This window comes from Numida meleagris, chromosome 6 (assembly GCF_002078875.1).
Source record: "Numida meleagris isolate 19003 breed g44 Domestic line chromosome 6, NumMel1.0, whole genome shotgun sequence".
Lineage (NCBI taxonomy): Eukaryota > Metazoa > Chordata > Aves > Galliformes > Numididae > Numida > Numida meleagris.
This window is the reverse complement of record NC_034414.1, coordinates 44,234,798-44,306,886: the sequence shown is the minus strand read 5'-3', so window position 1 is coordinate 44,306,886 and position 72,089 is coordinate 44,234,798. Positions and strand designations below refer to the sequence as shown.

The 72,089-nt window shown below is 37.5% G+C and overlaps 2 protein-coding genes across 4 annotated transcripts in view; one reads left to right on the top strand and one right to left on the bottom strand.

The window, feature by feature from the left end:
• Positions 1 to 15,080, bottom strand: part of GPR65 (G protein-coupled receptor 65) — a 15,513-nt gene extending 433 nt beyond the window's left edge. Inside the window, exons 1-3 of the mRNA XM_021403004.1 lie at positions 14,932 to 15,080; positions 13,055 to 13,233; positions 1 to 10,279 (exon numbers count right to left, since the gene is read on the bottom strand). The exon at positions 1 to 10,279 is cut by the window's left edge and continues 433 nt beyond it. Of these exons, the coding sequence (XP_021258679.1) occupies positions 9,135 to 10,163 (1,029 nt within the window). The 5' untranslated portion in view covers positions 10,164 to 10,279; positions 13,055 to 13,233; positions 14,932 to 15,080 and the 3' untranslated portion in view covers positions 1 to 9,134. The remainder of the gene's footprint in view (positions 10,280 to 13,054; positions 13,234 to 14,931) is intronic.
• On the top strand, positions 18,353 to 59,507 carry GALC (galactosylceramidase). Of its 3 annotated transcripts, none has more exons than XM_021402476.1 (17): positions 18,353 to 18,603; positions 19,087 to 19,155; positions 21,555 to 21,618; positions 22,450 to 22,563; positions 25,256 to 25,395; positions 26,993 to 27,031; positions 38,024 to 38,154; positions 43,163 to 43,318; positions 45,369 to 45,493; positions 46,476 to 46,603; positions 47,005 to 47,094; positions 48,141 to 48,230; positions 49,371 to 49,515; positions 50,163 to 50,343; positions 52,984 to 53,147; positions 55,138 to 55,214; positions 56,897 to 59,507. In XM_021402476.1, exons 1-17 carry the CDS (start codon positions 18,433 to 18,435, stop codon positions 57,038 to 57,040), a joined length of 2,028 nt encoding a protein of 675 aa, XP_021258151.1. In that variant the 5' UTR covers positions 18,353 to 18,432; the 3' UTR covers positions 57,041 to 59,507. The 3 variants fall into 3 exon arrangements, with proteins under 3 accessions (XP_021258151.1, XP_021258153.1, XP_021258152.1); XM_021402477.1 differs by lacking the exon at positions 38,024 to 38,154 and adding an exon at positions 32,130 to 32,257 and having other exon boundaries at positions 18,354 to 18,603; XM_021402478.1 differs by lacking the exons at positions 38,024 to 38,154; positions 43,163 to 43,318 and adding an exon at positions 32,130 to 32,257.

Sequence of the window (72,089 nt, the reverse complement as noted above, 5' to 3'; positions counted from 1 at the left end):
TCATATAAATAACGTTGTCTAGAATAAAAATTGAGTTCAAAGGAGCAAAGCTAATAAATGCTGAGAATTTAAATCATTCCATACTGCTTCCTGAAATACATAAATCACTTTGAAATGAAGACCACAATTGTTTAAAAGCAAAGTAATTAATGAAATTTTGTCTTTTGGGGTTGAGAAGACTCGTAGTTGTCACTAAAGTATTGAAAGAGGCTTGTGTAATTGCTCTGTCTGTTCCTTATATACAGAAAGAAGAAAAACAAGAATATGGCAAAGTATAAAGAAATATTGATTACCATTATAGTGAAAAGAAAGTACAAGAATTGAATTAAACCGTAATGGATAATAGAACTGGTATTCCAGCTAATAGAAGGAAGAGGCCTAATCGTCCTGGTAAACAGGTGTGCTGAGTTTGGGGCACCTGAAAAGCTTTATTGTAATGCGAACCCCTTGGGGAGGAGGTACTGCCTTGGACATGAAGCTAGATCTTGCAGTGACTGGAGGAATGTTGTGGAAGAACATGATACTAGTGCAGTACTTAGAAGGTCTGATTGTTGAGCAAAGAGAGGAAAATGATTTATTGTATTTCAGTGAAGTGAGTATCTGTGAAGAAACATGTAACTGTAATGTGGGTAAAGCATGAATCTGTTTCAGGGGTCCTTCAGTAATGCAAAATACTTTGTACTTTGTGGCTGATAACAAGAGAGCTGCTGCCCTGGGAGCTCATCTGCTCCCATGGCTGAGGAGAGGAGCTGACTGGTACAGAAGAAGCATGAATGTCCAGTGGAATGCATTATGCGCCTGGTGGTGTGATATATCAGATAGAGGGGTTTGGCAGACGTAGGGAAGCCTTTCAGCAGGTCTGACTGAGCACAGGTGAGGCTTTGGAACTGGTGCCAACCCCAGGAGCAGAGCACATGAAGAACATAGGAAGAAAAAGGCTGGTGGGACGATTACAGGAATGAGGAACCCATCAGGCTACAGACTAGAAAGAGCTTCCTTTGTTTAGCAGTACAGATGCCTACTGCCTGTCTATGTATTTTGCAATAAATAGTAGGGAGGAAGAAGACAAAATTTTTTTACAAAAAAAAATTATAAACAAGTTGTTAATAAATCTAGGCTTGTAGGAAGCTCATAACGTGCAGGTAAGGTCTTTAGGTTTTGTGGGTGTTTTTATGCTTAACTTCTAGTTCTCAGGTCTGGTGATTAACAGCCTGGCAGCTTGCAGCATCTCAAGGCTGAATCTGAAAGGACTTCAACAGCTCACCTCGTCTTCCTGGAAACTTAGGGGCCAGCTCTGTTTGCACACTGCATTTTTTTTTTTATTCTATATAAGAAACACATCTTAAAACTAGGATTTTTTCTGCTCTTCTGTAAGGCCTGACTGAGCAGACCAAAATCGCCACCTAGTGAGGATAGTCTTCTGGATCAGGCTTTCTACTGCAATTACAACTGAGACAACTATATATGTGAAGTATTTTGCTATGTTTCTTTGATTGAAGATGCTACATCATTTGTTCTGTGCAAGAAAAGACTAAGTAGAAATTAATTTGCTGAAGCGACAGGAAAATAGAAAGTGCGTACCAAGCATAGGGATAACTACCACCTCTCCATGCAATTACAACTTGATTATTTGCAGTATATTTACAGGGGTTTGAGTGAAGGGCCATGTTCAATGTCTGTAGTGAATATCTTATGCTTCCTGTGTAGGTTGTGTTTGAAGAGTCTCTGAGTTCTTGGTCCTAGTTTCTCTGAATGAAATGCTAGAAATAGGTAAACTGCGTAATTGACTGAAATCCACAGAAGTATCCAGAAGTGGTTTCATTTTTAATATCTCTGTAATCAGTTAAAATGAGCGAACAACAAAGATAAACCTACACAGACCAAGTTAGCAATTTTTGTAAAGGCTTCCAGTTAAATCCGCTTTGTAGGGTTCTTCAGTCCTCACCTCTGCACTCTTATCACTTTCCTCTTATTTTTATTCTGATGCTTTTTGTGGGTTACTTCCTGTTATTGTTCAAAAATAAGGACATCAAGCTTCAAAAAAAAATCTTAGCAAATCAGATCAAAGTGTCAAGGTTTTATTAAAAATAATGACATGTAACATGTAGTTTATTTAGAATTATTTTCCTCCACTGCTACATTTAGGCATTTAAGAGTCACTATTTCAAGACTCTTTTTTTCTGCAGTGGTAAACACAAAGCACAAGATAAAGGAAAATATAAGAACCTCCAGGTACAAGAGCTGTAACTTTCAAATAACCACATGAAAAACTTCTGGTGAAATGATGACTGTAAATAACGCAAATTATTGCCCTTTACTTTCCTTGGTAGAGTTTGAGTTATGGTGATAAGTATTTCTTGATGTTTTCAAAGCTGCATATGCCAGGTCTGTCTAAAGTCAATTTTTGAATCTACTAGTGATGTAGAAGGGATCAAAAAAAAAAAACTTCAGAGCTGAATTTTTCATTTTCCAAAGGAGCTAATTTTAAACTGCTAAGTTTATTTCCTGCTTTCCCCAGTAATAAATCTTCCAAGTGTGAATGTTAGACTTAGTGAAGAAATGTGTTACTCAAACAGATTGTTACAGGGGAATTAACAACAGCTATGAATTTCAGCACAACACTAAACAATGACTCACCAGGAATTCCTTGAGAATATATACATTGCAGTATTTTGCTAGTTTTGTTATGTTCCTGTAGCAATATGTGGACTGGATTGTGACAGTGCATTGTGCGCTGACAGCCATACAGACAGGCAAGGAAGATTGGCATTACTCTTGTTAAAATAGGTGAGCAGGAAATTGTCAGTTGTATTTCACACATCTGGAACTAATGCTGTAACAAATGTGAGCGTAAAAGCAGTATTGCTTTCCTGTACAGATTGGTCTAAAACATTTAGTTAGGTTGGTTATACTACACAGAATCTGTACGTTGGCTCACTGAGTGTTCAGATGTTCATGTGTACGCACCCCCTGCAAGCCGGGAAGGACAGGTCATTTTTGCCTTCATGGGGTTACTGTGAATGTATCAGCACTCGCCTTTAGTTTGATCTTTTCTGTATTCTGAGAAGGATTAGAAACCTTCGTTTTCTGAGGATTATTTAGTATATTGTAGTCCCTTAGGATAAGCAAGGAAGACAGGTGAAGCCATGTGTTTATTCTCTCTTCAAAATTAGTCTTAGAAATTGAAACTTGGCATAATTGGAGTTTCTCTTGCCCTCCAAGTCTTAGGTGGTGGTGGTGGTTGTTTTTTAACCATCCTTCTCATTAAAGAGTTCTTGAGTCTGCTAAGGTTAAAGCAATCTCAGAAGATGAGTTGCTGTAAGCCAGCCTGCTTTGTGAGACTCTGGAGATGTCATATGCGAGAGCTTTGTGAAGCCCAGTTCTTCAAACTAGGATAGCAGCAGGTATGTGAGGTGTCAAGGGAAGAAGAGGAAAACTGAGAAAGAGTTGTATCCCAAAGCCATTGGGATACATTGGTTGCACCTCTCCTTTAGACTGTGGCTTTCCAGATTTAGTACTTGCCTTGACATCTGCAAAGGCATCAGAAGAAAACTGAGGGGACAGTTCTTCCAATAGCTTAATATATCTCCGGATTAAGGCTGAAATCAAGGCACAAATAACTGTGGTAAATTGCTAGAAGTGTGAAATAATGTTTCTCAGTGTCATTCTTCATGTGGGGCAGGAAAAATAGCCATTACTTCACATATCTGTTGTTAAAAGGGAGGAAACTTAACTCATGAGAAACAAAAGCTAAGGTCATAGTTTTCCAAGACAAAATAAAGCTTCAGCTGAAACTCAAAATAGCACATTTGAGGATATTACCAACAGCTATTGGAAAAAGACAGTAAGTGATTGCTTATGATAAATGATCTTCAGTATCTCATCTGAAGCACAGTGTACCACATCTAGATATCTAAAGAACCATAGCAAAAACTTTGAGGTTCACTGACATGTGTAATGGGCATAAAACTAAATGTTATGTTTATATGTATATTTATGTGTTATCGGACACCAGTTCAGTATCTGACTGCAGTTCTACCAAATCTGTGCCAACAGTTTTTCATCTAGCAAAAGATTCTGTGTTCACTAGGGAAGAAGAATAAAAAAAGAAGCAAAAAAGAAAAGAATCTGTTGTCTCTGGTATTGAACCTTTAACCAAGAAGTTGTTGCTATAGCAATAATATTTCTAAAAATTCTAAATTTAAAGTAACAGCTTGTGAGAGATGTGTTTTTCCTTTTTTTTTTTTTTTTTTTTTTTTTTCCCCCAAGGTCTCTCACACTCCACTTAAAGGAGCTGGATATCTGTACTCTCTGTCAACAAAATTCTCAAAGTCAATTTAAAAAGAAAAGAAAAAGATCAAAAAAGGGAGTGACCTATTTTTCCTTTAGGCTAGCATTATATCAGTAAAACAGCCATTGTAGTGCAGCTGTACAAAAAGAACATAAAAACATTTAGAAGATGCACAAGGACTTTCCCTGTTATTCCCCACCCTCTATCAATACTAGGCCTTGGCTTTTCAGATGTGGTACAGTGCAGAGGGTGACACTGAGCAGGAGTAGGCTGTCACCTCACAGGGCTCTGGAACTACGGGTAACTGCTATCTCATGAAAGGAAAACTGGCCATTTTCAGCACCTATCCACTGGGTGCAGCAGTTGTTCCAGACCCCTGATATGTGCAGATGAACACTTCAGTTCCCTTTCTTAGGGCACCGGTACCAAGCACTCTAACACTCTCACTCCTTTGTGCTCTCTATGCTGAGTGGAGACCGGGCGTAAATGAAGGAGATGCTGCTTTGCCATGTTAGAAACTGGAGAACTAGGCCAATGACAACACTGATGATGCTGGTAAGCAATGTGAAAAGTGGCATGTAGCTAAACTGTGGCACTGCACTCCTTTCCTTACTGGCATAAAAGAGTGACAGTCACAGAAACTTGTCACTGGAGTAATTAAAATAATTTTAAAAAGTCATTCTCTTTGAGTGGAAACAGGAAGTGGAATATAGCTCAAATTCAAGCTTCTCTTTGTCTTTCTCAGTGGCTCTGAAGTCAGACGTGTTAGAGACTCAGAAAAAAGTTCAGTGAGAGTGTCTGTTAGTCCCTGTTAGTCTACAGCCATGTGAGTCAGGATTGATATTAAGATGTGTAGTTGGATCAGAAAAGAACAATGATCTGTATCATGAATGCTATGAGACAGCTTGTGGCTAAGATTCTAGGAAATGCAGCTTAAATGAAGTCTGAAATTGCACCAGCAAGGTCACCACAGTTCTCTGAAAAACTCCTAGCTTAAGAAGCTGTATTATATCTTTGCTGGGCTACTGGAAATTATATTCTGCTAGAAGTAAATTACTGATATACAAATTTACCTCTGTTATTGTGCTGAAAACAGTATTATTTAGCACTGACATCTTGTACACTAGTTATTAAATAAATTACCATCACAGCCCTTTAATTATCCATATTCTTATTTAATAGATTGAGAAGAGAGATAGGTACTAGTGTCTCACCTAGATCGTACATTAGTGCTTTTAGGCCTTGTCTGTGAGGAAAAATTGGAATTTGAATTCATATATTTCTTCTTGCTAATAAATAGATCTTTGGATTTTATAAACTCTTTGGTGCAAGAAATGTCCTTGCTTTTGAAGGAGTTTCTGTGAACTTACATCTGATTTTTGACTGCAGAGCTATTAGGAATTCTATACAAAATATTCAGTAATAGTAGTCCATGGATTGGAGCCTTCATGAAGACATTTATTTTTCACTGTTCTATCCTCTCCTATAGCACTGTGTGACTCTCAAAAAATATAGATGTTTATTTTCATACAGTAAATTTGGTCCAGCTGGGACAAACAAAGTTGGAGAGAGAATGAAAAAGAGTGCAAATCTTTAGCTATGTAAAAGTACCAAGGTAAATACAGAAATGACTGAAGTACAGGGCATTGCAATCTCTACATCTCAGCTTCCTCATTTTAACAGACAGTAAATGGATAAAGTTAGCATTTCATAACAGCCAAAGAGATTAGATACCTATGTTTTATTTTCCTAAAGTAGACCCCTAATTTATCTGAGATCCTTCATGAAGCCCAGCCTATGGGCCAGCTATTGTTATTGATTTCCTTTATCTCAAAACGGATCTTCAGTAAGGTAGGGAGGTACTATGAGAACTGATGCTATAAAAAACATCTGTACATAACAATGGAAGCTGGTCCAAACTAGGGCTTTCATAAACAATGGTAGAAAATTATAATATATAAAATTACAGGGTCAAATTTTGTGGAAGTGAAGCTCTTTGCGCAGGGTCAGGACCTTGAATTTACACATTCTATGGTCTCTTCCCCTGCCTTCTTGGATTTGGCTGCCTGTGAGGAGGTGAGTGCTGGCATGGTGCTGCCATGCAACTTGGGCCAGGCTGCTGGGAGAAGTTGTTATGTGAGAAGAAGCTGGAGGATTCTTGGTGGTGATTCCCCCTCCTTGGAACAGGAGTTACTTGTCAGTTCAAGAACTTGCCCTGCTGAGCTACATCTCAGGAATGTGGTGCCTGGCCTTGTACCTCACTGATCCTGACCTCGGCTTGCTGCCTTGACTTTCCATCTCAGCCTCAGACCTGCCTTGTCACTATGGATTTGTCCAGTGCTGTTGGCTGATGCTGATTACCATCACCAAATCTGATCTGCACGCCTCGCTTGGGTGCCGTGGGATTGCACAGCTTTTTGTTGAGCTTTCTGGTTCCTTGTCCCTTGCAGACCAGCCAGCTTCCTGATGCACAGGTTAAACTCAAATCAATTTTGTTGTTTAGCTTTAGTAGCCATTACCCCTTATTTAATATAATTTTAAACCCCAATGGATTTAGCTTTCCAGCCTTTTTGGCATGTATGAGGTGTTGAAATCACTGAGATATTTTTTTCCCCATGAAGTTACAGTGAATCTTAGTTCTGCTTTATTCCAGTGCTGCAGTGAAATTTCATTCTGTTGCATAATACATTGTGTTCTTAGGTCAGTATAGGGACAGATCTGTGGTGAAGCAATTTGCACTGATGTTTGCATACTTTTCCTTTCATAATATATAAAATGGAATTAAAGCAAAAAAAGCACATCAAAACAAAATCCAGTATAAGGATTAATGGAAACAAAGAAAGGAGAGGAACATAACTATTTAAAGAGGAAGGCAGCAGCCAGAATAATGATACAAATGTTTATAAAAATTCATAGGATCACATGATAATTCTGTTTGGAAGGGACCTAAGAAAGTCTCTAGTTCAATTTCATACTCCAAGCAAGCTCTGCTGTGAGGCCAGACGAGGTTGCTCAGGGCTTTGTCCAGGTGGATCTAGAAAACCTGCAAGGATGGAGAGTGCAGGACCTCTTGGAGCCATGTGCTTCACTGCTTGACAGTCCTCATAGTTCCAAAAATGTTACTTATATCAACTGAAGATCCTTCTTGCTTTGAGTTACGTACAATTTCTTGTCCTTCTGCTGTGAAAAGCTTGGCTACATCTTCTCAACAGTCTTTGTAGGTATAGCAAGGCTGCCATTAGGACACGAAAAGTCTTCACTTCTCCAGGCTGAACATCTCCAGTTTCCTCAGCCTCTCAAGTTCCCTTCTCAGAATGTGAAATAAATCAAAAATATAAATAGACATAATCAGGAACAGTGGAATGAAAGTGATTCTTTGTAATTGGAGATATTTTCATTTCTATGCAGAGGGATCTTGTTATAAGAATTTCCATACTGATTGTGACCACTGAATGCTGGTCCTCCAAATATAATGCCAGTTGGATGTGTGCTGAAAAGTGCTGGTCAAAATTCCTTCCATTACAGACTTGCTAGAGGGACATATTTTTAGTGGAAGTATTTTTTTCATCCTCTGTGAAAGTGGGAAACCATCACAACTGAACATACTTCCTGGAAACTGTCCAAAAGTGAAAAGTTTGTGAGAGGAGGCAAATTTTGACTATTTTTTCGCAGGATCATGCTGCCATTACTATCTGTGAATCACGTGAACAGATGTCTGCATTAGCACATATCAAAAGTAGAGCTGTTAACTTCAACATTTTCAATATTTGTGTTGCTTTGTTGCCTTATTCTTCATTGGCTTGTTAGTATTGTTTGTTAGCTTATTGACTGATTATTTAATTTTCTGACTGAGAGCTCTGGAAACTCTAGGTGAGGCCTCCAGCTGCAGTTAAGTAAATGAATATAAACCTTTTTGTTCCTTTGACTCCACAAACAAAACCACACTCCAGATTTCAGTCACAATAAGCTAGACTGAAGATAGGTATTTTCTTTCACAGAGATGTGAAACCTCACTGTTCAATCCTTTCCTTACCTTCCTGAACATATGAGGTAAAATTTCATCTGAGTTAATCATCTGTGGCTTGAATTTCATTCCCTATATGCATTCTAAGTAATGAATCTTCAATCGTCTGAAATTCAGTACTCTCATATTAGAATGAAACTGGATGCCATATGATAATGCATCAGAATGTACATTTTCCACAAGCTAAAACACATAAGAGCAGGTAAGTAGCTGTCTACATGAAGTAAACAATTTTAAAATGTGGTTAATTGGAGGGGTTATGCCGAAGGAGAACTTGAGTCATTTCTGAAAGACAGGGATCATCATAGCACCATCAGTTTGTCTGCTTCTTTGTCAATCGTTTGAATAATCTATGTGTGTGTGCGTTTTTCATCCATTTCTGTCACAGTACTAATTTATGAAAAGATCCTACATAAGAATCTTTCTCAGATGAGCTTTAGATTTCTTTTAAAACTGGAAAACCAGGTTGAAAGAACTTCTTCCAGCTGAGTATGTGTGTACCGAGCATATGGGCTACCTAGCAAGCTGAGACAGGAGGAAGTTCTTTGGGGGACCCTCAGTAATTCTGTCAGCATGTCATGTTCATTTTTCTTGACTGTTTGCTGACACTTATTTACATACCACACCTGATTTGAAGTTATGATGCTCCGCTGATTTCACTGACCCTGCAATATATTCTTATTAGTTCCAGCTACTGGTTTCACCTAGATTAGAGTATTTTGGGGTTGTTTACTCAGATACAGATAAGGGAAGATTTTTTTAAATTTATTTTCCCTTTATGTTATCCACTTTTGCTTTGACTGTGCTCTCACAGACATTTTACAGAGTCTCAGTTTCACAGGAAGATCTGTAGGTGACCAGTGCATTGGTCTTCATAGCAGAACTGCACAGAGCATGTTCTTCTGGTTGGTTTTCTTCAGGCTTTTGTAGGTATAAGCAACACCTGAGCAAATTCAGAATGTCTGTTCGTGCAGTTTCACTCACAAAGCAGTAAAGAATGGGATCGGCAATGCAATTCAGACTTGTAAAGGCTTGTGTGATTCTGTAAATCTTATACATTGACTGTAAAAGCTGTAGGTTAGAGGTGTGAGGTTCTTTGATGCTGCGAATAAGCAATACAACATGATAAGGAGTGAAGCAAACAACAAAAGTAACTGTGATATTCAGTATAAGTTTCCTGATTTTTTTCTTCTCTTCATCTACTGTGGCTTGATTATATCTCACTGCTTGGTAGATTTTATGGTAGCAAAACAAAATGATTATCAAAGGGAGCAGGTACCCTGAGCATATCCGGAATAAGTTTACCTGTGCTTGCCACCATTCCAGTGGGTATTTATCATAACATAATATATGATTAGTAGAATTGCAAGGATCATTAAATACTTCTTTATTCATCAGTATAACTGAATTAAAGGTGCCTTCCAGAAGCCAAACAATTACACTGACAATCAGTGAAATTCTTCTTGTGCGTAAGTGCTGGAACTTCAGGGGGTGAACTAATGCCAGGTACCTATCGAGAGAGATGCAAGCAAGGAATGCAGTGCTGGTGTAAAAATTCATGTACATAAGGAAGGCAGAAATCTGGCAAAGCCTGGCAGAGAGTGTCCAGTTATCTCCATTCCAGGCATAATCAATCCACAGAGGCAGAATCACAGAGTACAAAAGGTCAGCCAGGGACAGACTAAATAGGTAGACTGCCAACTCATTCTTTTTCCTCACCTGAATGCAAGATGCATAGAGGGATATGCAATTGATGGGAATACTGATCACCATCACAATGCTGTACACAAATGGAAACAAATACTTATCCAGGGTGTGATCATCATGGCACTCAGCAGTGTTGTTCATTGTTCACCATGTGTAGTTTTGGGCTAATTCCAGCCCAGATGCAATAGAAAAACAACCCTGTAGTCTGGTGCTCATCTGTTAGTTTTTCAAGATCTGGTTGGTAAGATTCCATCTTTCTGTTGGGGGAAAAAAATAAATCAGCTACAACAACATTTTTGGGCTTCTTGATGGAAGTTTTTATTTTAGAAGATATAAATTGTAGCAGACCAAAATATTTTAAAATCCCTGGATGGGCACATGCAGGGGAAGAATCCCCATGTCTAAGAAGGTAAAGGTCAGTCAGACACAATTTTATACTATGGAAGCAGATTGATTAACTGAGACACATCCAGAAAGATGGAGTCCTGCAGTCACAGGTCTCTCCTGTGAGAAATTCAAAGATCAGAAAGCGCACTGCAAATAAACTTGAAGAGAATAAGGTTCTGGCAATATGAACATGGCAGATTTCTTATCCCTGATACCCTCCTCCTCTTTAAAACAATGGTGAGACAAGGATAGAAAGACAGAGATTCAGGTACCTCCAGCTGTTAGGATCTGCTCAGAAGAAGAGAACATGTGGCCAAGTTGTGCCCCTATTATTAATCACTCTTGATGCATCCTAACACTTCCCTACCTCTCATTAGAATGAAGTCCCCCAGTAACTTGTCATGCTATTCCAGTGAAGGTTACTGCATGTCTCAGGAATATTTATGTAAAATATGGCAAGCTGTTGGATTTGTGAAGGCACAGGAAAATCTGCCAGGCTTAAGACTCCAATGAGACAGAGACTCTCTGAGTACAGTTTCTCATTTACACTTCTTTCCTCTAAAAAACTACTTGCTTTACATGAGTTTGTAAAACCAGCAGCAGTTAAGCTCATCTTAGGCACTACCAGAACCGTGGGTGTCAATAGCTTCAGCATGAAAATACCAGTTAGATAGCAGCTCTGACTAGAGCAGTGTGACTGGAAAAGTTGGGTGCATAAGTTTTGGAAGCACTTAGAGTTGATCTTTCAGTAAGAAATGGTGTACTACCATACGTATGAGACAACTGGCAGTCACTAATTATATCATAGCTCTGTCATTTGGAAACACAAGCCTGGAGAATATTTTCTGTGGTCTAGCTCTGCTCATAAATATACTAACTGCTTCAGAGATCGCCTCTAGCAACTCATCTCTGTTTTGAGCCTAGGCTGCCAGCAGAGGAGATGAAGAGGTTGTAGAATGAGTAGGTTGCAAGATAGAACTGTTTACAAGTGTTCTCACATATGAACCAGCTCAAACTGAAGACATTTTACGGTACAGGAATTTTCCTAAATGATGAGTAAGCTCATTCTGCCCTTTATGAATCTGATGAGCATGGTGGAGGTTTGTGGGTTTGTCAGAGAAATCCACGTCAGTTTAGTGACTGTTGAGAGGTTGTTACATGGATCTCTCTTTTCTATTGAGAAACTTTCACTGATATATATATAAATATGTATCACTGATATATATATATATATATAAAGAAGCAATGAGAGAACTAGCCAGAAAGAACAAACTTCATTTTAACAGCCGTTGTTTTATTTGATCGAGTTGGCTAAGTTTTCACAGTTAGTCCTAAAATCACATGCTTGAAAGACAGTGAAAATTCCTGAGGGCTTGTTGATTTGTTCAAGTGAGAAACTTTATTTACATGATAACTGTTTTAAAAAATGCAGTGTCTATATGTAAGACACACATAATATTTCTGCTTTTCAGAGTGGTTTATTAAAACTGCATGATAAACAGAGCATCTTAAGCTTACCAGCATAGATAAGTATCGCAAATTAAAAATCTAGCCTAGAAATTGGATCTCAGGGTTTTGCTGGCCCACTTTTCACCAAAATGAAAGCAAACGTTTGCAGACTGATTAGATAAGTAACAGATAAAAAATACATCTTCTTCTGATCACTTTTTAGTGACTTTTTTTTTTAAACTGTGACAAATCTTGCAGGGAAACATGCCCTTTCAGAAGCACATATGTAACGCAGTAAGCGCATGAGGCAGTGTTTGTCATGTGACCGAGAAATAGGAATTCCTTTTCCCTCCCCCACAAACTCTTTCTTCATTGTTAATTGACTTGTTGTATTACAGAGTCAACATCCTTACAAGCTCCTGACTTGGCTCCTCCTACGGGTGGCTTTATCAGCTCTTTCACACTGACTTACAGACCAACAAACCCACCTTCTACTATCTACTTTTAACTCACTGTTTTTAATAGTTTTCTTCTATTGACCTCACTGATCATATGGTAAAACACTTGACTGTATATTGCACCTGTCTGAACAAACTGTATGTTCTTCAAGGCAAGACCTTGCTTTGCTCTCTGGCCACCTGCCTTAAGGAATGAACAATGTAAGCTATAACTGGATAATAGCAGGCTGGGACACCAAAGATAGTATTAAAAAAAAAAAAAAAAAAAAGCTGAGATCACGTGAAATTTCCCACCTCATCAATTTTTCTGTCCTTTATATTCATAGCTCACAGCACCTCATGCCTTTCTTTTCTTTTCAGCCAGTATCTTCAATAGTTTCTACAGACAAAGCCCAGGAGGCAGTCTGAACTTCCCCAGGTAATCCATGTCCCAGCTTTAATGACACATCGTTGATGCTACTCATATGAGGACATGCTAAAAAGTGTTTCATTCTGGCATGTACTGATGACCTATAATTAAGTGTGTCACAGAGCCAGCAAGTGAAGTATATCACAACATACGTTGTAGTTACTTGAACAAAAACACAAAAGCAGAAAGATCTGTTTTGCAACGGATGACAACACATTTCTTTACAGTTATCTGAGATCTTATCTCAGGGGAGCCTTTTCATATCATACTTCCCTGCTTAGCACTTTTCTGATAATGGCAACTATGTAATGTAAAATGATTTTTCTTACCTGAAAATATGATCTGAAGCATTCCCAACCTTTTTCTCATCTTCTGAGTGTATGTGCTAGTTTTGTCCTTAGTATGTTTCTCAGTAGTCAACTCTCTCTTTTAGATGGATGATTGAATGACTCTCATTGTCCCAGTATCTTTGCCATTTTGCTATAGAGAATCTGCTATTATGAGAACTCTGGAGAAAAAAAAAAGTTACTCGCAGTCAGATGTAAAATTTCAGAAGTGGACTAGTAAATGTTATACATCAAGTAATATATGGAGACAAGCTTATAGATTAACTTTTGGAATATTAGATACAGTATTGGTACTGATGTATTTCCACAGAATCTAATTTAGACTCAAAGATAACTTTTCACAGTCTCAACATTTATGATATTTTGAAAGTAACAAAGTATTATCCTTTCATAAGCACAAATACGAAGTGGACATTCCATACTCTTATCTGTAAAAAAACTTCTAAGGGAAGACTGGAAGAGTATTTTTAAAATTTTTTTTTCCCAATAAATCTACCACAGTGTGGAAAATTATGAAAGATGGAGCAGACTGTGAGGATTATGTATTAAAAACAGAAAAGTTTGGTCACTAAAATCACCAGCTTAATTTCGGAAACATCCACAACTTACACATTTTCACTATATGTCCTTTATTTAAAATTCAGTTTCATAAAAGGGCAAGTTGAAGTAAGAAGTATATCACACTATAACGTGATACATTTTTCCATGTACTTTGCTTTTTAGATAAGACTGAAATGATGAAAATACTAATACGTCAGCTAGATCTGTAGGGTAGTTGCTGTACTAATGTCACTGTGTTATGAGCCAGAGATGGAAGGACAGACATTTTTTTTGTTTCTTTTTTCTCTAAACAAGTTCAATGAAACAGATTGATTTGTGTTCTTAACATAAGTTATATAGCTAGGCTGATTTCCTGAAGTACAAGGACCATCCATTGCTGGATATTTTCTTTAATGACCAGATCTCAAACCTTAATTCTGAAAACCTTCAGGTGAAGAGCTGAAACATGTCCTTCAGTAACGTGGCCTTTTTTTGCTTAAAATGAAAGGCATTTATTCGGATGCAACTCTAAATTTTGCTCACAGCTCACTGAGATTCAGTAGAAACTCAATTGGGTCTAAAATAATTCAGCCTTTTTAACTTTGAGATACACTTCATACGCTTTATAGAGCATAGATATTTCATTGACATGAGCAAAAAGGAAATAATATATATATATAGGAAATAATATATATATTTAAGAATGTGGACCACATGGGTGAACGTTATTTTGCTGTAACTTTCTGTGCATCGTGTTTTCCTCTATGCATATAGAAAGATGCGGTAGAAAATATTTTCATGTACATGATGCCTGGTATTCTAGGAAGCTACTTTTAGAACAGCTTGTTTTTCTGCCAGGTTTTAAGGATGGATTTATTTACATAAGTAATGCTGAGTACATTGTAAATTCGATAAAATACTAAAGAACAACAATAGAAGAGCTGTAATGTCTTGTGAGGCATTTTTACAGTGACTACAGGACAGCTCAGAATCCTCAAAACTTGTGCCCAAATCCTTTCATCCTTTCTCTCCTCTTTCTCTAAGCAATAGGTATTTTGATCATGGCAATACTATTGCAACAATAAATCAAGCTGCCATGTCTAACTCATTCTTTTGAAATTATTGCCCCTTGTGCCTCACATTTCACTTGTGTTGGGGGGTGAAATACTACTTCCCCCAAAGCAGTATTTTCCAGCCTCTTTTTGTGTCCCTTTTCCTTGTTGCATGATGTCAGCATCACATTAAGGAAGATCTAGGATAAAACCTGTACCACAACATAAACAGTCTGTCCACTGACTTCTTGAATTTTGTACACTTACCTAGAGAATCAAATGTTCCCACAGAGCAGCTTTACTCCTGTGCCGTCAGTAGGGTAACCAGGGTCTGGTTCTGAGAAGAGAAACTGATTCAACAGATAAAATAACAGGAAGCTGCTCTTGGATGCACCAATGAAGCAACAGCTCATAAGCCTTTTAATTTTTCTTTTCCTTTTTTTCTTTTTTTAGACAACATACTCATAAGGAAATATGAAAAATGATGGTAACCAGCTTGGTAAATCTTATATTTTTGGTAAATTTAGAAAAGTTTTATTGAAAATATTGCCAAATTAAATGAGTAGAGTATATTACAAACCTCTTATTTAGGACACAATGCATTCTGCAGGGAAAGCACTCCACAGAACTAAAATGCTGTTTTTTTAATTTGTATGTTTTCAAAATATAGAGGCTTTTTTGACCAAAAGATTTGGCACTTGCTTTTTCCTACAAATTTATCACAGAATCAAATAAAAATGTACATAAGAAGAATTCATAGAAATATATCATAAAGATCTCAGGAGTTTCTTCAAAAAAGCCTAATTATTTTCAGAACCTGTATTACTGTGTTGGTTTTTTTTTTTCTGTTTGATTACCGATGGAAGCAAGTTTGTGAACAGTGCTAGTTAACATAGGATAACAAAATTTCATGCACTTCAATTTGCATATTTGTTTTTTCTTTATACAAAATGAAGAGGAGATTGTACGTTGCTTTCATGAAAGTGATTCTTTTAACAGATAATTAGGTGAAAAAATTATTACACAGGCACAGTTCGTTTTTTCCCTCTGTGATCAAAATCATTTATTGTGAACTGATTTTTATTTTTTTTTTTTTTTGTAAATTCTATTTAGAACAATTTATGTTGGCTTCTAAGAAACTGGGTAGAATTTTTAATTGTACATCTACTGGGTAACACAAAAGCCAACCTGTCTGATGATTCAGATGCTAAAGAGAAATGAATCAGAAAAATTTTAAAGCTCTAAAATTCTTACTTCTCTGGAAACAATACCAAGTAGCTGCACATTTAACCACTGGATGCAGAGATTTGGTTACTTCCTTTTTCTTTCCCAGACAGAGCACGACTTTTTTTAGTTACAATTTTTCTATTGGTTATCAAATCCTTCAATTCTATTTGTAGGCAATCCTGAACTGGTCTCACAGCGCCCTCCAGCTTGGTGAAATGGTGGCTTTTCAGCACCTTAGCTGGAAGAAGATGAGTTAGTTTAAATTCTAATTTAGAATTTCAGTCAAAGCTTTATTTTCACTGAGACAAAAGTAATTAGACAAAGACCCGTTTCATCACTTTTCACCTGCTTTTTGCTAACATGACATTTACTAAGACTAAAGTCTGTTGGGCAGTTGAGGGTTCCTGATAGTTTACTGAAGAAAAAGCAACTTTTATCATTATTAGAAATAGAGAAATGCAGTTGACATGTTTTTAAAGGTCTTTGCTGAACAGTTGACAGGGAGACTGAAGAATCAAAGGAAGCAAGAGAAGAGATTATCATTCTGTATGTTTCTGGAAGTAAAGTTATATGCAAAAAAAACCTCTTGTCTGCATCAGTATGGAACAATTAAATTTCTGATACAAGCAGCAGGTGTTTTTTTTTGTTTTATTTTGTTTTTTTTTTTTGAGATCTGGATAGATGCAGTAACTTAAGTCAGCCATCTTAGAACAACAGGTGTTTTCTGGGTTGGCAGAGATTACAGAGCTACTACAAAGGAACAATTGAAATACAAAAGCATCAACAGCAGAAATTTTTCTACAAAAGAAACAATGAATTTTATCAGTTGTGATTGAGTTTACAGAAGCTTCAGATCACATGTACTTATGTTGTAGACAAAAATGTAAAGAAAAAAAAAACAGAATTTACAGATAAAAAAACAGGTTGAGATACATAATCCAGAATAAAATTCTTTATAGTTCAACCATCCTCTTCTTTCCACCAAAACAGATTCCAATAATCTCTAATTCTTTACCACAGGAAAGGACAGGCATTCGGCACACTAGAGGATGGAAGTACGAGTTTTGAGAGCTGATGTTTTTACGTTCCTATGAGTGAAAAAGAGAATGAATTCCTCTGCTGAAGCCTTCTACCAGGAATAAATTGATATTATTAATTTAAGAAGTCACCTAAATTAAAGTTATTCTTTCATGATGGTAACATTTTCTTTATTTGCACGCTCTAGGTATGCAAAGCTGTACAGTCTGCTGGAACAAATATAAATTAGGACCATGAGTATAATTCTGCTCCTGCCATGACTCACTGTAGCCTCAAGGAAGCCACTCTGTCCTTCTGCATGTAATAATGACATCGTATAGCTCATTTGGGTGTGAGCAGGTTCATTAGTTAATGCTTGATATTACTGTAAAGTGCAAAATGTTTCATGAGTGTTTGGTATTGTTATTAAAAAAGAAATAAACAGGAAATGTTAGTCAGGAAATGTCATCACTAAAACATGAAATTCCTCAATGACACGGACGAGATGGGCAGTCCCTCAACTAACAGCATTCTTTGTGAACAGAAACATGAAAAAACAGGGCTTTTCTACAGCTCTAACACAATGTCTGCATGCTGTCACCCACTGCATCTCCTAGTGCCTCATTCCTCCTGAAACACGCGGAACGTGAGCTCTGCAGAACACCAAGGTCAACAGTCAGAAAGCTCCACTTTAAGGATTTTTATACAATATAATCAGACTGATAACCAGTCTCCCATGGCAGAGGGCTGGAGCTCTTCGATCTTTAAGGTCCTTTACTACCCAAGCACTTCTATGATTCTATGAAAGCCCTGAGGCCAGCCAGCAGTCCTTGGAGTACAGCCTCTCCCTGGGTGCCCTGCACCCCAGAGCCACTCCCAGCCACGCCACCGCTTCTTGTACAAGAGATCAAAGGTCTTTCTTTCACCATGCTATACCTATCATGCCTACAGGACAAGGGATTTGGTCACAGTTACTGGTGAGGGCCTGGAAATGGGAGATGTACTCAGAAACACCACTCCCAGGAAAACTGTAGGAGGATGTGGATCCTGTAAGAAGAATCAATTTTGCAGTTGATGAAAGTCACTTTGGCATAAATATTGTGTACAGTGCTCATGCTGCACAAAGTGCTGTTTTCACGGACAAGCTCCGTCCATCCATGATGCAAACACGCTGCCTTACTGCGCATCCTGAAGCACGCGGCAGCGTTCCCACACTTAACATGGCTCCTCAATGGCTTCACCCGCTGTTCAGCGCCCTCCTCCAGCACGGCAACGCACCTCCCCACAGCTCGGGGCTTCCCGTGCCCTCTCTCAAAATGGCAGCCACAAGCTTCACCCCGCGGCTGCCCGGTAACGGCTGGGAAGCCTTTCCCTGTAGTAAAATGGCGGCGGGGAGCGCTCGTACTCCGCCCTCCACAGGTGATTGCCAGGTTGCGCGGTCACGTGGCGGGCTGGGGTGGGGACAGATGCGGATTGCGGAGGGACGGGGTGGAGCGGTTGGCAGAGTGTTGCAGGGCCGTCGGCATGGAGCTTGTCAGGTTTTCTCTTTGCCCTGCGGCTCTACTGTGCGCTTGGCTTCTGCTTGCCTCTAGCTGGGGCTTGGGGCCCCCCGGGGTCGGTGCTGCCTACGTGCTGGATGACGCCGGCGGGCTTGGCAGGGAGTTCGACGGGATTGGGGCGATCAGCGGCGGCGGGGTGAGCGGGGCCGGGGTGCGCGGGGCTCCTCGGGACTGGGGTGGTATCGCCTCCTCGGGGCGGCGGCAACTGGGGATGGGGAAACCCGTTAGGGGGTGCCTGGGGGTATCGGTGGGCTGCGGGGCTGCAGGGGGGACGTGAGGGCTGGGGAGGCTCTGAGGACGGTATGCAGTGAGCCGAGGCAGGGAGAGGAGAGTGCAGGAGAGCGGTGCTGGGACAGAGCTCCGCTGTGCGATCTCTTCGTGTCCCTGCCCTCTGGGCTCTCTTTGCAGCGTGTCACGGGTGAGCAGGGCCCCTCCAATTTGCAAAATCAGAACTGTGCAAGTGGAGGGTTAGAAGGAACTTTGCTTGTGTTTAGTAACTTCTTTATGCTGTATTTAATTCTGTAGGGTTATTAGCTATGTGAATGCGCCCAGATTAAAAGTGGGGATGCACTTGGATGTCTGAATGTTAAGATATTTATATTTGAATTTTCTGTTTTAGGCCACATCTAGACTCCTTGTGAACTACCAAGAACCATATCGCTCCCAGATCTTAGATTATCTTTTCAAGGTAAGGGCTGTGTCACTGCTGCTGCAATGTCTGATTTCATGCAGAACTTACTGTCTCATGTCAGAATGCCTATAGTATATTTAAGCCTATTTGAGGTTAGGCAAGCTCTATCTTGTAAAGCATCTATTTAAAGCTATTTTTTCAACTTGACAGTTGAGTGCTGTAGAAAAATAGAGAAAGTAATAGGTTGTGTTTGTACCTATGAGTTGTAGATGGCTTTGTAGCTACAAGAGTGCTTGAGCCATAAGAGAGCTTTAACCTATTAGAGCAAACCCTTGCTTGCATACCCATTCATAGAATAGTAAACCACTCATCCAAATATATTCTATGAAGAGCTCGCTTTTTTTGCATGATTAGTAATTATGAATACAGCACTTATACATATTAAACACTTTTTTCAATCGTACTGATTTTATTATTATATAAGCTTTTATGCATTCTTGTGGGATAAATATTTTAACCTTTTTTATTCTTCTCCCATAAAGAATAGACTCCTAACTCTTGTGAAGAGTTTTGATCCCACTGTGAAAAGCTGGGAAGCTCCTTCTTCTGGGAGAAAAATAAAACCAGAAAGTGTCGTCAAGTGTGTGGACTCCCAAACCAACCAAAGGAAGGAGTCTCCTTCCTTCGGAGTATGACAGCTGTTAATGTGTAGCTGATAGTTGCTGGCCATACTAAAGGGGTTTTTATCAGAACCTTACATTTTTAGTTGCTGTTCTTGACAGTCAGCATGTTGTTCGGCAGCCTCTTTCTTCAAATTATTAAGATTTCTCTTAATCTTGTTTTCAGTGTGTTTTCATTTGGATTAGTGAGGGCTTTGCTGTATTATGATTGTAGGAAGTGAGTCGGAAAGTTCTGATTCGAGTACAGATAGCTTATCAATGTTGTGAATCTGGCTGCATCACTTCAGTAGAATGTCTGTTCCAGAATAGGATAAAAAGTGTAGTTACTGTAGAAGAAATATGAATGTTATTGCTTTGTAAGCTTCTTTAGGTAGCAAGTGTAACCTGTGGAGTTACTCAACTAAATATGGTAAGGTTATTGCACTGGACAGTAATAATGTGTTTTGCTTTTGGCACTGTAAATTACTCTGCTGAAAGAGGATGCCATGTCACTTTCAAGTACTGTAATCCAGATAACTGGAAGGGAATAACTTACTGTGTAGTTTAAAATTAGGTAAAGGGTATAACAAAGAATAATGTGTGACTGGGGAGCAAATCCGTGTTCTTTGGAAGACCAAAACTGTGTGTTACAAGTATGAGTTTTCTGAAGGAATCAGCAGGAATATGATAGGTTGTGAGAGTGTGGTATTTGAAGACTTTTTAGCATTTTCTTTCACCAAAACCCCTAAAACTGTTGTGAGATACATGGGAGGAGGCTTTGCCTCAGTTTTCTTCTTGTATTTTATGTTGGTCAACTTGCATGGTAAAAATGAGAAAGGGTATGTGTGGAAGTTTAAAATAAGAGATGGCACAAGGAGAGATGTAAAACTGGGGAATACCTGCTTCTTATTTAAAAAAGAGGAAAAAAAATTAACTTGTAGGCCAAGCAAACTATTGCCTATGTAGGTGCGGGCTTCTCTCTCTCTTTTTTTTTTTTTTAATAAGTTCATTACTAAATCTTAAAACTCTTTTTTGGATGTCAAAATTATACTTGGGTAATTTGATGGAGAAGGCCAGCTCCATTAGTGCTTATTAAAGTAATGATTAGTTGTAAATTCTGGCTTGAGCAACTATAAAACCACCAATTGCTGAAAAACGTAGTAGGAGTAGGGTGAATTGTGTGTGCTTAAATTCTGTGTTTTGTCTGCACGGGAAACAGGATAGTGGACCAAGTGGCTATTTGTTCTCAGTGTTGCAATTTTTCTTCTCTCGTAACCTACTAATCACAGAAAAAGTTGTTTCCGACCCATATGTGTGCTCTTTCATGTAAGCAATGTAAGCCTTTATATCAAATTTATGAGGGTAATAGGTTTAATCCTTTGATTGTTCTTTTAAAAGAAAGCAATAAACTTGGCTTATAATAACATTAAAAATACTTATAAAACATTAAAAATAATAAAAATAAAAAAACTTAATATTCCTCATAAAGATTATCTTCTGCTTTAAGAACTTTTCAATATTTTCTTTAACATAATCAATTTAACATCTACAGGGTGAGGCAAAGTGTCATTAACAGTGCAAGAGTCAGTAAAACTGACAGCAGACCAATGTTCTATTTGCCTTGCCCAGTTTCCTTTGGAAGTAGAATTTGTTATAGTCTCTAATCCTATCTGTTATGGGTGTTTAAAAAAAGTAATAATTGAAAAGAAGTATTGAATTTCTAGCATCCTCAAAATTGTACTGTTTCACAGTTCTTGTCATTAGCCTGATTTCTTTCTTTCTTTTTTTTTTTTTCAGCCAAACTTTGGTGCTTCTTTACACATCCTCAAAGTAGAGATTGGTGGTGATGGGCAATCAACAGGTATAGATTATGCAAGGTTTAGCTTCTTGTAGCAGTGATGCTGTAAGTAACATGTCCTGCATGCTTCTCTTCAGTTGAGACATGGAGATACATGTTCTGGAGTTCTACTGAAGTTGCACGAAAATACCAGAAATGATGTCTGCAGTTGTGTAAAAGAAACTTATAGTCATGTCCTGGAGATGGTGCTCTCTTCCCCCTGCCCTTCAATATATAAGTATATAATATAGTAAATAGGTTGTATTCCAGAAAAAATGAATTCTCTGCAGAGCATTTCTCAAATACTGTTTTTGCAAAACAAACCCCATGAAACTTGTGTAGGGCAAGTAATGTATACCTTAAAAACATGAAAATGCAAAGATCAGAAGCAGTTTTCATTTTTAATTTAATGAGCTGCTACATTTCACTGGAGTTTGACCACTATTGGTGATCTTTTTTTTTTTTTTCCTTATTATCCTAATGCTCTAAATTTCCTAGTGGTGGTTGAGACCAAGGTAATAATAAATACATATTTTTAGCATTATCATATCAGGGAATAGGAAATGCCTAATAGCTAATCACATTCTGATGCAAAAAAAAAAAAAAAAGACCTCCCCCCAAAAACCAAATGTTTATGCTGACTAAGTTAACATGCTAAGAATGAGGGGTGGGCAGTTTTGCATGTTCCCTTCTACTAATTTTACTTTGAAGTATAGAGCAAAGAATGTATGAACCGTGTTGGAGCTATGTGCTTGACTGTGTATTGTGGCAGTGAGCAATGCAGGGAACTTTATAATGTACAGCAACTTATGACACAGAAGATAATTGTGGACTACCTGTCTATTTCCTTCCCAGATGGCACTGAGCCCTCCCATATGCACTATGAAAATGATGAAAACTACTTCCGAGGTTATGAATGGTGGCTGATGAAAGAAGCTAAAAAGAGGAACCCCCACATTAAACTGATTGGTAAAATATTCCAAACCTTAGGATTTATCTTTTATTTCTAACTAACGTATCTTACCCTTAATTATTTTAATAGACAGATATTTTTATGTTGCACTAGACAAGATAGAGAATGTCTAATATTAGGTACACTTGCACTGATGCTTTTCTTAAACAAATTATTTTTGCTTTTCTATAATAGTGTAACATTCTGGGCAGTGACTAATGATTTGCTTGCATCAAGTGACATTAATGCTTAGACTTAATAACAGTAATGAATATAAATTATTTATTATAACGGCTGAATTTCTGAATAATCAATAGAGTAAACAATTTGGGGAAATAAATTAAATTTACAGGAAGTATGAATCTGTAAATCTTTTGTGCCCCAAGTTCAATCGTATGTCCTTATCATGAGCCCATCACCTTCCTTCCCTGTGAGAGTGCTTCGTGTCTTCTGTTCTGCCACTTCCAACCCTCCTGCCACAGGCAGGGTTGCTAACCACTAGATCAAGTACTAAATCAGGTTGCCCAGGACCCCATCCAGCCTGGCCTTGAACACCTCCAGGGACAAGACATCCACAGCCTCTCTGGGCAACCTGCTCCAGCACCTCAACACTCTCTCAGTGTATGCGCTCTGACAATACAAATACGGAGTCCTGGATTTAGGTGAAATACTTCATAGGATATATTTCATGTGGAAGAGAGGATGACTTTTTTTTTTCCACCCTGTTTCCAAAAAGTGTTTCAGAAGTGAGCTTGGTTATAAATCATTTGATTTTATAGTGAGATGCCAGGTGGCATGTATGTACTTCCTGAAATGATGTAATCTTTCTTACTAATCGCAATAGAACTCAATTCTGAGGCAAAAGCACAAATATCAGCACTTACCCCTCACTGCTGTTTTGAGGAAATGTTTAAGTGAAACTGTAACACTGAACTAGTCCTGAGCTAAATGCTGGGCTCTTGCATGTGCTAGGGCCTTCAATATTCCCTGACAAATTTAAAAATTAGCAGTTGGACCCGACATCTTAAGATATTTGCCTTCGTCTCTTACCTTTTTGATACAATGAAATTGACCTGGGTGTTGAATACAAGCGCCCTATGCTATTGTTAGTGCTTTTATGTAGTATACAGTACGATTGTTTCCATTTTGTATGTGGTAATAGCACTGGTTGCAGAACTATTATAGTAATAATCAGGTACTTTTTGTAATAGCAAGCCAGACTTCAGCGGTCTCCAGGGCAGAGAAACCTCATAATTAAAAATAAATACGCTGCATCACTTGATTGTGTAGTTAAGTCTCAATTAATCTTTTTTTTCCTGAATAGTAATTTTCCATGTAGAGTGGAGCATAGACAAGGAAAAAAGTGTGGCTTACTCTTTTTTTTAATAGTTTGTTTGATTACCCACAGTGCTCTTACAGTCAAGTGCCAATCAGATTTATATTTCCTGATGTTTATTAGGAATAAGTAATACAAGAGAAACTCCATCCAAATGGAAACTTATAACAAACGTACAAGTATGGAAGTTGTAAAAATACTTAGAAGTAACTGTTGCAATGTTTTGACAGCTTTATTTCCAGGAACTTGAAAGGCTGTCACTGATGTTTATTCTTACGATGTGAAAATTCTGGTTATATATTTTATTCCCCTATATTTGTTTTCTGCTTTGTGGGCATAGTCCTCTCTCTGTATCACCAGACAGACTTCCTTTCTCTGTGGTCTAATGTACTATTCCAGTTTCAACAACAGAACTATAAAGTCATCTGATGATTTTTGTGATCTGATATTACTTAAAATTTCAATCAGCGAAATTTAAAAGCTCTTCTCAAGTGAAGTACAATTGTATTTTTTTCTCCTAGAAGAGAGGGGGAACAAAGGTTACTCTAAGTTCCTGTGAAATTCCAAAAAGATGGCAATTTTGCTGTTTTACTCGAACTGCTTATAAGTCTCACTCCTCATCCAGGAAGCAGGTTTTTCCTACCCATCCACAACATGTGACTTGGTACAGGATTTGCTGGTCAGATTCTCTTAGACAAGCACTGTGACAAACAGCAAGCTTACTATCTGTGACTAATTCTAATTATTAAAACCTTCGTCTTCCCTCAAATCAAGCCCACAACAAAGGGAGGAGAGTATGCCTTTTAATTAATAACCTATGGTGTCTTATACAGAATTAGCTGAAAATGTGAGAGAATCTACTTAAATAAGAACAAGTAATTAACCTACCAGCAGGTCCAATAAACTGCAGAGACTCAGAAGTGCTTTTTCATAGTCCTTATATTTCTTCCTCTACCATGAGCAAATAAATCATTGTTTGCTCTGGAAGTCATACTCGGGAGATTTTTGGATTTCAATATTGATCCTTTGTCTATAATGCTGTAAAATGTTTTTGCAAAAGTCCTTGTAATTTTAAACCTGTTAGAGTTTACACAATAGAAAGATTATATATAGTCAGTAGCTCTCTAATAATGATGGGCTTCTGACTTAAAAATAAAATAAAAGCTATAAATGCTTGATCACAGTTTATATTAACAGCATATTCACCGTAAAATGAGTTATAGTTCCAGTGAAGACAATGAAACATGAATCTGAAGGGCTATCTGCTCCTTTGATTTAGGAAGGATAAAGTGCAGCTTGCTCTTAAACTGTACTGAATAATGCAAACCTCTCACTTAAGTTATTATTTATTTGTTTTTCTTTTCTCTTTCCAGGATTACCCTGGACCTTTCCATCATGGATAGGAAAGGGTGAAAACTGGCCCTATGATTATCCACATGTCACCGTTTACTATATTATTTCTTGGATATTAGGAGCTAAACAGTATCACGATCTGGATATTGATTATATTGGGGTCAGTAAAATATGTTTTATCTGTCTTCATTTCTAAGATTTTTTTTTTCTTGTTTCTTTGAGTACTGGGAAAGGAGAGATGAAAAACTAATTGTGGTTATAACTTTCTGTTGCAATGAGACTGTTAAGTAACATAACTCTCGCCTTTCCGCAGTACCGGCCATTAATGCAGAAACTGTAAAGTGGCTAGACTCCTGACTTCCTGATTCTAGAACAAAGTTACCAGAAAACTTAAGGATTTTGAAACTTGGGTGTATAATTTCCTGCCTCACTTGTTCTCCCGGGGTTTTAGAGGTAACCAGCTAACGAAAAATATTAGTTAAGGCTTAGAGTTAGCAAAACTCAGCTAATGTGACTTCTTGGCGTAAAATATGGTTACCATTTTACAGAAGGGCAGCCCTTTACAACTTTTTCCATTTTTACCTGCATTATTAAGTAAGTAGTTAAAGTGCATATGTTACAGTATAACTGTCATATTGTGTTATAGGGCTGGCCACAAACTGGAGCATAGGAAGTTCTGCTCAAATGTGCGTAAGAACTTCTTCATGGCAAGGGTGACGGAGCACTGGAACAGGCAGCCCAGGGGGCTTGTGGAGTCTCCTTCTCTGGAGATATTCAAGACCTGCCTGGACGCCTACCTGTGCAACATGGTCTAGGGAGCCTGCTTTGGTAGGGGGAGCTGGATTAAATGATCTCTAGAGGTCTCTTCCAGCCCTTACAATTCTGTGATTGTATGGAAATAGTGAGGGAACATCTGAGAAAAATGTTTTTAGAGTTGAGAGAGGAAAAACACTTTTTCAAATTCATTATTTGACTGGGATTCAACCTTTTCTTCTTTCTTCTGCTTAAGAGAATCTATAATTTGTCTAAAATAAGTCTTACACTTACTGAAACACTCATTTTGGGCTTCTAAGTGTTTTGATGCAAAACAGTTTAACTGCAGAAAAGCTGACAATCAAGTCAGTGGTCCTGAGGTGAACTTCTGAAGTTATGGTTCTTGTCTAACCAAGAAAGTCTGACCTTTTTACTGTAATGTGGGAAGGTATATATGATGTATATCTCTTCTGGAATGTCTCTGTTGCTGACTGTTTTAGTGAGCATCAGTCTTGCACTCTGTTTAACAACTTGTGGGGAGGAAGGTATGTGTACAACACAACTTCTTAGTTCTTGCCTTGCCGTGCTTTTAGAGTAGATGGTAAGTTCTACTTATTAAGTATTTAAATAATGTCTGGTATCTGTATTGTTACTTGACGTTCTCTGTGACCATGTCTTGAAATTACAATGTTCTTCTCCTTGATTTCTACCAAACTGTAGATCCATTGTTAATAATATGTAATGTGTAACAATGCTAACCATTGTAGAGCTCCCACAGCGTTAGTGTTCTTTTTGGCAAGGCTACAGACAATAGAATAAGAATTGAATTTTTATATAGAATTCTCTTGTGGAGGGCTGATAAAAACCAATCAGAGCAATTTCATTTAGCAAACTAAAACCATGGAGTTCTGAAATGATTGTGAAAGATTTAAGTATATATGAGATTACATTATGTATCAATGCATCCTGACTTCTCTAAATGGCCTTTTACTTTTTCCTTATAGATATGGAATGAAAGGGCATTTAACAGCAAATATATCAAGGTATGTATATTTTCCTTCTCAAAAGTGAAATGTGCTTCTGAAGTTTCTTTGTTATCATTTACATGTGATTTACTTGTCTGACTTCCTCTAGAATAGAGTCCTTAATCCTGTGACTGCTTACTCAACTCTTCACTGTGCTGGCTGCAAGTGTAAAATACTAATAGGGTCAAATCTTTAGATTTGTTTTATCTGTAAATTTTATTTTGAACTTTGTAAATCAGTGTATGCTAAATATGCAGGGCATTTGAATGGAAGCTCCAGTTGAATCATACAAATTCATATTCTTACTGGGTGGAAAATAGCTTCTTTTGTAAGTCTAAGATCTACAGTTCCTTAAAATTCTTAAGTGAGGTTCCAGTGGATATAATACACTTAACTTATTGATATACAAGTCCAGGTTCTTACGGCACTTTCCGATTTGCCTTTTCCACAGAGTAAAAGCTCTATATTTTAACTATGTGAAAGTTGATACCTCATGTTCTAAATGAGTTGGGGAGTGACAGTATTTCACGTGAGGTAACACTAAGCTGTCACTGCTTCCTTCCTTGCATGCCCTTCTTGAAAGCTCACTTCTGTTTGAGTTGTGTTATACTTAAGATTCCATTTCAGCATAAGTTCTGCTGTATTCATTTACTTGTTGCTGCTTTGAGGCTAAGAAGCAATTACATTACCTCTTCTTAAAATATAGAGTTAAGCTGAGTATGAAGAAAACTGCTGTTCTTTTTTTTTCTGCAGAGCTCAGCAGAAACTGTATCCCTTCCGCTTAAAATTAGTCACTTAGTGGCTACTAGAGAAGTTCTTTTAATTTGTATACACTGTATAAGGTCAGTTGTGTCTCTTGTCCTGGCAACTTCTGTAGATGTTTCATTCAGTGGTTAGTTTTAGTAGAAGAATACAGAAAGTTGTGTACAACAATTAGACATGATGTTTCATTAGGAGGGGAGAAAAGTTAGACGTGAATTAAATGCCTTTCATGAGGCTGGCATGTATAAAATTCTGCCTGCTCCTGAAAAGTGGGGGTGCTTTCCTATGAAACACTTTATTTCCTTCCTAGTATGCAAGTTTCTTTGCAGCTCATGTGAACTGCTTTGAGTGAGGGATATCAGGATGCAGAAAACTGTGTTGGCATTATACCTGATAACAGACAAAGAGAAACACCTAATCCAGTTTTGTGTTTCTTATTAACAGGTATGTTAAGCATCTATGTACTTTAAACTGGTTTACTTGGTCACTGCTACCACAACAGTTTAGTTTATATGACTTATCACAACTTAGGCCAAATTCTATGTTATCTGTGCTTCATTACAATGACTAATTTCATTAAGGTGATTTTTCTAGATTATCACTTCAGTAGGCTGCTACAGAAGTGGTTCACTAGTCAGGTATGGGCTAATGGATACATCTGAAGATATTAGTAGTTTCCTAAAGGATAATTCTAATTGTAGGTATCTTATGCTGGTATGGGAGCAGGAAGAAATACATGTGCCTGAGGAGCTCAAGCTGAAATCTCACGTTGCTCAGTACCTTTGTTATAAGAACAAAACCAAACAGAACTGAAAACAGTTGTATGCAGGCTGGAATAAGGCAATACAAGATAAATTATCCTGTTTTTTGAGCTGCAAGTTAGATTTATTCATAGACTAGATTATATGTTGCTTGAAGAGTCTGTGAAACAAGCTTTTGTAAAAAGAATCATCAAAGAGAAGGCAGTTCTTACCATAAATAAAATACCTATTACATTCCACTAAATCATTTATTAGTTTTCTGTACATCACATAAGAAAATGGTTCTCTTTTGCTCAGTCCTCTGCAATGTCACCTGGAGGCTTTCTAATTTATTTGCCTTGGCTTCCTGATGTGAGGAGAATGAATGTGGAGAACAAACTGTCAAGTGGAGGTGCAGCATTCTGTTTGTTAGCTTTTTAAATACCATTGAAATAGAACAGCTTTTGGCTTCTAGAGCTAAATTTTTAAAGTTTGATCTTACAGTCACCAAAACATCTGCTGAAGTGTGTTAACCTTCCCCTACTGTATGGCTTTATTTAACATCTGTTTTATCATTCATTCTCTTACACTCTGCAGTGTCACATGGCATCTATTCTCTACCAACACGATTCCATTTGCAGTCAGCCATTTTAGGAAAGACTTGTTTACCAAAGTGCAATCTGTACAACAAACTTTCTTTTTTAAATTCTTATTCAAGAAGATCCTATTCTTCCAATTTCCAAATATTGTCATTGTACTCCTGAAATGTTAGGGTTAGTCTGTCTTCGTATGAATGTGCATACTGGGGGCATGGAGTGGCTGGAATGACACTTTTCTGCATATGTTACTGTGGAGTGTGCATTATGGGTATCTGTGGTGTGTCCTTGGTACTCATCTTTTCACATGCAAGTTCTGCAGTGTTTCTAGTCATTCTGTTCTGCTGAACTACCTCCATGGTTAGGCAGTTTTTCTGAATGTCTAATCTAAGTTTTGCTGGATGTCCATTGTGTCTTATATTTTCTCCTAATTCTAGCTGCTCCAGAGATGTAATTATGTCCCTCCTCTTTCAAACACCGCTTAGGTCATATTTTGTCTTATCTGTTATCTCTTCTATGGAATAGTTAAAAAGAATCCAAATAATTCTAGAAATATGCAATTCAGAAACAACTAGCAATTTACCTTTTCCCTTGCAGTAAGCTGACGCTCTTTCTCCTTTAGTGAACCTCCACGATCCTCAGAATCATTTCAGCAGACTTTCTGCATACTTTATATAGCATACAACACAGCCACATCTGTTAGTGCAGTTGGTAGTATTAAATCAAAATCATTTATAAGAAAGTTATTTATTTCAGAGTACTGTTGCAATTAGTCAAATTCCTCCTTGCTGTGGATCTTGCACAAACTTAAGCAATGTACTTCATCAGTAAGTGTGTAATAAAAATAATAATTTCTGTGACAGTACTTCCTGAATTCTAGTTCAGAAATCTTTACGTCTCATCCTGTGCTGCTCCCCACCCCAACTGGATTAATCACTGTTAATTTACTAGCAGTTTTTCTACTTGTAGTATGTTATAGTTTTAATTTTAAACATCAGCTTGGAAACATTGTGGGAAACATGTTTAGAAGCCTCAGTTCCTTTAGATTTTATTTGCTAGTGAACTTTATCTGCAGAACTCCTTTATTTTCAGAAATGTGGATTTGTCTACCTGTGCATCTTCTCAAGTCTTTTTCTACCAATGAAGTCAAACATGTGCATAGACTTTCAAAGTGTTGTTATAATTGAACTGGCAATATCTTCTCTTCCAATCAGGTGCTTAGTATCTTACAACTGTTTGGGGCCAGAAATGGAAAGTCTGCAGCCAAATGTAAGAGAAGGTATCTGACAAATCTTGGGGTTAGACCTTGAGATCTGACTTTTTGCAGTGTTTTAGACTGACAAAATAACCTAGGGAGTTGTCTTCATAGTTCTGAAATGTTTAGTATGTTTGCCTCTGATCTCTTCTGGTTACTGAAGAATTTTGACTTAACACACTGAAGGTTAACTAGAACAGAATCTTAAACAGATAAATCTCTTGTGTATGCTTTTTTTTTTAATACGTGGATATTTGAAGGAGGAAAATTGGATGCAGCCTGCTGATTAAGTTGATACACATTCATGACATCTGTCATAGAATCATAGAGTCACCGAGGTTGGAAAAGACCTCTGAGAACATCCAGTCCAACTGTCCACCTATTACCAATATTTCCCACTAAACCACTGTATCTAAATGTTTCTCGAACACCTCCAGGGACAGTGATTCCACCACCACCCTGGGCAGCCCATTCCAGCGCCTGACCACTCTTTTGGAGAAGTTGTTTTCCCTGATGTCCAGCCTGACTCTCCCCTGGCATAACTTGAGGCCATTCCCTCTAGTCCTATTGCTAGTTACATGGGAGAAGAGGCCGACCCCCACCTCACCATGACCTCCTTTCAGGTAGTTGTAGAGAGCAATAAGGACACCCTTGAGCCTCCTCTTCTCCAGACTGAACAATCCCAGCTCCCTCAGCCGCTCATAAGGCCTGTGCTCCACATGCCTCACCAGCTTTGTTGCCCTTCTCTGAATGTACTCCAGGGCCTTGATGTCTTTCTTGTAGTGAGGGGCCCAAAACTGAATGCATTTCTCGAGGTGTGGCTTCACCAGGTCTGAGTACAGAGGAACGATCACTTCCCTGCTTCTGCTGGCAGTGCTATTTCTGATGCAAGATCTAGCCTCACTGTGGCTTTTGCCATTATGGATAAAAACTGTACTAAAGTCATGGTTTTTAAATTACAATATGTAGTATCATATTGTTCAATTAGTGGAAAAAAAATGCTTTTCTAAGAACAGCATTTGACAGGGATACTCAAACTCATGCTGAAAGTTTTAAGTTACAGGGACTTCACTGTAATATTTCTACCATCGTGAATTTTTTTGTAACCTTTGTGATTCAGAGGCTTAAAGCAGTTGAACAGAACTCCATTACTCCTTCTCTTGCTGAAAGATTGTGAATAAGTTCAGTATTCATTAGTTCTAAGTTCACGTTGTCACCAAATCATTGCCTTGGGTCCTTATTATGAGTACATGCCAAGACAGAAAAGCTCTCTTTTCCACTTTAACTTTCTGGGAGTATATTACAAGAAATTATTTGAGGATACATGCCTGCTCGTCTTCAAATGACTTGAAAAATCTTCCTCCTGTGCAGTACATATTGCATCATCCCTCTGTATGTGAGATTGAAGAATGGATTTTAGAGTGTGGACTGATGTCTTTTTCCAGATAGTCTTGCAGGTGGCAGCTGCTGAAACTCAATTTTTTTTTTTAAATAATGTTGATGAAAACATGTTTATAATACCAGTTTTTTTTAATGTGGCTATCTCAATGTTGAGAACATTTCAGTGTTAAAAGCACTTATCAGTAACTTTATCTGATTTGTTGTTACGGCTCAACTTTGAGAAGATTTCACTTACCTGTCTTGCTCTGAAGAAATGTTTCCACTGTCTGCTCCTACAGTTCTAAAATTGTTTTCAGTCTGAAGTTTTCATGTTGCATGGTTAATGAAAGGCTGTACTTTAAGTGTTGTTATCTGTTACTAAGGTACTTCGACAATCTTTAGACAAACTGGGTCTAAGCAACATTGGCATCATCGCTGCGGATGGAGATTGGAACGTTTCAATGGAGATGGTAGTTGATCCATATCTTAATGATGCTGTTCAGGTAGTTGGGTAAGTGTGGGAGAAGGGAGGAATGTTGCATGTTATATATCACTTCATTTCTGTAAATAAGTCTTCACCTCCGTTTTTGAGAAGTCATGTAGCTGTAGTTCCTAGTAACTTTTTTAAAATCATCATGTACAGTAGTAATTGAATATTCTTTCATGATTTCCTCTCAGCTTTCAATTTTGTGCATGTGTAAGATGATCTTACAACTCTTCCATCACTTCTTTCGAGTGTTGAGCTAGGAGCTAGGTTTTAAGCTTCTTACCTTGGAAATCTCCTGTTACTTACTAGTGTCAGCTAATCTGCACGTGCGCCTTCAAAGTCAGAAAAGCTTTAGGATAGAATTCTTGATGTGGAATTGGTTCTAATTTCAGATGATCTTGAACTTTCACTGGATACTTTTCACTCTTGCAACACTCCCTATTATACATCCTTTGCTTGTGACGTTTCTAGTTGTATCTGGAAGCTAGAAGACTGGTTGTTGCTTTCATCTGGTAACATCCAAAGTTAGTTTTTTAAACTGATACAACCTATCCCAACTTCAGCAGATAGGAATGCCTACTGTTCCAGTTATGCCAAAAGGCAACTTTATTGCACATTTGCTCCCTAATACACTTTGTTTCTACCTCGCTTTTTGCAAACTGGTTTCTGTAGCTTTTGTATTCTTGCTTATCTCTGATTCTGAAAACAATTTTTTTTAAAGCTATAGCATGTTCACAATGGAAACTAACTCTGCAACACTATTGAACCATTTATACGTGTATTTACTACCTGTGTTATTAGCCTTATTATGATTAAGAACATGCTTGTGGTCCTTGGTGTGCTGTTTGTCCTCATTTGTACGTAAGGGTGTATGATATACTCATAATTTTAAACTGATCTGTGATGCAGTGTTTACAACAAGACAGCTAAGTAGGAATTCTGTGAAGAAACTGCTTTCTTATGTATTGAGCTTATAAACATTGATCAGCTGGAAGGAGCTTCCTGAGAAATATCAATTGTAATACTGGTTTTTGTATGGTTATTTTTCTTTCTAACTTAACCTAGAACAGGCAAGACTTGTACCTCAGCAAGTTCATAGTGAATTAAGAAATGTTTTAGTTGATTTGTATGCTAACAAAACTTGCAGAATCAGTGCACTGAATACGTACAGTTCTTATTTCATTATTTCTTTAAGAGCTTTATGGAGTCAAAGTTTAAATTGTGACCTTGGAGTGTGTGGCTTTTTCTTTGTTGGCATCCTTTCAAACTATGAGAAATTCTATTTGTTCTTTAAGATGAAAATGCTTTTGCCCCAGCTTGCCTACCCACACAGATCAGAGTGAAGAGTTAGGGGAATATACCAAGTAGTGTTATCTGTTAAGACATTCAGCTTAATACGCAGGCAGCAAAGTGAGAACACTGTGTTTCTTAAACAGTGCTGACCTTAACACAACTAACTATCGGAGTTCTTGCTGACCTAGAAGAAGATAACAGTAGTTAGACATCTACCCTTCAGCTCAAGTTCGTAAAGATTCTAGAAGTACACTGTATCTTTGTCTCTTAGTTATCTCTGTCTAGTTTATGACAAAAATCAGCTGTTCAGTTTGTTTTCTTGAGTAGTCCTAAATTCTTTTCTTTGCAGTCCTTTGCTGTACATTGTTCTGTAATCTTTCCAGCTATAACCCTCTCTGTGACTTTGACTTACAGATCTATTATGAAATGGTAACTTGGGATTAAAATTATATTGTTTCACTTAAAAAAAAATTTTGAAGGCAATTGAAATGATTGCTTTGGCATCCATTTGTTTCCTTTCATTTTCTTCTTTGATAGCGCTGTTTCCCTGTGACCTTACCTCTGCCAAAAATACTATTTGTAAACTGAAGCATACATTATACATATGTATGGTAGGGTTTTTGTCTGTTTACCCCCACCCCTTCATGTTTACTCTACTGAGTTGTGATTTCAAAGGTAGAGGGCTTGATGTTTTCTAATTAGAACAAAGGTTACCAAGCTATCACCATTCAGTGTGCTTCAGTTCCTTTGAGGGAGCAATCTTAACATATTGCTTGTCACTGTTTCATGCCAATGAGTTGCAGCAGTTCCCACTGAAACAGGAATTTCTTTAGGAGAAAAAGGAAAAATATTTAGTTAGCTCAAGCCTTAAACTCTATTGTTCTATGCTTTGTTTGCAACACTATTTTCACTAATGTCTTCCTATGTTAGTTTAATGGGAGCCTTTTTTGTGTTTGTGCAGTAGTATACCTTCATAGTAATCTTCTCCCAGTTGTATTACTTAAGACTTGGTACCACCTGTAAGAGAGAATTCTTTTTGCACCTTTGCCTCAAAGCTTCCTGAGGAGCGCAGATGGACAAGTCCTGGTCAAAGTTGGAAGAATCTTTTGTCTGAAGATTTGCTTGCCAGGGGCAAGGGGAGAGAGATAAGTAGCAGCTTAATGGCTGGGAAGCAGTTTTTGTGTGGGCTCATCTCGAGGGAGATAGCCATCTCAGGGGTGCTGCACATGACTCTTACCAAAGTGCCCAGGCGGAAGAAGTATAAAAAAGGGACCTACAACCAAGAGGGCAGGTGTCTGACATCAGATGCCTCGTGACCTGCCTGCTACCTGCTTGCTGCCTGTTTCTCCTGGACTCCCTGTCACTGTACCTGCTTGCTGCCTAAGGACGGCCGTTCTGCCGCTGCCTTCTCCTGCACTCTTGCTCCTGTGACACTGCTCGATCTTTGGTGACTATCCCTGCTTTACCTAATTCTTGATCCTTTCCTATCTTTACTATTGCCTGCTTTCTCTTCCCCGTCACCCTAATTTGTGATAATCGCTGGCCTTCCCTTCCCCATCTCCCTGATTGCCTAGGGTTTGTAATAAACTGGTCGGACCAATATTAGAACCGTTGTTTCATAATATCACGTCGGGTATACGTATATCAGAGAACCTCCTCTTGCTCTTATAATCGGAGCAAGACACCACCTGTTCTGTGTTAAGCACCACAAACAAAATCCATGTCTAACAAAACCTAGCTCTTCAGCAAGTTCTTTCTTAAGGGCTTTTTTTGCTAATACGCAATTAAACTTGAATGTATTACACAATATTTTTTTTCTGATATTTGTTTAGAAGTTGAAAAAGTATAATTATTTCTCCATAGTTCTCAGCAGTTTGCTATCACTTGCTTGTAAAGCATTATTAATGGACAGTGATTGTGTGTTGGGTGGTTGAAAAGAAATAAACCTGTGTTTAGGTCAATTTTTGTTTATTAGATACAGCAAATTACATTTTATTTTTAGTTGATGCATCTTGAGTCTTTTCTAACACAATGGTGAAATGGCAGAAATTATTGTCGCCATATCAGTGTTTTCCCCTCTCCTATTGTCTGTCCAGAAAAAAAAGTCATTGTAAGTCTTTGAAATAATGAGGAGAAGTGGCATGAGTTATTTTATAATGTCTATGGTTTTTATGTAGAGCGTAGTTGTTCTGTTAATTTTTACGCTTAACATAGTTGCAGCTTTACGGGAATCATTAGTGTTATAATCAAGGAAGGCTTTCTTAGTCCAGTAGGAAGAATGAGTTCAGTTCACTGTCATCTGCTTTTTCTGTGGCAGAAAACTTTCTTGAGGAGAGATTAATGGACTTCCCCAGTAGTATACTAAGATGGTGGAAGAAAACCATAATTACAGAAAGTACTGTCTTTGGGATTTATCTTGTGAGCTTTTTTGGTTTTTGGACTGTGTATCCTTTCACCATCTATTTAAAAAGGATTTTGTTTATTACATAGTTCAAAACAAGCTGGAAACTTAATTTTGGTTTTATATGACTGATTCCAAGATGTAATAGGGACATAAACTACCTCAATTTAGAAATGTAGATTTTACTGATGGAGTAGTTTTTTTCTTGTAGAATTTCTGGGATGTTTTCTATATTTATTGACTAACAGTTTGGATGCCACCTCTGTAGGATATTTCGTTGAACCTCCCTAAGTGAAGGAGGAGCAGTTAGCTCATGGTTCTGAGGCTTGCTCAGTTAACTTAGAATATCTTCACAACCTCTTTGGAAACTTACTCTCCATATTTGACCATGTTCATGTTCTTTTACCCTTTATCTTGTTTCCTTTTTTTTTTTTTTTTCACCTTTTAAGTTATTATACCTAGCTGAATTTTCCAATGATTGCCAGCCTGTAGTGTTGCAGGGGATTATTCTATCCCAAGCACATGAGTTTCTCTTTGCATCTGTTGAACTCATGAGTTCTTTTGTTTTTAAATTTATCAAATAGTATTGGCCCTGATATTAGCCTATGGGGATATCACTAGCAATTGATGCCTACTTGGATTTTTTTCTGTCCAGCTTGGTGGGAAACCTTGCTAAAGACAAGGTGCATGACACCCGCTGATTAAACCTTGTCCACACAGGTATACTCATCTTTTCACAGAAAGCAGTTGGGTTTGTCAGATGTCATTTTCCCCATGGTAAATCCATGTTACTGTTCCCAGTAATGTTCCTGTCCTTCGTGTGCATAGAAATGGCTTCCAGAAAAACTTGCTTACTTTCTCAGGGACTAAGGCTAGATTGACAGCCAGTAGCTTCTCAGATCTTACTTGAAGACAGGGCTACAATGATCTTTCTGTAGTCCTAGGAAGCAGACCCTAATCACTAAATGCTTTAGCCTCGATGGGTATAAGTCTGCAAATGGCATGTTACCATATTCTAATACAAGATGTAATGGGAAAATACAATACCAACATAATACTGAATTCAAAGAATGTTTTCAAGGCTTTGGGACAGGAAAACATGATACTTCATGTCACTGTAGAACTGAATAAACTTATTCAGATGTGAAGTTCTTCTCTGAAGAAGATCTTGTATCATTTTTCTTATAAGTAGTGTCCCTTGTTAGAGAAGATTATATATTGTAGAAATATACACACAGAGTGTGAAAATAGTTAGGCATTTGATATTACTTGAATTTCAAGTGTAGCAAATGCTGTTTAGGAAACTTCTGAATTTTGAGAAACTGTTGTTAGCTCTGCTCACATGTGACTTCAGGCTTGTTTCGGTAATATTCAAGGCCTTAACATGTCTCTTGAGAAGTGTACAGTGGTTGAAATGATAAAACTTGAAATCAGACACAGCTGAGTGATGTGGTATGTATGTGTCTGGAGTTTTTCCTCATTTCTTCTGTTGGTTGTGTTTAGGAAAAGCTGATTTCATTTGTATTGCTTCACTGTTAAACTGAAATAGCCGATTAGACGGGAGTGTAGGTGAAGCCAAATCCTTTAATGTTTGCTTTGCTTCCACAAGGCCTATACTGTTAATACTCAATTGTCTTTGTCCTGCTGTATGTGGTTCTTGTAGCGTAACCCTCAGCACTGTGTCATCGAAGCGGCTGATTTGCAAATACAAATAGCTTGCATGAAAATGTACGTGTTTTGTCTGTCTTTAACTTCTTCTGCAGCTCTGTGTGTGTAAGAAAGCAACCACCAAATGTTTTTCACTTTGCTTTTGTTTTATAATTTGGGGGATGGTATGGCAGAAGAAGATTATGTCCTTTTTTGAAAGCAGTTTTTGCCTGACAATCACTTTATTACATGTTGTTTGGTCTAAAAGACTTTTGTCCCAGTTATAAGAACAAGAATTCAATCATGAATTGTTTTTTTTTTTGAGTATGTTCAAAGAGTCCTGAAGCAGCTGGTGCCATTCCCCGTATAAACTTTTGACAACTTGAAAAATATTTTTTCATGTATTCCTTCTCTCTGTTCTTTGCTCTTTTTTTTTTTTTCTCCCAAAGCTGTTGAGGTACACACTGGATAAGAATGGTCTGCAGCAGGTGAGGATCATAGCCAGCGATAGACTGTGGGAGCCCATTTCCTTTGTCTTGCTGATTGACTCTGAGCTCCAGGAAGTGGTCGATGTCATTGGGTAGGGGGTTCTCCTTTTATCTTTCTTGCTGGTTTATTCACAACTTGCCTTTGTTTTGCTTGTTTACGAATAGCACAGCCAAAGCTGTACTCCTCTGTACTGTTACCTGTTACAAGTTTGATGCTGTAGACTTTCTTACTAACCTACATTAAGACCCAGTCTGGTCGAGAGCTCAACTCTTAGCCTGGTTGCAGCTTAAAACCTTTAACTGAATCATGAGTTTCCTATAGTGTGCAAGACTCTGGTTTGCTGTGGCTGCACTTTAGTTGACTTGAATGGGTTTTAGTCAAACCTTTTTACCTTGAAGCTTGCTTCAGTTCCTGTATTTATATACAGAAAGTGCTTTAACTTTACAGCTTTACATGGAGCCTTGTATTACTGACTTCCAGCACTCTGTTAGAGAAACTGATGTGATCCAGAAACTAACTGAGGCTTTTATTTTTTTGTTACAATAATGTCTTGATTCTCAGGTCCCATTTTGTTATGATTGGGATGTAATGTTTGGGAAGCATGCAACCAGGTGACTTCTAGTTCTTGTTCTCATCACATGGTGGTCATGTTTTGCAAAGGTAGACTAAATTTGATTACTGACTTCTGAATACAAACATCTAGGATCTGTTCACTAACTTTTACTGTAACTCTAAATTTTAATTACTATGTTCCATAAACTTGGCTAACCCAATCACATTTTTCAGACATGGCTGTTACTGCTTTAACTTGGGTCTTTTTCATTCAACCCATGGGACATGTAGAAATGAAGATTTTCCCTCCAGACATAGAAAGGAGTCAGTGCCCTAGAAAAATCAGCCCCTCCTCTTATTCTGAACAAAAAGTATCCTAACAATTTTTTTGCAGGTCCATGTGTGGGGCAATAAGTGAAAACAATTATCAGCTCACTCTGACGGTTAGAAATCTGCTGTAGCTGTCATGATCCCAGTGTAGTGAGCATGATTCCTTTCTTGGCAGCAGCAAATGTACACTCATTGTCAATTCCTGAAGCTCAACTGTTTTCATGCTATCCCAGTAAACCATAGTTGCTTTAGTCTGCTTGAGAAATCTAGGTTTTAGTGTTCCTGCTCTGATTCAGTCTTAACAGGAAGCTGAAATAGACTCGTGAAACAGATAATCAGCTGGCTACTGGGCATTCAGTGGTGCATGTCTTATCAAAGAATCTCTTCAGAATTATTGTTGGGATTCTTTCTAACTTGAAACTATGAAAAAAAAATTCAGCCAGCCAGTTTTACATGCATGTATAAAAAACCATCTTGGATCTGGTAACCTAACTTGGGATCAGTGAGGTATCTCATCAGGCAAGCTGGATGGGAAATTAGTTACAGCTATTGCTTCCGTTATTTTCCACTATTTGCATCCAAACTTCATCTTAAGGATGTTGCAGTGGCTAGAAATAAGGGAGAGCCCTGAAGAGTCTTTGTAAAGCTATTAATGGATGTTCACAGATGTAGGAATGACCCAGGTAACCAAAGCTCTTCATTATGTGACATTTCCAAACAGCTTTTCAGAGTTATTACAGCTGCATCAATTTTACCAGTGAAATGAAATGTAATAAATTATAAACAAATATTAATTGTACACATTTAAGTTACATTTTAACTCTTGTTGGGGGGGGGGGGATGTTTTTCAACGATGGACTTGCAAATTCCATGCTTATTTTTCAGATGTAGTACTTGTTTGTAACATGTTGTAAAGCAGTTAGTTCAATTTTGCATGCTATAGAGACCAAGTTATTCTGACTCTGTGTTGAAAAGTTTTCCCCCTCTTCCTGCTTTTCATTGAAAGAAAACAAATGATTTAGAGTGTCTGTGAGTACAACAGAAAATTTCATTTTTTACTTGAGTTCAGAATGCCATCAGATGACAATACTGTCACTTTGGTTAGGAGCATCAGTGTTCTTAACCAGACCTGTTTTATATGTACATTTTGCTTAACAAAGGTGTCACAGAAACCAAGACTTTTATAGAAGTTTTTCAAAACCTAATTGTGCGCAAATTAATAATCTAGGAGTAATGTGGCAACACTGTGTTTTTACATGATAGAATTATGATGTGATACCTGTAATAGCAGGAATTGGAACTGTCCCAAGTACTTTTCAGGCCAGAGTTAGCATGAGAAGAAAGAAAGTCAGTGTTGTTAGCTGACAAATTTTCTAAAGATATTGGGTACTAGATTTTCAGGCTTTTGCAGCTAGTGCTTTTCTGCGAAGCTTTCTTGCAGTGAGAATATTATATGGTTGTCTTTTTTTTATTTTAGTTTAATTACTGGGATCTTGTGCTGATGCATAAGAGGAAAAATAGCAGAACAATCTACTATTTCTCTGCTGATCATCTTTTTTCCTCCCTTCTCTTCTTTGGCACATTGCTGTATGCAAAATAAAAGATACTGCAAAGGCTTTTATTTTTCTTAAAGTCATCTAAATGAAATGACTGTAGGCAAGTATGTGATGCAGTCACACAGGTCCTTAAGTAAAAAAGTTTTTCTTAATGTTACTTCCTTTACACTGATTTAATATAGCTCTTCACAGGCAAATGTGAATTTTTCACGTGACTTATTCTGCTCCATCATCTGCTATATAAAACACATTTAATCTGATAAAACATTTTAAAATTATTGTTGCCACTCGAACAGTTAGAGGCCCTGATGATGAACCACTCAATTAAGATGTGAAAGTTGAAAACAAAAAATGGCCATAATAAGCATTTATTGAAGAAAAAAAAATTGAAACATGTCTTCTCCTTTCTCTGGCTACATGAAACTGAAAAGAGAACCAAATGATGAAAATGCATTATTAAATTTTAAGTAAATAACAGTAGTTTGAAGAATGCAAACGCTGATAGTAATAACTTAGTAAATTTTTTTTTGCACTGATAGGAATCTTAAGCCCGTGACATATTTCATTGTAAATCTGTTCCTACCATTCCTCTCATTATCTTCACTAAGATTCATTGTTTTTTCCTTTCCTAATTTATTTCCTTCCTCTGTGGAACAGTCTTCTGTTATAGTGTGTCTATTTTCCTGCTCTTTCGAGCTGTGAATCCAAAATCCCACTACTTCTATTGAAGCATCATATCTATAAGGATGAGGCATAGATGCTGCATTACAGTTCCACTTCTCAGGCAGTGGGAAGGGTAGGTGTTTAGGAGTCTGGTTTTCCTGAAATTGCTAGTGGTCCTTAAACTGATCAATTATTTTGCTATTAATTATTCTCTGGTGCAGTAAAAAGATTGTTTTACTGCTGAAGGAGTAAAGCCTATTGTTCTTGCCACAGCTTTTCTCCTTTACTTTGCTTGTTGTTAATTGCTGAGGCTGTAAAGTAGCACAGGGTAGCCAAAAGAGGGTTTTAGCACGGTCTTGTGTTTTCTTTAAATTACATTGAATTCAACAAATCAACACATACTCCTTGTGAAAGTCTGCACTGTAAGCTGATAGCAAATATTGACTTTGTGCATATGGGTGGGTCTTAAAGTAGGCATGCTACAGTGCTTTTAAAAGTCTTATAAAAATAATTTATTTTTTAAAAACTAATGTAGTTTTTGTATGGATTGGGAGTTACTAATTAATTGCATCCTACTTTCTTAGAACTAGTTTAAACATTAATTAAGGTAAAAAAACCTTCTTGGTTAACAGCGGTGTCTGAGTAAAAAGCAAATACAGTGTATATCATTTTCATTAACAAGAATTGAAACTGAAAGAGCAGAGAAAAAGGATGCATTCCTAACTGATGGTGAGACTATTTTACCTGCTTGCAGATCAATGGGACAAAGTGAATGTTATAAACAAGTGGGTTTTAAATGGAGCAAAGATACTGCTTATAGTTTTTATTTGGCAGAGATATTGACAGTATTTAAGATTTTCAGGACATGAAATGTAGAAATGCAGATCTATTCCTTCTTTGCATTGTCTTTGCAAGCTTTGTGCCATTACGAAAACCTTCACTTGGTACTAAGGTAATACCTGTGTTTCCAAGCCATGGGAAAGTGTATGCTAACTTGCACAGCAGAGACAAGGATGTAGCTGAAGTTTACTGTCTGTTACATTACCACTAGTGAAGCTAAGTATGAAGGACTACAACTCTGGGAAATCGCCTGTTTTTGAATAGGGGAGGATATAGTTGAAACCAACGATCAACCGTGGAAATACCTGTACTTTTTTTTTGTACTCCTCACTTGTGAACTGATTAAATTTGTCAAATTGCAGCCCACGAGTAAAAGAAATCTTTATACTTTCCAGTTGATAGCTTAGTTTTAGCATATATTTAGTGTGTTCAGTGAGTGCCCTAACCAAGAGGAATGACCATGATTTCTGCAAGTGTGTTAGAGATTTTATTTCAGCCAGGCTAATTTGCCACATTGAATCAGTGTTGTGATTGAATATGATCAGTAGTCTCCATGTGGGAGAAGGTATCTGTACTCATACTAAGGACAGTCTTTTGAAGAAAGCTAGCTTTCATTATGTTTCACTTATTTTCAGTTTACACCTCTTTAGCTCTTACAGTCCACTCAGCATGTGTTCTTGAAACCTGAGCTTATTAAAAAGGTGTGCAAGAAGAGCCAAGTTCATGTTCAGTTGCTAAGACTTAAGTGCAGTAAAGTGTTTGTAATCTCCTGTGCTGTATCTTGCTGTTAATTTATAATTATTTAAAGGTTTGCCTAAGACGCTATAAGGTAACTTGTAACTGTAACATGCTACCAAGGTCAATTTCAAGATAAGGCTTTACTTCAGCAAGCTGCGGAAATTGTGTGACATATTTAAATCTAGGTTTACTTTGGCTGATATATTTTAAAGAAGTAATCTTGTACTGATGAGAACGCAATAAGCTGTGGTGTATTACAGATTTCTCTGTAGTACAAGTTTTCTATTCTATTAAAATTACTCTGAAGCAAGTTTGTTTTTCACTTTGTTTGGAGGAGAGCAATTAAGCTTGGAAATACAAACAGCTGCAATGGCTTTTATTTTTCTGATAAGTGCTCTTTCTTTTTAAAATGTTGTGTAGGGCTCACTATCCTGGGACAAAAACAGTGCCAAATGCCTTACTAACTCAGAAGAAACTGTGGGCATCAGAAGATTATAGTACTTTCAACGATGAAGTAGGTGCGGGCTGTTGGGCTCGAATCCTAAACCAAAACTATGTGAATGGAAACATGACCTCGTAAGTGTTCTGCACTGCTGATAGCTTTTAGAACTTCATGTGTAAGGATTATCAAAAGTACCGTGTAACACATCCATCTGCTATGTTAAGACTGTAGATAAACTGAAACTCTTTCCTCCATCAATCTGAATTCAGATATTCTGAGGTGTGAAGACTACCGTCCTTAACCACTTAGAGAAAAAATTTGTGGCAATTGTAAGGCATTCTTGAGTTACAGTTCCACATGACCCTGTACAACTGAGTTCAGATCTCTTTCAGATTCTGATGATACTTTTCAAAGTAATTCTTCTTAAGAAGAACTAACATGAAAAACACAGGAGGAAAAAAAACCAATAAAGTTAATCTAGCTGTATATTTCTCAGAGTCTCTATCAATTTGTCTTCAATTAAAAGTAATAGATGTAAGGATTTTATTATGTAGTGTTTTCTATACAACTTCTTTCTGAGAATCCATTCTAAAATTTGCTGTAATCTTTTGATATCTTTATTATCTTCCATATGTTTTCTTGCCCAATTGAAATTGGAAAGAAAGCTATTGGGAAATTGTATAAACCAGTTTTAAAACAGAATAGGAAATATACTTTGTTTCCAGTGAAACAACTACGAATGAAGGCATCAATATTTAAGCAAAATCATTTCAAGGCTTTTAGCTTTTATGTAATTTCATTTTGGATTAATAAAGATGAATGTTTTTACCTGAAATACTCGAAACAGAGCTCAGCAGAAAGCACTTGCATGCTCATAAAGGGAAATCTGAGTTGACTATCTTCTGTGAATCTTGTGGTCTGCAAACTTAAAGTTTTAATGTATTTGCTTTCTGAAGTCCTAGCTCTCACATCCTTTAGTACCTTACTTTGGGATTATTCCTGTCTTATTCCTGTTGTTCTCTTCTTTTTACAAGTCCTTTGTAATTATACAAGTCCCATTTGAATAACAATGTGGTAATCAGATCTTATATTCAGAAATTATTATCAAAAAGATGAAAATCTGTAAATTCATTATTGCTTTTATCTTGAAAATCTGTTCTTCCTGATGAAAGGAGGCTTACGTTTCTGCTTAGCTTATTTCCTCTGAGTTTATTGAATTTCCTCTGTGTATATTGAATTTATGCAGAATTTTTTTCTTGAGGAAGCTGCTGAGTTTAAAATTTTGTTGTGGGCTTTTTATGAGCATGTTTCTAGAGAAATTAATAATCTTTCCTGAAATGCATACATCATGTGACAAATCTTAGGTAATGACTTCAGAATATGAGCCTTTTTCCACTCATCTATGTACAAATGCATAATTTCTGCAAACTTTTAAGCTTTTGTTTCTATAAAACTCCTTTATTAAACGGTATTTGTATGTCTATGGCTGCATGGATTTTAAGTTTAAGGTCCTAGCGAGAGATTGCTTTGAAGAACAAATCAGAAGACCTAAAAAAAATTGACCTTGTCAGTGTCCTGACAAATTCTTAAAATAAGTCATGGAAAATGGCTGATTAGAGTTGTATTATGTTCTTTATTTATGTGTGCAAAAAAGATTTAATATTTGTACTGGTGCTTAAAAGGCAAACAAACCCAAGCCCATCAAAAGACCACCACCAACAACCACAAAGCTAATAAAAAATAAATTGTAAACTGTAACTTCTATTTTTTACTTGTTCCTACCTACTGATTTGGTTAGGAAGCGTGGATGGAGTCTTTAATCCTCAGGTGATTTCCTTTAATGTGCAGCTTGTAATGGTGTTACAGCTGGGGAATGTATATATATTTTTATAAAGTTATTAACATTAGAAATTGATTCATTTTCTTCTCTCTGCTGTGGTTTTGTTGTGGTTTGGCTTTTTTTGGGAGGGGGCTGTAGAAGGCATTGCTTGTTTGATTATTTTCTCTTCTTTTGGCTGGGAAGATTCTTTTGGTGTTGAAAGACATATTTTTTTTTTTTAATTTTAGCTAGAAAGTTATTTTTTTTCACTGTGTGCTGGAGGAGAAAAGAAGAGTAAATTCTTGTACTAATGTGATCTAATACTATCCATATGAATAACAATCAAAACAAACCTATTTTTCCAGAACTATTGCATGGAACTTAGTGGCTAGTTATTATGAAGAATTGCCTTTTGGTCGATGTGGATTGATGACAGCACAAGAACCATGGAGTGGCCACTACAAAGTAGAAGCACCTATCTGGATTACAGGTAAAAAAGTTTGAGGAACTGTATTGTCAGAGACCTTTATTTAGTCTTTTTTTTCCTACGTACATTATTTTTTTGTGCCATGTTAAAGTAGCTTCCTGGAAAGTCTCATAAAGACTTTTCTTTAAAGACTCATTTCAATGGGAAGCAGAAAGATCTAAAAGGAGGCAAATTTGACCATTAGGTTATATGCAGAAATAAGATACTGTTTTTTATAGCTATCACTGTTAAACTATTTTGATCTGAAGTGCATGTAGAGGTTAGTGTACTTTCCTAGTTCTTTTTCATTCTTTTATTTTAGTTTATCCTTAAGTAGACATCTGATACCTCTCAATCTGAGAAAATGAATGAAGAACCTATATAGTCTTGTACTACTTGAGGTTCTTGGCCTTTATAATTCAGGATTTCTTTGTGCATGGGAAAATGGAAATACTTTCATGCTGTGTCTTCTGAAAGCAGGGATTCACTGGCTACTTTATGGTTCTTCTGTAGTCTTTTACTGTCTTTGCCACAGCTCCACAGAGCAAGTGGCATGTACAATGCCATTAGAAACATTGAGGGAAATGTCTTATTCTTCTACTAGTTGCTTGGCATTAAGGAAAGATGGCTATAATGTCATCTGAGTAGTTTGGAACACCTGAGCAGCTCTTTTTTTCATGTTGCTTAGGATTTTTATGAGGTCGTACTCCTCTTTGGTAATCACTTATGCTGAAAAAAAACCTCTACCTCATGTAGTTAATTATTCCTCGAGGAGAAGCTCTTCTATGCTTACTCTGACTTGATTGTTTACTCTGCCACAGAACAGATATTTTAAAATGTGTTTTAGTTCTGTAATCTTTTGTATGGGTAGAATTTGTTTTGGAAATTCTGTTAATTTCATATATGAAATTTTTTTCTGAGATAAAGTAAGTTCAGGCTAGAAATAGTAGTTATCTTTATTAAGATTCAGTTATTTTCTTATGATTTTTGTTCTGTTCCATCTCAGCACACACAACACAATTTACTCAACCAGGCTGGTCATACTTGCAAGTGGATGGACACCTAGAAGGAGGTGGAAGCTTCGTAGCTCTGACAGATGGCCTAGGGAACCTTACCATAATAATTGAAACTATGGTAATGTACATCAACAAAAGTAGAATAAATAAAAGAAATATTTTGTTACAAAGAGCCTGCTTCAGTTTGTGCCATATCTGTGAATATCCTCTATAATGCTTCTGTGGTTTTGTTACTGAGACCACCAGAAGTCTCTTTTCTATCTAAACATTGTATAGTTGTTATATCACAAATAAATATTAATTTGATAACACTATGGGAGAGAATGAAATTGTGTTTTTTAAAGCTTTTTTAAAAAATAATTATAGTTTGTGTAATAGCAATCATCATTAAGATAGTGAAATAAATATTTGCAAATTGATCCTGTGTTGCTTTTTATAATTTATACAATGTTTTTCTTGAACATTGGCATCCGATAGATTCCAGTAATGTATGCTCCTTTGGTTCTTTCCTTTCTTCAGACACATAATCACTCTCAATGTATCAGGCCTCCCCTGCCTCACTTCAGAGTTTCACCTCAGCGAGCGACTTTCTACCTCAGAGGTTCTTTTGTAAGTAGGCATTTAATACATTTGATCACTTTTGTAATGTGAATTGCACTGCATCTTGCGTATATGCACAAATTATGACAAGATATCGAGATCAGAACTGTTCACCTCCAGTGCTAGAGGTTATATGGCTGCTGAAGTTTTAAACATTCTTCTTCTCCTTTTACTGAAAGAGACAATGTCTTAACTGAATTGGTAGAATTACTACTTCCCAGTCTGTTTGTGTATATTGAAGAAAAAAATGGCTGGAACGGAGGTACAATTTGGTTTATCATTAGTGTTTATTCCATGGCTACATGCTCTGAAATGCTGATACAGTTTGACTGGCATGGTCATGACCTTTCTAGCTGTCATCAGTTCCTTTCAAGGGAAATAACTTCAGCTGACTATATAATGTAAGTTTTGTTGTTCTATCCTATCAAAAGATAATCTGAGAATGTCCCTGTGTTTTTTTCTCTTCATACCAGCAGTATTATTGTATTATTAGGATAATGGATTACTGATGTGTGTAGAATGCTCTGAAAGTAATGCCTCCTATTTATTTCCATGGAAACCACAGCAGATAATACACAGAGCACAAGAACAGAACACAACTTGATAGAGCAAATTCTCAGCTTCAAAACACTATTTTTCAATGTAGTCATCACTATTAGCAGTGCATTTTTACCACCTGTGATCAATAGCCTGCATGCTGCGCTTGCAAAAATCTGCATGACTGTCTGGGTGACTTGTCTTTCACGTTGCTGTTGCCACTGCTGAAATGTACCATCCACCACCTCACTGTGCTCACATCAACTGTTTGATTGCAAGCATCAGAGAATCTGACATTTTGGGCCAACATAATGCAATAGGAGGCATTACTTTTGGATCAGCCCTTGTATAATTATGAAAAATTAAGGTTTCTAATGGCTATCTGAATTAATTGGTGGCTGCTGATGAGATCAGCAGCTCTGAAATAACAGAAGTTAGACACTGATAGTTTTCAAGGTCAAATTAAAGTTGTTGTTGTATTGGTTTCCTTTTTAATTTAATGTTATGTTTCATTGTAGTATTTCCTGAAAACTCTTCATGTGTGGCACTCTAGGCTTGGTTTTGAATCTGCAAACTCTAGTCTTTTTGAGCAACTCCGTCCTGTAAAAGTAAGTTGATTAGTTCTGTTAATCTACTGTAAAACTACTTTTTTTAGAATTAAATGTTTTACTTCTATCTACAATATAGAATTGCAAAGAAGAAATAAAATCCCACATGTAAAAATAATCTAAGATAACTTCTCTCTTCAGAGAGAGGTTTCTTGGTCTTTAATGTGCGTTCATAAAAATAAGTGCTGACTAGGCTGGTAATGCAAATTTTTTTGTATGTCTAAAGCATTTCAGATTTTTAGTAGATAAGTGCTTTGGGAGTAATGATTTAAGTGGTCTAGTGTGATAATGAAGTCTGTGGATGTCTTTTTTTCCATTTTCTGGCCCACCTTGCTACATTTTCAACCTATGCATTTGAACTGCAGTACTGTGTCAGTATAGTATACCTCAGCATTGTTTCTTGAGCCTAACTCTACTCATTCATCTGCTGAGTGCTAGAATTAGTCAGGTTTAGCAATTTTGTTCCTGCTACAGAAGGATTTGCGGGATGACATCTGTAGCATTTATGTGGCCTGAAGGTGATAACCTTCTAATATTCTGACCTCTCTTCCTGTATTCTTTGTCAAGACTTTGGGATGTATGTGCTCACTGGATGCATTTATAAAAAAATATTTTTTGAGAAAAGAACCTTTGAGGTGATTTTTTTTTGTACTACCCAAAGTAGTAAAAATGTGAGAATATGGGATATTCATCACGAACTTGATTAAAATGTACTTTATCAGACTGATTACTGTTAAAGTAGCCATTCTCAAAAGCAGAGGATTGTACCTAATGTGACTTAAATCCTGCCCACAAAGGAGTATTCTAGTAGTCTTTGTAATTTCAGGTGTGTGTTTCCCCCATTTCTGGAACTGCTGGACTTCCATGTCTCAACTGTGTATTTGAGGCTTACTTTATTAGCTTTGTTTGACTACAGTTTTACTAGCTGTATACAAACTTACCTGGAAGTAAAAAAAAAAAACAAAAAACACCAAAAAAAAAAAAAAAACCCCAAAAACCCACCACCAGCTTGGAAATATTAAACACTGAGGCAGTTTTTGCCTTAAATCGGACTTTAGGAGATATTCTTGAACTCAGAAGCTTGAAATTCTTTTATGTTGCAATTTGGTTTTTGCAACTTGAACTTACTTTCAATTCTAGGTCTCGAGGGGAAGTTTTTCTTTAGACCTAGATGTGGATGAAGTCTATACTTTAACTACACTCAAGACAGGGCGGAAGTGTAGCTGCCCAGAGCCTCCACCGCCTCAACCCTTTCCTTCAAATTACAAAGATGATTTCAATATTCGTAAGTCAGAAATCTCTTATTGAAAACTTCATTCTCACATAGATATTGTATCATGGTAGAAAGGCTATAACTATGGGTTGTGGTATTTGAGTCATCTGGTGTAGAAGACATGAATTAATCTGAATGCGTTTCCTTTTTTGTTTCTCTGATAAGCTGTGTATGTATACCGCACTTGTAAGGAGGTATATTTAATTCTAGCTCTTAACTGAGTGGCTGCTACGGTTCTAAAATTCTTGATGCAAAGTTATATCTCATATGTAGTGAACTAATTTTTAAAAGGAAGGTAAAAAAGAATTGGACAGGCTGAGAGAGCTGGGGCTTTTCAGCCTGGATGAGAGTAGGCTCTCTGTAGACATGATAGTGGCCTTTCAGTATCTAAAGGAGGGCAATTAGAAAGAAGGAGACAGATTATTTATCGTGATCTGTGATGACAAGATAGGGGGAAATGGTTTCAAACTAAGAGGGAACTTTTTTCATATATTTACAAAAATGGCCCTGCTTCCAACTTCTAAAACTTCATTTTGGAAACTGTACTTTGATACAGTAAGTCAGAAGTCTGGACGATATCTTCAGAGGAAATCTCTGAAATCAAGGTCCACAAAAGAAAAATAGTGTTTTGGTGCTGACATATTTTATTCTCTGAACAGGTAATCCGCCTTTCAGTGAAGCTCCAAATTTTGCGGATCAGACGGGTGTTTTTGAGTACTTCGTAAATGGCTCTGACCCAGGAGATCATGTTTTCACACTCCGACAGGTGGTGATTCAGCGGCCCATCACTTGGGTTTCTGATGCAGACCAGGCAATCAGCATCATAGGAAACTTTCAGTGGTATGTAAATACTACTTTTTGGTGACATCTGAGGATATGGTGTCCTTAATAGTGTGGATTATGATTTGCTGATCTCTTTAAAACCTATGTGCAAGAGAAATGAAGTTTGAACCTTCAAACAATCTGTAGTCATGTAGAAATGATGATTAAAGGGACTTCCTTAAGTTCTTGATCCCTGCTTGGCACTATTACCGTCACTATTAATAGATCAGCTCAACAATACCTTGTTTAAACAAGTCTTGAAAACATGCAAAGATGGAGATTCCATTTTATCTCTTGGTATCTTGTCCCAGTGGACCACCGCCTTGGGAAAAGATTTCCTAGACTCCTACTGGGCACATTTGTTCAAGCTATTTTTGAGAATAGTGGATGTGGGATGGCTCACTAGGAAGACAAAGTTAAAACAGCACTAACTAATGAGCAGAATCTGAATTTTGAAGTGTGCACTGATTTTTTTTTCCACTGTTCTTAGACAAAAAATTGATTCAATTTATTTTACTTGATTTTGAATTGTGTTGCTTGATCATTAGTAATTTGATCAATCTCATGTTGGGATTTAAGCTTGGGAGTTAATTCAGTTACATTTGTTGCAGACTGCCATCTTCTGAGCAGTTCCTAGAATTGTGCACGTTCAATTTACCTACACAATTATATACAGAATACAGTTATAGTTCTTTCTAGGAGCTATAGTGGTGGAAATTTTGAATGAAGCAGTGTATCTTAGCATAATATTTAAATTTAGAAAGTGCTTGGATAAGAGCCTGTTAAATAATTGGCTTAGTAACAGTAATTAATAATAAACGTAAGCATTAAGTTTGATTTTCATTTTTTCATTTGGAAGACCCTACCTTATATCCTTTCTCAAGAACATATCAAATAGCTATTTTGTCTATTTTTTCACTCTTATCAGATCAGTGATGCTTTTTCAGAACGTGTATTATGATTCTTATTTCTGGCCTTGACAAGTGATTGAATCACTTTGCTCTGAAGCCTATAAGCATGCCTCTGTCTTGTAGCTGGAGGTTGTCTTTGAGTTACCAGATGTGTACTTTTGCAGTCCTGTGTTAAGCTTCGTATTTTCCACTACAATCAGCTTCCTCTCATTTAGCAAGTCATATCCAGTGATCTGTGTGACAGATGCATAGTATGCTAAAATTACTGTACTGAAATGTCCAGAAACTTTCTACTTCATTTTGGTTCTATTTCTTTCTGAATAAATGTTTTTTTCACAATAAAGCTTGTTTCTTGAATATTCAACAGATAATTCAAGCTTCACATGCCTGTAACTTTTATAAGGAAAGTTTTCAAATTCAGGCCCAGTTTGTCTGATCTCTTCCCCTGTACATGTTTTCAACCACTAATGCACAATATAGAAATATTAAACAAATTTGCTCTGAATATCTGAGATGTTTTGGTTTCAGTTATCAATAGCAATTTTTTTATTTCATTGAAGAGTTAAGTTGGTTTTAGTTTGGATTTTAATCTTAAGAAAGTTTATATTTCTACTCTTGAATTTTTTTAGTGTTTTGCTCTGATGAACCTAGCTGCATGCTGTAATTATTGCTATTTAACATGCATTGCTTCCAATATCATAATAGCCTGAAACATGTGGGAGTCTTGTGTTTAATACACAGGGAGGTAAGAAAGATCTTGAACAACTTGTCTAATGAATGTTTATCTGATAAACTGATACTTAAGCAGTAAGAAAAATCTCTCATTTAATTCTGATGTAAGAGCTGAGGAGAAGACTACCTAAAATAGATATTATTAATGATTTATCTGTCAGCTGAGCTGAGGTCATAGAGGAGTTTTCCACATTTCACAAAAAAAACTATACATAATTGGAAACTTCCTAAAAATATGACCTTTTAACTATATCCATACTAACAACAGTTCATCACAAGTAACTTCAGATATGGAATGTAGATATTTAATTTGTTGAGCGTGCATTAATAGAGTTGGTTAATTTCTGACTTGTATGAGGCTCGCACTGTGGTCTGTGGAGTGGAGGGGAATTGGGTAAATTTTCTAGGTGCTATTGAATTGTTCTAGTATTCCTTTGCTTGATGGTGAGTTGTTTTCCTTTACAGTCACTGTTAAATGTATAATATGGTGCTTTACAGTTGAGCTATTACCTCAGAAAAAAGTCAAATAATGTCAACCTATTTGAACTTTTTTTTTAAAAAAACATTTTTTAGTCTTTTGGGCAAGACATTTTTGGTTTCCTAGGACTTGGCCTATATTAAAAACGCTAGAGAAATGAAGTTCAAATTCAAACAGGTATGGTGGCATGGTCTTATGTGATTTACTTCTAATTTTGTAAACCTGAAAGATTTTCCTTTGGAGATGCAAATCTTTTCTATAACACACTGGAACTTCTTGGATATACACCTACTTTTTGTTGGTCTATGAGAAGAATTATTAATCCTAAGAAAACGTCCCTGAACTAATAGGTGGAAACAACCAGTCTTGACAAGTCATCAGTGAAGATGAATCTGTACCTCTCATCTGTAGATCCCATTTAAGATGGCTAAATTTTTCATCAAGAAGGTTGCTGTGCAATATAGAGAATATTTTTAAATCTACTGCCTCCTCAGATATCCATTCTTTGCTTGTTAAAACACACTGTTTCTCTTGCAGGGTAGATCTGACAGTCACTTGTGACATCTATATAGAAAAGCCACTCGATGGAGGTGTGTTTATTGCTGGAAGAGTTGACAATGGTGGGATATATGTTCGTCGTACCAAAGGAGTTTTCTTCTGGGTTTATGCAGATGGCACCTACAGAGTCACTGGTGACCTAGGTAAGAAGACTTTTCCTAAAGTGGATGCTGGTGTACGGACGTATCACATTGATAGCCTTGATTAAAAATGATGAACGTTCTGGTTTTGTTACTCAGCTGCAATCACTATGAACTTGACCCATTATGCTGTAACAGTGGTTCTATTTTGTATATGACTAGAACATCTGAAGGTTACTGGCTGCTCCACTTCTCATTCTCAGCTTTCTGGATATCTTTTCAAATATCTCCAGAATTACAGAATTGTAGGGGTTGGAAGGAATCTCAGAAGGTCATCTAGTCCAACTCTCCTGCTGAAGTAAAGCAGGTTCCCTAGAGCAGGTTGCACAGGAAAGTGTCCAGGTAGGTTTTGAATATCTCTAGAGGAGACTCTACAACTGCTTGGGGCAGCCTGTCCCAGTGCTCTGTAACCCTCAAAGTAAAGAAGTTTTTCCTCATATTTGTATGAAACTACGTAAGTTGTGGTTTGTGCCCATTCTCCCTTGTTCTGTCCCTAGGCACCACCAAAAACAGCATGGCCCCTTCCTCTTGATGCCCTCTTTAGATACGTGTAGGTCTTGGTAAGATCCCCTTTGTCTTCTACTCTCCAAGCTAGAGAGTCGCAGGTCTCTCATCCTTCACTCCAAAGAGAGATGTTCCAGGCCCCTAATCATCTTTGTAGCCCTTTTTTTCTACTAGTAAAGTCTATTTTATGGTAGCAAATGTAAATTATTTTGCTTTTCATAAATATATGGGTACAGTGTTACTGGAAGGTTTTATTTGTGTTCTTATAATACTCCTAAGATGATCCATCTTGGAATTCCATGTCCTGTCTTGTACGTAAATGTTGATTTGTGTTGCTATACATCTAGCTTAGATAATGAGTGGCCTACTGTTTCCACAAAATATACATTACATTTTTTGTATAGTTGCATACTTGTAATTCTAATATTCACATGTGCTCATGTGCAGAACACTTGATGGGCACAAAGAAGTGTATGAATGTTGTAATAATTCATGAACATCTAAAAGTCCTGTTCAGATACATTTTCAATTGCTTGAATTAGTTTGAATTAGACTTTTCAAGAGTTTGAGTCAAATTCAATTCATATGTCTGATATGAATACAGCCCGTAATGACTGATTTCACACTACACTGGATCTTAAAAATAGTCTCCTCTTACATTTGGTAGCTGTAGTTTCCCATTTCTCACTTTTTCCTTTTTCAGAAAACCGCAGTTAGGCAATGTATTGTAATTTAGGAATTCTGTTACCTTCTCTTAACACACTGATTCCTAGGGGTCCTCATGTTTAAATCCACAACAACTTAAGTTTCAGCTGTGTGTAATAAATATATATACACACACTTGGGTTTAGAATGAACTGTATTGTTTATTTCTTGAGACATGTCAGCATTGCCTACTAGAGAATAACTTTTTCCTTGTTGAAATGAGGGGAATGTGATTAATGACCTCATTATTTCAGATGGGCATGCTTGTTAGGCCATAGATACTTTTTTTCCTCCATAGCTATTTTTCATCATCTTTATATTTTTCTGAAAGGGAGCCTGTATGTTAAATTATTTTGCAGCTGAAACTGCTAACTGAATAATTGAAGATTCTACTTCTAGTGCTTAGTTTTTTTCCAAGTCTCTCATCTTATTTTAGCTTAGCTTAAATTTTGACTAGAACTAAACAATGTTACAGTGTGGCATCTCAAAACCTCTGTATTTAAAATCTTCTAATACATAAAAAAAGATCTGTAGAATTAGCAGAGCACTAGCTACTGTCACGCTTGGTTAGCCTGTACTCCCAACAGATGGAATCTCCAGAAGCATTGGATATTTCAGTGGAAAAAAGCTCCTGACAGAACAGTAGAATGCACATCTGTAGTAAGTTGTTGGTCCTGAACATCTCTGAAAATGAAATGCAACTTTCCTTTTGCTAGCTTCATCTTCTTCTGTCAGTCTAGGCAAAAGTTAATGACACCTTCTTAACCTTGAGCATGTTTTGCAGCTGGAGAAGAAATACTAATGAAAGGGCTTTCTGGTGTCCGACATAATGCTTGGCACACACTTACTCTCAACATCCAGGTAAGAGCATGGTCAAGAAGCTGGGAAATTAGCTATGAAAATTCCAATCCTAAATGGTTTAGGCAAAACCATGCAAATTTATTGTTTGCATGAGGTGATCCTACATAAAACATTGAGACATCTTTTAATTTAAACAAATAAAATACCACGCTGTGTTCTATTTCCTGTATTTTTGAGGAGATCTTGAGAAACTGGAGAGGGTATAGAAGAGAACTAGAACAGAACGATTATGACCTGACTTCCTGTTCTGAAGATTCTTGGTGAACTACTAAACTCAACTGTTTTACAAATCTGACTCCCTCCAATTCTCCTTGCATGTTAGGCCTTGTGTATGGTGCCCCTTACGGACTTGAAACTAGGGAACTTGAATGAGCTGCCATTTTTCTTTCCTATACTGAGGAAGCATGGGCATTGTGTTAATATTTAAAAAAAAAAAATCCATTGTTATTAGAAGCCTACTCAATGTGTGGGGTGTTTGTCTGGGGTTTCTGCCTTTTTAATCATAATGAGAAAAGTGCTACCAAACTTTAAATATAGCTGTGCAATTTAGTTGGGTGTGACATTGTTGCAACTAAAAGTCTTTAAATTCCTCGAATGGATGCCTAACCCCCTTGGCTAATACAACCTTTGCAACTGCAAGAGACCTGAAATAATTGGGAAGCTTAAATCCCAGCTGAAGATACCTTGTACTGAAACGAACTCTCTAAAATTGTGTGCTAAGTCTTTCTCTAAAAACTAAACTGTCTGTGAATGTTAGAAGCTGTTGCTTTTTTACTTTTTGTGCTTTTGCATTGGGAGACAGAGGAATGCTTTTGCCTGAGGCATTAACAAACGTTTGTACAGCCACATTATGACAGTAATTGCCATCTGTAAAATGAAGTCTGTGACTTTCTAACCGTAGTATTAATAAGAGTGTAAATTATCTAAAACAGAAAACAGTGGAGTTGGTCTTCAAATCATGATGCTATAGACTTGTGTATGCCAAATATGCCTTTGATGTATTAAAGGAATTGTAGAGGCTTTTTGTAAAAAACAGTCTTTGTTTTTCCCTGTGTTGGTAATTGTTATAGATTCAATACAGGTACACTAGAATGTTCCCACCAGCTGCTCTCCAAGTTAGTGTTGGCAAGATAAATTGTAACTAGTTCTGAAACTGTTCTCAACTTCAATGGTAACATTATGCTTTAAAGTTCTTCAATCCCCTCCTCTCCTCAGCTTGATGACTAAAATACATAACTCATTTTGACCTATGTCTAATTCTGCAGAACTGATGCAAGGTGTGTCATGTGCAAAAGAATTGTTTGTAGTTTCAGGTAGTTCTAGTTTTGCTAAACTCCTCAAAACAAGTGACCATTTGAGGAAGTATGATACAGATGCAAGAGGTAAAAACATTTTCTCTTTAAGATTCTGCACAGAGCTTGCAAGCTGTGAGTTTGGGGAAGATGAACATTTTATATACACACTGTGAAAGTGTTAGATCTGTTTCACAGAGCTGATAGGCACTGGATGATTCTGTGCAATATTTAGAAGCGCCTCTGCATGGAAAGCATGTGAAATGTAGTTGAAAATTCACTGGACATCTTTCTGACTTGCCTCTCATCTCCTGTACAGCTTGTCTTGGTGTCAGTACACTTGATCACTGGATTTTACAAAGCTAACTTTCTTTCCCTTTCTTCTGACAGGGCACTTCTGCCTCAGGACTGTTAAATGGTTATCCACTCTGGGAGAACGTCACCATTTCTCAACCAAGTAATGGCTGGGCTGCTATTGGAACTCGCTCATTTGAGTTTGCACAGTTTGACAACTTCCACGTTGAAGCTAGATGAGGTAGCTTTTGCATTTGGAGAGTGTCATCGTGCTTTGAATAAGAGCCAGCTCAAACTTTGGGGACAACTTAACACTGACACTGATCTGTTGGCAAAGAATCTGAATTTTCACCCTATTTTTTTTTTTAAAGGTTTACATTACTAGTTACCAATGTGACTAAAGTTTCATCCCCTGGTTGCTATGGAATTTTTACTCTTAGAATTCTGGGGGTAAATTTTAGTTCAAGGTAATGATGAAAACAAAATCATAGGTCTGAATTTTTTTTAATACAAGGACCTTAACTTCCCATCTCATTTTTAAGCCAAACTTGAAAGTTAGTAGATGATGAAGGTATCTCAAGCTGCATTTTTAACACTAACTGTGTCCTTTCCTTTCACTGTAAGATTTAAATACCAATAAGCCTGATGAACTAGTGGCCCCATACAGTTGTACGTTTATGACTTTCAGATTTCATTTGTAGAAAGAACATTTTTTCTGTATTAAGAAAATAGAGATGTTTTGTCTATTTCTGCTACAGTCTGAGGCTAGATCTTATAATGCTCAAGGTGTGTTTGATTACTTTTCCAGCTTTCATTGCTAGCCTTAAAAGTTTTTTCTGAGCAGAAAGGAAATCTGTTATGGGTGATCAGGCAATGCAGGATGTGCCTTAAGCTTCAACTACCTCCTTTTTCTAATGAAAGGGTTGAAATAGATTAAAAGATTCTGTAACTTGCAGTTCATTATTGATAGCTTTTATGGTGTGTGGATTTTTTTTTGCATGGCACAAGAATAAAAACTGAGTCCTTAATTTATGTCAGGTCATATGTGGAAAAACTGGCTTTTTGTTCCTAGAAGCTTAAGCATCCATCTCTCATTTGTGATAGATCTAAAACTTAGAGCAGAAATTGAAGCATATCAATATGTTAGTCAGCTGATTTTGTTATTGTAGCACAGAGAAGGTGTGGATACTATCATGCCTTTGCATAAAAGGAAATTTAAAAAAAAATATATCTTACATCCTTGCAGTCTAGTCATAACGTGTCAGCAGATGAATGCAGACGGAATTATTTAGTGTATCAGGCTGTATTATTGACACAAAAATATCCTATCTAACAATAAGCCTACTCCTAGGCAGCATGGAGTAAAGTTCAGATTGAGTTTCAGATCCTTCAGAAAGGAGGGATTCTCTTTTTTGTTGCTACTTCACTGTTTTTTGAAGTTACTGTGATATAAAAAAAACAAACAAAAAACCATCCAGACTATAGTGAGGTAGTGAATGATATTTTCATCAGTTGGCTTCTGAATTTTTCTGTTGGCCATTTTGAATGAAAAGGATATCTATTCAATAACAAAACACATACTCTGTGTCTGCATCCTGTTTAACTAGCGAGCAAGTAATTCCAGAGACATGATAGGGCACTAATATTTGTATGGGCTATCTGTAGTATGCAGTATCTTATATTTGAGAAACAGATTTGTAGTATATTTCAATTTATACTGAATGTTATTCTGATCTAATTTATTTTGAAAGCTAATTTCAGTAAGCTTTGATCTTTGTTTTCAGCTAAGATAGAGTTAATGCAGTACAAATTATTACTAGACCTTTTTTTATAAAGGTTATCTTCCATAACAGGTTTTGGAGAGATCTCAATTTCCTAAGTAGAGATGAGTATTTTATTTCTTTCTACAATTATACTGATACCATTATTAATTGGTTATGAATCATTCATAAGTGCAAATTTCACACATGCAGTAACCTTGAGGATTGTTCTAAATGACTGAAGTTTAAAACTCCTGTAGAAGTCTTTTAAGTATTAACTGTTTATTTAACTGAGTAAGAAGTGAAAGCCAATTTTCCACTTCAGTTTCATTTTGATAGTTGAAGTGTGGATGCAAATCTGTTCATTATTTGCTTGATTTCAGAAGGGACGTCACTGGGATCCAGATGTGAAGGAATTTAACTTAAGGTCCTTATATTCAAGTAGTATGAATACAGGAGAAAAAGTTCTCAGAATAAACTTGTTTCAGCTGTGATGGTTCTTCCTAGTAGCATGTTTCTTGAAGGGTTCATGGTAGCTTGTGTGCGCTGCAAGCAATGTTTGTGTAAGAGAGATTAGCAAAGATGCAGTTTATCCAAAGGCGTTGTCCAGTTGCTTTTTTTTACTACCCTTTAATGCATTAGTGTAATGAACTACTGTCATATTGTGTACTAAGCACAATGTATTTTGTCAATGAACATGTTGATTATTTTTTCTGATTTTAACTTATTAATGATAAAGGATTGAACTGTTTTATGAAGAGAGTAAGTGTTCTAATAGTGATATAATGTTATTCATTCTTATGTCTGTAATTCTTCACCCTTCAGCAGGCTGTAATATGCTTGCCAATAACAAGCTGTCAGGTCTTTCACTGAGGGGCAGATTTGTGTTGTTGATTATAAATACTAATCATTCCAAATGGACAAATAAAACATTTAAAACCCCTTTATTTGTGGAGAATGCTTCTGTTAATGGACGTTGATGTCTTCCAGCAAGAAAGCTGTCAGTTTTTATCATTGTGGTTCCTGGTAAAGATGACTGCCACTATGTTAACTAGGTTGGAAGAGTTTTTCTGATGCCAAACAATTCTCATTAACAAATATCACAAAATCAGGACTTTTGCTGTTGATATGAACATTTATAGTGCTCAGTATACATTCTGCTTCTGTCTGCTTTGGTTTCTGTGTGTGTTTTTCCTTTGCATTTATTTAAAGGGATTAAATAGTATTTAATGGTCATTTGTGCAAAACTGCTGAGTATTAAAGTCTTATGCGCTTAAGCTGAAAGTCTGTTTACAGATATGGAAGCAGGTAGTGCAATTCATGTATATTTTAAAGTTTAGATGAGACTTTTTTTACCTTGCGTAACCTTTTGGATCTAGCTTCAATTTTTTAATTATTTTTTCACTCCCCACTCCCAGCCTCAAAATTCTGGGTTCAACTTGAAAAGGGAAGGAGAAGTTCCATGATGCTAGACACATTTTCTTGGCTGTCGTGCCAGTGGACATGAATTGCTCTGGAAATGCTGTCTTCTGCTTCTGTCGGTAAAAGGGGTGTCTCTCCTCTAGGAAAGCCTGATTGGAGTTACCACTTCGGTTACACAGCACTGCATCAAAATTGGTTCTGTCCCTTATTCCCTGCCATGCAGCTTTCACGTTAATTGCTATGAACAACGTTCTTGGGATTTTTAAATTTCTGCAAAACAGCACTCCTTTGCTTTAGGCTACTGATGAGCACTCATTTTGTAGCCTCATCTTGTTCTCAATGTATCGAAAGTAAATTTCTAGTTCAGAGTTTGGAATGGTGAGTAGAAAACAACCAAACTTATTATGCAAGTCTAATCTGATATTTGTTTTTTTAAGTGTCCTGGGTATCTTTTTTTTGTGTCCTTTATGCTCCTTCTTACCATTGTATACCACTATTTGGTGATACGCAAGACACTGCAATCACAGTCCTTCAAAAATCTCATTTCCTGGTGGACCAAAATAACTCTGTAAATCTGTTTGTGTTCAGTGTACCTGAATGTGAGCACCTAGATCAGGAAAACAGTCATTTTGATTTTACTGTGCTCATGAATGCATCTCAAAATGCATAATTGTAAGAGAGGATAGCTCAGGGCAATACAGTCTTCAAGAGAAAATAGAACCCACTACACCTGGCTAACGTGGTACAGCCTAAGTCTGGGAACCTTTGGTTTAAGATGGAGAAGTTACCACTAAAATGATTATTTTAAGGAAACCAAACTCTGCACGCTTTTCCAGATAATTTAAGGAAGAGAAATGAACTGCCCTTAAATTTTTATTCATTTCCTGCTGAGAAGTACAGTTAGCTTCCTTGCTGTTTCTCATTATAAAAAAAAAAAAAAAATTAAGTACCTATTGGAAAATCAAATACTTTATTGTTACTAAAAAAGCAAATCTTATTAGCAAATTATACACACTGCTACCATTTTTCGAGAAACACTGGGATCTTGCAATTTAAACCCTCATACTTGCTTTGCATTAAGAGCAAATGGGTAAATTATAGAAGTTGTAGAATCATAGAATTGTTTGAATTGGAAGGGACCCTTAAAGCTCCTCTAGTCCAACTCCCCTGCAACAAACAGGGACACTTACAGCTCAGGGTTCTCAGAGCCCCATCCAGCCTGACCTTGAATGTCTCCAGGGATGGATCATTCCCCACCTCTCTGGGCAACCTCACCACTCTCCTAGTTTAAAAACAAACAAACAAACAAACAAAAAAAAAACAAAAAACCCCACTTCTTTATAACCAATCTAAATCTCCCCTCTTTTAATTTGAAACCATTTTTCCTTCTCCTGTCACAACAGACCCCGCTAAAGTGTCTGTCCCCTTCTTTCTTGTAGCCACCCCCCTTTAGGTACTGAAAGGCCTTTTCCAGGTCTGTCCGGAGCCTTCTCCAGGCTGAACAGCCCCAGCTCTCTCAGCCTCTCCTCATAGAGGAGGTGTTCCATCCCTTGGATCGCTTTTGTGGTCCTCCTCTGGATGTGTTCCAACAGGTCAGTATCTCTCTGAGGGCTCCACATCTGCATGAAGTACTCCAGGTGAGGTCTCACCTGCGCAGTGTAGAGGGGCAGGATCATCCCCCTTGACCTACTGGCCACGCTTCCTTTGATGCAGCCCAGGATACGATGGGCTTTCTGGGCTGCAAGGACACATTGCTGGCTCATGCCCAGCTTGCCCTCCAAAGGTACTCTCTTGACACCATGTACCATTAGTAGTACACAGGTGTCCAGCACTTCCTCTGTGCGACAGTCTCACAGTAGAGAAAAACAGAAGTGATGGTGTCAGGGAGCTGAAGCCTGGGAGCAGAACCAACAACTGCCACTGCCGGCAAGAAAATCTTTTGGAGAAAATAAGACAATGTGTTGTGTTCCACAGAGCATGTGTTCCAGCAGAATCAGTAGAATGGAGATGAATAGGATAGGTTGGAGAAGGCTGTGTTAACACAGAAGCACAGTGGGAGCAATGTAAAGCTTCCATGGTTTCTGTATATATCATGACATGAGATGAGTTGTGTTAATGCATCTATAAAATGCTGGAGTACCTAATATGCCCTTGGAAATGCACATCTCTAGTCTCTCTCCTCTCTTTTCATGGAGGAAACTGATGTAATTCTTACAAAAAAAAAAAAAAAATAATAAAGCAGAATGGCTTGAAAGGAAAACTTGCTGCATCTGTGGTCATCTTTTTTTTATTACTGCATTCCTGAAGCTAAAGAACACTATTCATGTTGATGCTTAACCATAGCTGCTCCTTTTCCTCCTGAGACCTAATTCCCTTTGAAAAGTCTCTCATTCCTAACCCAAACCAGATAAACAGCAATGCTATTTCAGTTCACTGAGTGTGACTGACGTGGGATTTGAAAGCACCATGCAGCTAAGGCAGTAAGGACGGTGAGCTCGTACTTCAGGCTACAAAAAAACCTCATTAGAGCAAGTCTGATCTATACTGAGAAAAATCTATAGCAGTATCACAAAGATAGATTTCCAAATGAAAAATTGATATTTGACATGAACCTTAGAACTTTTTATCTTTTGTGACAAGTTCGTGAAGATAGGACCTTGCATTTTGTGGCAGAGGCGCTAGATGGCAGTGTAACTATAAGGAAAAAAATAGCTGTCCGGATAGGTTCAGGGCCAGCTGCGAAAACAAGGATGGAGGCGGCTTTGTTTCAGAATAAAAACAACGTTCAGACTATGGGCAGCCTTCTATGCACAAAACTCTAGCATTCTTTACAAGGAATAGTAATTCTTCTTTTAATAATTTTGCATCTGCTCTAAGCAGGTTAGCCTATATAAAACAAATGCTTTCTAAAGCATCTATCACCTGCAGTGGTTTTTCTGAATCAGTCATTATAAAAAGTCAAAAAAGTCCCATTGCTGCCAGAAGCATAACTTCAGCTTTTGTGTGAGTCTCAATAATCTTTGAGTTGCGTGTTCAGGTTATGAAAGGCTTTTCAATGACTATTTTCAGTGCACAATGAATTTGTAGTTTTCTTGTGATTGAGCTGTTACAGCCCATAGCCTAAAAGGCTTTTAAATGCTAAGCTCTGATTTCAGAAGATATCCTTAGGAACCTGCACCTCGGACTGCTGCATGCAGCCTCATGTACCCAGCTGGGGCTGTACAGGAGAACATGTGTATGGATGGGATCCTAGCACTAAACCCCAGGCAAGATGTAACAATGAATGGGAACAGCATGTCAGAGCTTTCTGCAGCATACAGCTGCAAGATTGTTATTTCAATTCAAGGTTTTCTCAAAAGTGGATCTCAGATATTTTGCTTTATTTTTAAAATATCAAACCTCAAGGGACAGAGGCACTTTGAGAGGAATGAAGAAGCATGTTTACACAAGATGAGAAATTGTCATCCAGTTTGTCCTTGAAGAAGGTGATTCTTTGTTCAAAGAGGTTTGGAGACAATGAGAGATGGAAGCTCTGTAAGTTTGTGTGAAGGAAGGGTACAAGGAGAACCATAGAAATTGGAACTGATTGACTTTGGGGTGACTGATCAGCTTATAAGATCAAAGGGTCAGGAGTGTGAAAGCAGAAAGAGTTTGGCCATTATCAAGTTTCTTAGAACAGCATTATCAGAAATATGGGAGTAAATGAGCAGTGATTACCTGGAAAGCAATTCACTCCCTTATGCCAGGTTTTCTAAAGATTTATGTACCTAGGTTAATAAGCCAGAAATTTGCTTTCACTCTAGGCTTCCTGAGGTGACGTCCTTCACAGGCCATGAATGTGGCCAGTCAACACTGGACATAAGTGTGGGCTGTGTCAGCCCAGATCGGCTGGTAGCATCTCACTGCCTTGGGGAAATCTGTGGCTGTGGGGCTCACATGGTCTCTCTGTGCCCTTTGCATTGCCCAGAAGGGGCCAACCCAGTCAGAAGGAGGCATGTAGGTCCAGGAAGCAGAGGCACTTTGTATAATTAAAACTGAGGTACAGGATTCTGATAGGGAAAAGTATTGCTTTGCCTTGCTCCCTAGAAGGCAAAATGAGAAATGCTTCTCATTTTGGAGGAGATTATGGTATGAAACTGAAGTGGAGGTTGCTCTTCTTCAGTTCTGCTTTTATGTAGGGCATCCACGAGGTTTGCTTTTCAAAAGGACCAATGCATCATTTGTGTGATGGACAAGAGGCTGGGGACTGGATGCTTATTTGTATTAAGTTCTTATGAACAGTATTTCATATGAGATTCTGTGGAGAAGGACGATGGTGTTTTCTGTAGGAGTACTGTGCCCCGCTGTCTAATGAAAGAGAAAGTTGTCTATGAGGAACTACAAAAATTTCACTTAGTGTTTTATAACCTTAATACTGTCTGTGTATTTGTTGTCTATTTTTCTTGATGAAATTCCTTTGAGTGTTGTTGGTTTTATAGCCCCTTAGGTGCTCTGTCTTGTCTGGATCATGGCTCTTTTCTTTGTTGTTTGTTCTGACAAAATGTGATCTTCAGAATCATTTCAGGTTCTCATTTTGCCTTTCCTGGGTATAATTTTAGCTTCATCTGCAACAGTGAGAAAGAAACTGTTCCATGAATTGTTAAGGGACTGAAATATGATCATTAAAACTTGATAGATTTTCTTTTTCACTCACAGTACTTTGAAGACAAACTGCTTACCAAAAACTGTGCTAGAATAAATGGAGAATGTACAGGAGAGTGAAAAAGATATCCCAAAGTGTGGTATGGTCTGTAGAGAACAGTGGTTATTTATAAGTGTCTTTGGAGCAGGTGAGTTATACATCCTTCTCAGCCAGTGAGATAACACCAGGACAGTGCTCGTGACAACCGTGTTTTGCGTGGATGCAATTGGGCAGTGCTTTAGCAATGTTTTGAGTCATTTTTAAGCATTCCTTCTGGGTTATTTGGTGGGGGAATTTACTTAAAATGGAGCCTTTATCTCCTCAGGGAGAAAGAAGTGCTTGGATGAGCTGCTGTTGTAAATCCACTCTTCCTGGTCACTGGCAAGTGCTCCTGTTTCTGGTTTCCCCTTCTTAATGACAAACCACCTGTTTGGCCCCAGTGCTCCAGTGTTGGTGGGCGACTGGGCTGCTTCGTGCTGTAATACATAGCACAGAGCAGTAAAGTTAATAACAAGGAGTTCTAGTAACAGAGCTGAGCTATAATTCAATGCCTCAGGGAGCCATACGTAACGCTCTGCAGAGCACACAGTCTTCTCCTGAGAAGCTTTATATGGAAAATACCACATCAAACAGAAGGCTTATGCTAGTCTCTAGAAATAAGAGAGTAAGGTAGGGACCTGGGAATAGCTGGCTGAGGAGCGAACCTCTTTTAGTTATAAAATGGTTTAAGTGAGGCAATGGAACCAGCTTCCTGAGGAAGAGAAGACAGGGAATTTGAGCGACCTTCAGCTGTTGGTAGATAGCCCTTCTAAGGTCAGATCACTGGGGGTTTCTGGTTAAGGCTTATTAAGTGCGGTCTGTCCTTATTACTCTCTTGCTGAAAAGGAAGGGAGGCTAGTCAGGTGATTATGTTTAGAAGATAGGACTTCACTTTTAGCCTTAGAAGACAAAATGCCACAACCTTGATCTACTAGTGGCTTTATTAATGGTACTAATACTCCTGTAGCATCATAGGCCAAACACAGAAGTGTTGTTAGTGCCTTAGTAGAGTTGTATTACGGGAGACAAGAAATCCTTGTGTACCTGAAATTGAGATGTTTGTGGATTACTGAAGAATTATGCAGTCCTGTCACCAGTTCTGGAGTGAAGTTTTTGCCATGGATGCATGTTTCTTGTATCTGACATTCCCTGTCTGTATAACGGTGTGCCAGTGAGACTACTTCATTTTCTCTAGCCTTGAAATCCATTCATAAAAATGCTACCCCAAATGAAAATTATGGTTATCACTCAGACAAGAAATGCTAGAAACATAGCTCTTGCTTTTTAAAATTCCGCACACTTCTCCTGCCCTTTGGAAGTAATAGCTTGCATGGTCGAAAGCCAGCATCATGTAATAGAGTTTACCCTGGAGAACTGGAATACTAAAACTTGGACTGTATCTAGGAGATGTCAGCTCAACAACTGAGAAATAGAAGATCAGTCTCTATGCATGCAAAAATGGTTTAAGCCTAGCTCTGAAAATGGGTCTTGCTTTTTTTACAGGCAAGGAATTGTGGCCAAGACCTAAGAGGCATTCATCTGTTGAGCAAGGTATGACTAAATATTTAACTTCATTTGGATGTATGCAAAGATAAGGCTTCTTTTTTTTTTTTTTTTGTATTTTGTTTATTCAACATTTTGTAACTGTTTTGGAAAAATGGAATTTCCTTCCTGTGGCAAAATATATTTATTTGGTGTGGGAAAAATCTTAATCTTGGAAAATTATAGGGAAACATTTAAATTGGAAAGAATGATGACAACATAATTTTGATTTCTTCCTAGGTTCTCTCAAGAACTTTTTAAGCACTGGAACAGGCTCCCCAGGGAGGTGGTTGAGTCACCATCCCTGAATGTGTTTAAAAACCATTTGGATGTGGTGCTCGGCGACATGATTTAGCGGGTTGTTAGAGCAGTATGGTTAGGTTGTGGTTGGACTTGATGATCTTGAAGGTCCTTTCCAACCTGAGCAATTCTATGATTCTATGATTCAAGGCAGCTGGTTCTCTGGAAAAAAATGAGGCAGCTGAGAAAATCAGAATCAGCTTTTCACACATAAAAGATGATAATTAACAAGCAGCTGGTGGGGTAGCAAAGGGATAGCAATGTATTCCTTGTGCCATGTTCAATATTCTGAAACAGCAGAGGAAGACCCACCAATGGGCAACTTTTGAAACTACCTCATTGCCATAGCATCCTTTCGACCGTAATACAGGTTACCTGTCAGCTGTGCATGTAGTTGGACTGGAAGAGGAAAAGAGACAAAGGCAGTGATATTTTTCTTCATGGTTATGAAGAAAAGGATTTTATCATTTGCAGCAAAACTGAACTTTCTCTGAGCTTCCAATGATTATATTATGTAATGATTATATTGGATCATACTGATCAGGATTTTAACTCAAGGGAGGTGCACACTGGAAGGCAACACTAGATAGATTACGTTCACAAAAAATGTGCCAAGGTGAGATAAGAGGTCTAATACTTTTCCTGGATTTGTTGCTTGAGGAACCTAAGGCCTTCAGAAGAATCTTTCAATAGTGTCCTTTCTTGAATCCACTTCACCTGCCATGTTTTTTTTGTTTTGAGTTCAAGTATAAGCACAAAAAACAAACAACTTCAGGCCTGACTTCAGTGCTTCCTATGCAGATTTTATGGATCATTTTGGACAAAGGCAGACTTTCCGAAAGATACATTATATTTCCAGAGCAGATCAGAATTTTTCAGGTAAGGGAAGCAGAGATCAAGATTCAAAGCATCACACCGCCTAGAAGCCAGATAGGCAGTTCTGGGTTTGAAAGAAGAAAAATACTCAGATCATCGTTCTCCCTGATTTAGTCCTAGAAATGAAGATGGCAGTCCATTTTTCCTCTGATGTTGAAGTTATTTGCTATTTTGGGGGTAATGGGGGTAGGTTGATACATGAGGGTTCACTTGATTCAGACTCATCTTACAGTGATTTATAATTGCTGTCAAATGAGTTATGCTATTTGAGCTGAGCTGTTGTAAAAGCATATGTATGTTCTTAGCTTGCAACAAATTTTAGTAATTTAATGATCCTTAAGACAGCTCCAGTATAGAGAAGATTCACTATTAAAATCTATAAATCAAGCTCTGCAAACACAATAGCTGAATTAGAGTTTGAGCTATTCCACTGTCTCTACGTTCTGCTTCTTTCCTTTATATACAGAGACATATAAAGTATTTGCATTTATAGTTTTGCAGCTCAGGTTGTTGCTTAATCCACAATCCTTTTTAACCTAGTAGCACAGATTTTGTGGTGTTCACAGCATTTGATCACTTATCAACAATTATGCTATTTATGCTTCTTGAAATCCTCCCCCAAATGTTTCTTCTTGTCCAAACGGAGTATCTTCATAAACCACATTTCAAAGCAGCTTGTATAAAGACTGAGTACCTGAATAATTATAAATATCTGTTGCCATTTGCCACTGCCAGTTAGGTGAGGGGAAACAAAGAAAAGAAGTACGTGTGCTGGGAGAGGAAAGCTCTTTTTCTTACTTCTTTATTGAATTATTTTAGTCATATCTATATCATAATACAGTGGACAAAGGAGAAATCTCAGCAAAGGCACTGTGACATGAGAAGGCATCTTAAACTGTGCTGAGCTCTTTATGGACTACCAATGTTAAGTGCTTATCATAGCTCACTGTGACAGATACAACTGATAGGTTCTGTGGATAAGAGATTGACACCCATGTTATCTCTGACTTCGCAGGAGCTCAGTATCTGTTTCCTCTCCTCCAACTTTCAGCTTCTTGTATTCTCTTCACATCTCAGACTGTGGGTACAGAAAGTCCTTCTGATTTCTGCCTTTCAACTGCATAAGACAATGCTGCTTTAAGTTCCACGGGCCTGTTTTTTGTATTCCACAAGCCTCTAGGAAATCAATAAATGACAAAGAAATGTTGGCTTATTTATGTGTTTATTAGGTTTATGCGACATTTCTGGGAAGGCCTTGTGGTGTTTGGTCATAATATCCTTAGAAGACTTAACACAAGATAACAGCACTGTAAATATATCAAAAGAATTCCAGTGTTTCCAACAGTACAATAAATCTGTACTATTCTTGAGACATTAGTATGTTGAAAAAGTACTTCCTTCTTAGCCATTTCATCTGTCAAATGACTTGCTCATCTCTTTTGTTGTCTTTGCTGTTGGTTTTTTAGGATCCATAAGAAAATGTTTCTTGCAAGAAAAATTCAGGCTGTTCTTAGACTACGTGTATTTCACAGAATCTTTTTTCTTTGAATCAGTTCCATGTTGTGAGCTCTCATACAACATATACAAAGAATTGCTTAAGCATCAATACCTGATGACAGGATTCAGATAAAGGCTTATGGCTGTAGCATTGGTGATAGCACCTTTCTAGCCTCACAGTTGGTGTTCTGCAAAGGATTCTGCACCCCTCTGAAGCTGTTTGACCAGCCCTCAGCTTGGCTAGTTAAGGATAGAGTCAGCACCATCTACCCTGCTGTGCTTGAATGAAACGATGCAGACAACAGCTTTCCCTTTAATCTGGATGTCCCACCCACGGATGAGACAAACACTCTGCTATCATACCCTGATGCAATCTCTCAGCTGCAACACCCTTTGAAATAAAAATCATCTGTGGAGACTGGAGAACTCCACACTGGTGTCAGGGTGTCCCAGGGCTCTGTTCTCACCTCACCCCCTTGACCCAATCCTCATAGCTTCTGTGTGCCCTTTGTTATGACTCTGTGCTCCATTTTAGAATTTAACTGAGTTTGGCTTATGGATTGCTGTTCAATTCTCATAGAGAAGACAGATTCTCTGTGTTAATAATGTTAGTTATGGTATAGTGTGGTAAATGAAGTGTAAGGACAGAACATACATCTTGCATCTGGGCTTTTATGGTCTGTATTATAATTTTCAGATTGAAGCATCACAAGGCAAAGAACTGTATTAAACAGAAATAAGTAGTGTGTATAACACAAAAAGCTACTCTTGGCAGCTTCGGGATGAACAGAAAGGTATGGGTCATGAATAGTGTACTCGTGCTAGATTTCAGAAGTTTGACCCATGACAATTGTGATTAATTATTTTCCTTTAATGAGAAACTAATTAATGACTGTTAATATCCAGAGAAGGGAGACTGCTTTCTAAGTCTTATCTGCATTCAGTTAAAACCCTGAACTGCAGCCTATCCTCCATAAAGGGGAAAAAATGGTGTTGATGCCTCAACTAAAACTGGTAGTTTATAGGCATTTAAATACTTCAAAAACATTTGAGACTACTGAAGCCTGTCTTCTGAAAAACATCTGCTGTAGTGTGATGGTTAAAGGTGTTAAACTGGTAATACTTATTTAATGAATTCTAGTCGATTCTCTTTATGACTAATCTATCAATAGGCCCTATTTTCTCTATGTGTTTGTACATAGATCTGTTTATGTAAACAGCTTTCACTGTTATTTACAAATTATTCTCTGCCTGCTGTTCTCCTTCTGGAATGTATTGAAAGCTGAGTGGACAAGATGTTATTCTCGATCAGATAATCAATGAGCAAATCACTTACACCTAACAAGTAAATCAAAGGCCTTTAGAAATGGCTGCATGGATGTTACTGGGCATTGGCATTTGTGGTGGCATGTTTATTTTTCATGTTCACTTGGGTGCACAACTACATCACTCATTGATACAAGATAAATAGGAAAAATTTTCATTGTTCTAATAGTGAACAAATATCCACTAATGCTTTGTTGTCATTTTGTATCTTTCAAAGGCTTCCACATGTGTTGGTTGCGCTGTGGGCCAGGCAGGGCAGAAGAACAGATTGTCCAGATGATTTTGTAATAAGACATGGTGTTATAAATAACATCCAGGGTGGCAAAGAACAGAATCAGAAAAGGGGGAATAGAGGTTATCTCTAAGATATTTTATTCAGGACGGTTACTTACTTAGATGCAAACACATTCACTTGACTGTGCATAAATTTGTATTGCTCTTTTAATGCATCCACTTAGCACTAAGCTCAAGAATTCTAAGGTGAAGCATTTGTATTTTTCATTACTGTAGATAATAAAAAGGCTGGCAATGTCATTGGGGTACCATTTTACTGTCTGTGAAGGTGCAATGCTATAGGATCTGCAAGGGGGAGATAGTTTTTGGCAACACAGGTCCTCAGTCAACTGGGAAAGGAGTTTATTACTGACAGAATTTTTATTATGCTGGCTGTAAGTTTATTAAGCACTATACTGCGTAATTTCTGTCAGCATATTGTATCATTTTCTGAGCCATATAATAATATTGCTTTGAACTTTTACAGTGCCTTCCATTTCTGTAGCTTCCTAAAAAGTTATACCCATGTTAATTGTCACAGTACCTCAGAGAAGCAGAGAAATATTCTCATCCTCTTGGGATAATCAGTATTACTTTTAGCAGTCAGAGTAAAATGAAATGGAAGGCTCAAAATCAAGCTGAAAGTCTTTGTCATGTGCTAGGCTTAGAAAAAAAAGAACGTCTTTGATCTTGTCTTTTAGTTCTTAGAGTGACAGGTAGATGTAACTATTTCCTGCTTCTAATCTTTGTCTTGTCCTCTCTAGCAACAAGTTCTTGGAGGCAGCACGCTTTTCAGCATGTGCTTTGCTCAATGAAAGTGGCTAGATTCTTTGGGCAACTGCATTAACAGCAAACCTTTCCCAAACTAATAACACAGTGTTTACAAGAATATCATTTTTCAGTAGACAGTGATAGTAAGAATTTCTCTGTGTAGTACAGAGCAGTTCATCCTGCAACAGCTGATGGAGTCATCTGAGGGTGGATCCAAGCAGCTCTGATTATCTCAACATACCCCTAGAGCCCTAATGCTCATGGACACTTAGCTCGTCAGCAGTCATGAACTGTGCAGGCTGCATGGCCACAGCTGGACAGGGAATCTCCAAGAGAAACACCCAGGACACTGTAGGCCACTGAAGTGAATATTTCATCAAACTCTTCTCCATGGCCCCTGTACAAGCCAAATCTACAGAGTGAAAGGATGCACAGTGCCTCCTCAAGAACTGCCTTTTAGACAAGGTATGAGGTAAGGCCTTGTTATTTGTAGGGCTTCATCAGGAAGTGTCAGGCTTTACAAGACAGAGGTTGTAACTCTCATAACATAACATAAACATAAGGCAAACCTGTTGTAATTTACACTATGCTCTGCTTGCCTGTGCCAAGAAGGGTAGCTCTTGCTTAGCAGGACATCTTTTTCTATCCTTCTGTGGTGTGGCTGTGTTTCAGTGACGGGTGCAGTGAGCAGGACCTGTTTTGTGCTGAGAGCTGGAATTACAGTGGGGATATGAACTACCTGCTAGGTGTTGCTTCACTCTGAGCTACAGCAACATCCCACCCACTTCAGCAGGAGAGATAG

Bases quoted from the DNA above. Each gene is read 5' to 3' on its own strand.
- GALC (XM_021402476.1), top strand. From the start codon at position 18,433: ATGGAGCTTGTCAGGTTTTCTCTTTGCCCTGCGGCTCTACTGTGCGCT. The intron at 18,604-19,086 runs GTGAGCGGGGCC...TTTCTGTTTTAG, and splicing joins GGGCGATCAGCGGCGGCGGG to GCCACATCTAGACTCCTTGT. The intron at 43,319-45,368 runs GTAAGTGTTCTG...CTATTTTTCCAG, and splicing joins GTGAATGGAAACATGACCTC to AACTATTGCATGGAACTTAG.